The sequence below is a fragment of the Pipistrellus kuhlii genome, unplaced genomic scaffold (genome assembly GCF_014108245.1).
Source record: "Pipistrellus kuhlii isolate mPipKuh1 unplaced genomic scaffold, mPipKuh1.p scaffold_m20_p_3, whole genome shotgun sequence".
Taxonomy (NCBI): domain Eukaryota; kingdom Metazoa; phylum Chordata; class Mammalia; order Chiroptera; family Vespertilionidae; genus Pipistrellus; species Pipistrellus kuhlii.
Window position 1 is genome coordinate 45,568,660 of NW_023425529.1, and position 70,304 is coordinate 45,638,963.

Consider the following 70,304-nt stretch of genomic DNA (forward strand, 5'->3'; position numbering starts at 1 on the left):
TGACAATAATAATATTTCCCTCATAGGATTATTGTAAGGATTAAATAAGCTAATATGTGAAGAGCACCTGGTATTTAATAACCACCACTCATTCACATTGTTTTCTTTCCACTCACTACCATACTTCCTTCACAGTAACCACGGAAGCTGGAGGGAAAAAAAATAAAGTCTTTTTCAGGTAAGGCTGTCTGGGAGGAGCGTGTCTAGGAAAAAGAAGTTTATAAGGGAGACAGTAATAATCATAGCTCTGGCTGGGACCATGTGGGAAGAGTAAGTTATCTTGGATGCAGATAAATGAGAAATAATAATGGCATAATTGATTTTACAATCTGTTTGTTTTGCTGACAGCAGCAGCTGGTTACTGTTTTTGTTCTTAGTTTTCAGATAGGGGAAAGTCTGAATAATCTAAAATAATATAAAATACAAACATCTTTTCTTGATGACCAGCAACATGGTCAGAGAAACATATGGTTGCAAACATGGATTCTGTTGTTCTTTTCTTTTTAAAAAATAAGTTTTTATTGATTTTAGAGAAAGAGGAAGGGAAAGGGATAGAGAGACAGAAAGGTTGAGAGAGAAACATGAATTGGCTGCCTCCTGCATGCCCCCTCCCTGGGGAAAAATGGAACCCAGACCTGGGAATCGAACTGCAAACTGGTGAGCTCTTGGTTCATGGGTCAATGCTCAACCATTGAGCAACACCGGCAGGCAGCATTTTCCTGAGACTGTTTTAAACACAGAGACAGCGTGTATGGATTCTTATCAAGTGCTGTCACTCTCACTACTCCTGCAGCTGGAATACTCTCTTCCTCCTTTTCTCCCATTCCAAACTCTACTCTTTATTTCAGGTCCACTCCTTTCATGTTAAGCATCCCTGTCCACCACCATCCCCCACTTCCCTTGAGCTCTTCCTAGTTTTTATCACCTAGAACTTATTCATGGTCTCAATATGATTGCCATCTTGTATTGTTCTCTAACTCTTTCATGTGTGCAAGTCTTTTCTCCCCAAATAGGGTTTAAGCTTATTAAGGGAGACCTATGTTTTTATTTAGCTTCTCTTTCTTATGGGGTCTATTTATTCGGTGTACATTTATTGAGTTCCCGTTTGCCTTAACTGTGTTTGGGATTCAAAGATGCATATATATATATATATATATATATATATATATATATATGTGTGTGTGTGTGTGTGTGTGTGTGTGTGTATGTGTGTGTGTGTGTGTATATATATATATATATATATATATATATATATATATGTATATATATATATATATATATATATATATATATATATACTTTTTTTTTTTTACTTGAGAAGCTAATAATGTTATGGACTCATGGTTTGATAACTGCCTATAAAAGTGTTGCACACATAATGGGCCCTCAATATATGTTTGATGGATTGATGAACCATGCTGCTTTTCAATGAGGTATTCAATGAATGAATGAAATGGCTAAACAAGGAGCCCCTGGTACAACTGTTCCAGGTGTACCCCTCCTATATGAGCCTAATTCTAATTGTCGTAAGACTGGTTTGAGAGCAGAAGTGGTCTTTACAGGCATCAAAAGAGAGAGCCTACTGTCTTTTCAAGGCAATTTCAAAGCAGTGTTCACTCCTTCCCTAAGGCCTAGTGATTAAATTACAAAGCATTTTACAGGCATTGGCCAATTTGTGTCATTCAGGTTGGTGAGTTATATTATGTTCATCACCATAATAAAAACAGCTATTATTGAATACTTATTATGTGCTAGATGTTGTGCTGATTTCTTTACATAAGTTATCTAAGTCCTAACAACAAATCTATGAAGTAGGTATAATTATTATCCCCATTTTACAGAGAGGAAACAGCTAATAAGAAAAACAAGGCTTGAATCCAGAAAGTCTGATTCCACTCTACTGCCTCCACAATTAATTGGTAGAGTGGAGAACTGAGTTCTTGACTTGGCCCTGCCTTTGGTATACCTGTGTATATGTGTGACCTGCAGAAGTCATTTCGCTTCTCTGGTCTTTAGTCCCTTCTGATCACATAATTTAAGGGTGACAGTACCAGTATTAAAGCCTTTTTTTTTTTTAAATCCTCACTGGAAGTCATGTTTTACATTTATTTTTAGAGAGAGAGGAAGGGAGAGAAGAAAGAGAAGGAGAGGAGAAGGAGAAGAAGGAGAAGGAGGAGGAGGAGGAGGAGAACAACAACAACATTGATATGAAAGAGAAGCATAGATTGGTTGCCTCCTGTGCAGGCCTCAACCGGGAATCAAACCTTCAACCTTTTGGTGCCTGGAATGATGCTCCAAACAACTGAGCCATCCAGCCAGGGCTTAAACCCTATTCTTTTGAATTTAAGTCCTGTGTCTTTCCACCACTTTCAACTGCCTAAAGCTGATGGTGATCCCCTAAATCTCATCTTTTATCTTCTTGTGGCATCTGCAGGAGTCTGTGGTATAGTCATTCATAAAAAGAGTGTGTGGTTTTTCTTTTTTTCTTTTCTTTTTTGAGAGCTTATATATGAAGACCTTGATGGCTTTGTGAAAGGCTTGGCTGATGAGGAATATAGAGAGAATTGCAGAAGACCCCTCAACCCGATTTCTTCCTGTGATTCCCATCCTTTAATTTCTAGGTTAAAATTATCCCCCTCCTCTCCCCCCCAGTATACAGGATGTTTATTACCAAGGGGCCATTCAGAAAGCACAAACCAGGCTGTGACCAAAAGGCAGGTGGTAGGTCCAATGCATTTCTGAGAGTGCAGCTTGCTCAACATGGATTGAGACCAGGTAACATGAAAGAACAGGCAAGTCTCTACTCTGAGGAGCCTCCACTCTGAAATGGAAGCTGTCAAAATCCTCCATTTTGTCCCTTCATAGATGGGATTTTGCTTCCACCTTTATGTATACAAACAAAGGATGATGATTATTTGAACAAGTGTGCATGGTTGGCTGGCCTCAGTATTTTAAATTGATATGCACAAATACAAAGTGGTTTGCTGTACCCCTCATGTTGTTATTTGGCTCAGCTCTCCTCAGTCTGTAGCTGTGTGTTCTGTCAGTAGCAGCTGTGTGTTCCGTTCTCACCAGGGTAGCCTCTGGCTGGGGTGACTGCTAGTGTCCTTTCCTAGAGCATCTTTAATACTAGGCAACCTGAGGTTAAAGATCAAGCAGGATGGCTTTTATGTCCCATCCTCGTCACCTTCTTGGGCCTCCAATTTAAGCTAATTTTCCAGAATAATTTGCATTGTTTTCCTGTATACCTTTTTTTTTCCAGCCTTCTTCTCCATCCCTGCATAAAATTCTAGAGATGGAGTGGAGGAATGGTGCCCCTCTGCAGAGGAATCTCTCTCATGCGCAGAGCACACACACACACACACACACACACACACACAGTGGCCGAAAACTTCATCTCTCCTCTGATTTATACCATGTTCCCAAATATCAAATCAAGATCACTCTCAAAGGGAAAAAAAAAAAAAAAAAAAAAAAGGGAAACCTTAAAAAAAGTACTCCCCTTCTAGAAAATGAGCTCATCCCTTGGGGAGGGATCCACCTGTGCTTTGCTAAAGAGCTGCATTCTGAAGCATCTACTTGTATGTCAGGCTGCAGCTGAGGCCTGGGGATCTGAGGTTTTGGGTCAGTCTCTATGTGGATATCACCTATATGTAAAGGTATTTTCCTTAAGCAGAAGGTAGCTTTGCTCGTAGGTTAGAATTCTAAATGTGTGTGTGGGAGAGGAAGTGGGGATGGTGCTGAGGATCACTGAGGGTAGGAATTCAAAAAGCAGTCTAAGTCCTGCCGTTCTGTGGGTGTAGGGAACTCTGCGTTAGATGGGGTAAACCAGAGGAGGGAACCAGGGAACAGTTCAACTTTGTTTACAAATCAATATGCAAGCACTTGCAAATGAATTCAGACTGGGACAACCATCAGCTTCAAATGGAGAACACTACCGGGAAAGGCGGCTGCCGCAGAAGGGTAGATTTTAGAGAAAAATTTGGAAACCTTCTGGAGGGAGCCGTTGGTGGAGAGGGAGGCTGGGAGCCGAAGCCGAGAGTAAGCCCAGCCCAGCCGCCTTCCCGGCTCTCCGCCTCGCCCGCCGCCAGCCGCGGCCGCCGGCCCCGGGTCCCTCTCCATCCTCAGGCCGCTCCCTCCCCTCGCGCTCCTCCCGGCTCCCCCTCTATAATCTCCTGACATCTTTTCAAATCCAATTATCGAATTAATTGACGTGCTAACCGAGAGGCAAACAGAAAGGGGCGGCAAACACCGGGCGGCTCAGATTTATCCTCCGGCCTTCCCCGGCCCCTGCCGGGCGAGATTTACTGGGCCTCGAGCACGGCGACAGTTCAAACCTTTGATTAATCATGTTTTTCTCCCAACCCCATAATTTAGTTGGTCTTTTTCCCTCCCTGCTTTTTTATTTTTTTATTTTTTATTTTTATCAGTGGAAACAGAGACGGAGTCCTCATCAGCTTCAATTACAAATATTAAGCCCCCGGACAGCATTTTGACGGAGAGGCGGCCGGCCCCCTCCGTCCCGCCCCTTTAAATCATCGCCGAATTAACATCACAATCGGCGGCCGGCGTGCGCGCAGATTTAAATGGTGGCATATTGTTCGCCGACCGTCCAGCGGGGAACGGCGGGCTCCGGGCTGCGGGCGGCCCCCGCCTCTCCCCGCTCCGCCCGCCCCGGCCTGCGGGGAGCGGGGACACCGGCGCCGCGGGGGGATCCGGGCCCCCGTCTCCAGCGGCGGGGACGCGGGCGGGGGTGCGCCGGGCGGGGGCGGCGGGCTGGTGGGAGAGGGAGGGGGTGGAGGGAGAACTGGGGGTGCCGGGCCCAGGATGGGCAGAGGGGGTGAGTTTGGCTTGGGGGGTGGAGAGTGAATAGGGTTTATGCAAATGATATGCAGATGAATGCCCCCCACCCCGATTGCCCTTTGCGGGGAGATTACGGCCTCCTCGGCCCCCGCAGGGTCGGCGCGGCGCCCCCGGGCCGTGAGGAGAAGCCAGGAGGCAGGGACATCTCTTGCTCTTGGAGTTTGGCAAGATTTCTCCATTTCTTGAGCGAATCAGAACCTAAACCACAGCCCGCAGGCTTGGAGACAGGCCTCAGAGAGGACTTCCTTAGTGGGAAGATGGAGCGTGAGGTAAAAACCCCCTTTTGCCCCCCAGGGAGTTTTCGGTTTAGAAGACCCTCGAAGTAGCCAGATTTCTCAGGTGTTTGGCGGGGGGAAACGTAACTATTTGGCTCTGTCCCACTCAAGTGGAGGAGAAATGGGAGAGTCTTTCGCTGACTCCATTAATCCTTTAAGAATGAAGGAGCTCGGGAAGGAAAATGTCAACCCAGGAGCCTAGGCTTCCAGGTATTTTCATATCCACCTGTCTCTGCAATCTTGGCTGCCTTAGTCTCCAGGCCCCCACTTCTGCCTAGCAACATCACAACCAATCAAGTTGCAATTAGACCAGGCTGCTGGGCTCATCCTTAACTGGGATTGGCTGCTCGCGGTACGTGCATCGCAAGTGTTCATTGGCTGGCGGCCACCTGTATGGAAATGAGAATTACACGAGACTCGGCGGGCTCTCCGCCCCGCGGACCTGTGGCTCAGTGTGCGGAGACCTGCGAGCTCAGAGCAGGGATTCTGGGGCTGGTGTCTTGTTCTTTCTGCCTCTTTTCCCCTGAAGAGATCTCTCGAGCTTTTCTCTTCTTTATGGCGTCCCTGCCTGAGGCCTACTGTCAAAGAAACGCGACCAAATAACGCAGAAATAATGCAGATTTGTGTGCTTTTTGCATTCTCTCGGCTCAGTGTCAAGGTTTTGCCCCTTCGGTTCGTTGCCGCCCCGGTTCCTATCCGTCCTCTGGTCCACATCCATCCCAGGGGCCTGCAGAGTCCCTCGGTCTCTGCGCCTTGTTGCCACAAACCCTGCCTTTGGGCTCACCTTCTCTCCGATTCTCGTTGCCCCTCTCCTCCCGCTCAGGAGGCAGGCGTCTCGCACAACAATCTGAAGCCCGATTTAGGAGGGAGTCAGAGGGGGAGAAGACCCCTCCCCCCCAACACCCCCCATTCTCGTTCCCCATCCATTTTCTCCGAGGGAGCCGAGTTTGACAGCGAATTCATTCCGAGCGGGGAGGGTGATTTATTCTTCAAATATACCGACAAGTGCGGGCATGATGGAGCCCATTAAAATGTTGGGAGATTGTTTTTATGATTGAAGTCTGTATTACTCCAACCATAAAGAAAGAGAGCAAGGAGTCATTAGCATTTTCATGATGGTGTATTTCTGCTTGTCTCCACGCCATCACTCATCTTTACTGCCCGTCCCTTTGCTCTCCCTCTGCTACAACGAAGAGAGACTGCAGCCTGAGTTGGGTTGGGGGCGGGGGGAGGCGGCGGCCAGAGATCCCCCAGTCGGTCTGCCCTTCACGCCAAATCCTCACCCTCCCTGGGACGCAGATCAGGGGGTGAGATATCGGACACAGACGTGCTTCAGCTTTCTTCCTGCCAGCCCCTCCTGCCCCTAAATGGTGGGAGCCCCCCCTTACCCCCCCCCCCACCCCCGCACAAACGGAACCGGGAGACCTGGAAAGCCTGGCGTTAGGGAAGGGGGAATACCCCTTTCTTCCTGGCCTACGCTCCACTTAGGGTTATCCACAAAGGGTAAAGGCAGGAATTCCTGGCTGAGTGCCCTGGGCTGCAGACACCAGAGTAGGAGAGGATAAGGAGGAGACTCCTGTTCCCTTGGTTTGGAAGCTGTGTTGGTAGGAAGTTGGGAACCTGGACTTTTGGCTTCTGTCTCTGCTATTCCCTAAAGGGCCCTAACCTTGGGCTGGGCTGGCTTTAAGTCTTCCGTCTCCACTGCAGCTCCTCAACTCCTGCTCCTTCCTGACATCCTAAGTCCTTGATTCTTTCTACCCAATCATATACAACAAGACTCTTCAGTACCAAAAGGAGCACATTTATGAAAATAAGAGATCAAAATAGTAACTGCCAAGGAAGATTCTTGGAGAAAATTTGCTGTGGGCAAAAACAGTTTCTTTGGTTGTCCAAGGATTGTTGGAATCACCTGTCCTCACCTCTGGCTTCTGATGAGACTCTTCTCCGCCACAAAATATTTTTATTGATTTTTAGAGAGAGAGGAAGGGGGAGGGACACACAGAAACATCGATGTGAAAGCCCAACACAGGCTGCCTCCTGTACGCCCCCTTCTGGGAATCGGGGCATGTGCCCTGACTGGAATGGAACCCATAACCTTTTGGTCCACGGGCCCACACCCAACCAACTGAGACGCACCAGCCAGGGCCTGATGAGATTCTTAACATAAATAAACATTCATTTTAGGTTGGGCATAACTTGCCTGCATAGCCTATTGCCACAAATTGTCTGGTGGCATTTGAATGGGATTTGATTGGGATAAAGGGGTAATGGGGAAATGGAAGTGTCACTAGCAAGACATGAATAGTGCTAATAACGATTAGTGGACCACTTTCCTCTTGGCCCAGTGCTTCCTCATTGATGTCTCACAACCTGAAAACTAGGCTTCATGACCACCATTTTACAGATGAGGAAACCAAGGATCAGGTGGGGATGTGTGGTGTGCCCAGCGTCATTTAGCTAGTACACAGAAGAACGAGGATCTGAACTCTGGGCTGTCTTCATTATCAGTGCTGCCTGCGAAGGAGTTCAGGGTCTCTAAAGTGGAAGTCAGAATGACTGATTGCCTTGCATACTTCATCTGGATTTGTGAGAAAGTGGAGACTATCTGGTAAGTGCTTACTAGGAATATCCATCCCTTGGCCACTGGTCTGGGAGCTGGGTAGTAGTTAGCATTGCTGGGATTAACTGCTCTAATCATTCAGAGAACATTTATTGAGCACCTATTACGTGTCATCTTTTGTTTGACCGTACCCTCCCTTTTCCCAGGCTCCCCCCTTATTAAGATGGCTACCTAATAGGGCTCTGCAGTTGGGCAGAAATGGAGCAAAGGGGGGTGTGGACATGAGAGGGCCCCCCCCCCCCACTTTAGCCTGCACATGCCCAGAGGCTGCTGTAGCAGCAGCCCCAGATTTACAGCTGCCCTGGCGCTGATGCCATAAAAGCAAACGATCCTTCTCTGTACTAATTTCTGTGTAATTAGATCTCTCCTGGCATGGAAAGTGGGGAGTGGGGGTGGTTAGGAGGGGAGGGTGCCAAGGACTCTTTACAGAGTGGGGGAGGGGCTGTGGGACACACATAGTTTCATGTGGGGCAGGTTGGGCACAGGGACCTACATGCCCTCTGACAGATGGGAAATATAGTGGTGCACACCTGGAAGGCAGATGTGACAGCACCCTTTGTACCTAGGATGGGGACAGATTAACCTGGGGTCCTGAAGCTAGAAGAATAACTCCTGGCTAAGCTATGTACACAGGGAAGGCACTGAAATCCTCCGAGGGGCTGCACACAGATTTCCCTCACAGGCAAAATCTCTCAGAGGGGACTGAACAGCAGAGCATTCCTGCAGACCCATTACATTTACATCACATTTACCAAACAATATATACATGCTCATTTACCTGCAGGAAAGCAGATACACATTTCTCTTAATCAAATGCAGAAATCACAACATCTGCGCTAAATATAACCTCCGCCAACACTTGTTCCCTCCTCCGCCCCCTCCCAGCGCCAGCCTGCCTCTGAGAGGCAGGGAACTAAAGGATGAAAAAAGCCCTTTCTCTAAGGTTTTCTTTAAGTTACTCAGAGATGAATCCCATTATACCGAGAAAGGGGGGATTGAAAAAAAAGAAAAAAGAAAAGGGGGGATTGGGGAGAAAGCATTGCAGAAGAAATCAGGAGGAATGCGAGGATGATTAGAGAGGGAAAGATTCTGGAGCTCTGTCTTTTTTTTTTTTTTTAAAGGGAAGAACAGTTTTAGGGAGGTAAAAATACAGTTGTTATTATTCGCCCTCTCCCCACCTCACGGTGACAAACAATGACTGTAGGCAGTAATGCCATTGGAACAACACTTCTACAAGCTAAGTATTCATTATGCACTGGAGTGTATCTGTGGAGGGACCTCAGAGGGCCTCTTCTCCGATCTCCCTCTGCAGCCCGAATTTCTTTCACAGTAAGCCTGCCAGGGAGTCAGCCAGATTCTGCTTGAATGCTTCTGTTGAGATGAGCTCTTTACTTCATAAACTGTTTGCCCCTGTCACTGGCAGGTATAGAGGTTAGAATATTCTTTGGTTAGATTCAAATCTGTCTACTTTGAAATTTCAGAATATACCATTTCTAACAACTATCGTATCTCCTTGACGTATCTCCTAAAACATATTCTAATGTTTTAAGACCAGCTCAATCAAAGCATTAATCGTCCCCCACAACAGCAATAACAATTAGATACTCATTGGAAAATCAGGAGATTCTGATCTTCACAGATAATTGTCATGTACTTATCTTAAGCCCTTGTTCTAATGGCTAATTCCTGATTAACCCGAGTAATGAAAATGTATCACAATAAAGGAAGATTTGTCATGCCTTGTTATCACTTCATTGGGCCATCCTTCTAGATACCTGCCATAACACCAGGGTATTTCTATTCCAATAAAACATGATCATGATGTGCTTGGCTAGTAAAAAGGAAAAAAGCTGTGTATTAAGGATATGTTTAAAATGATTTGCATGAGTGATGTAAATATAAACTACCACCATCATCATTGTCAACATCATCCTCCGTTGTTTATTTGCCTTTTGAAATCCCTGCTCAACTTTGGGGGCGGGCATAAATAAAGGAAGAGGGAGACAGAAAATTAACATCTATTAAATGCTTAGTATCTTCAGGCACTGTGCTAAACACTCACCCTGTGAAATATATATTATTATGCTTTTACAGATGAGGAGATTGGGCTCAGAGAAGTAACTTGCCTGAGGTCATACAGCTAGTGACCAGGCGATCAGAATTTTAATCCAGGGAAGGCTAATTCCAAAGTCTCTACTCTCCCACCTAAACCTGAACTAGTTAGTTTTACTCTGATGCCATCAGGGCCTCACCAAGTGGATCTATACTACTGACGAGGCACTGGTGAGGAGATAACGCTGGGCTCAAAGACCTCACCCTTCCCAGATACCCCCGCTCCCCACATAGGAACCAGGAGTTCAGGGCCTGAACTCTGTGGCTTTGTGCTCCTTACTGCCCTCATCTAGGGTTGCCCACACATAATCGCAGGCCCATTGTCACATATTTACACACTGTCACATTCACACAGTCACATACCATACTGTCACCTTCAACACACACAGAACTCACAGAGGCTGGCTGTACTCTTCGCCCAGGCAGTGGTGTGCATAGCCAGCAGGGGTCGCCGGCACACCAGGAATTACCACTTGCTGGGTCTGTCTCCTGCCCAGCTGGATGAAATGTCCTTCTCTTCTAAAACCTCTCTCTAAAATGCCTTCCCTTTCCTGCTCTTCCTTCTAGCCCCCACCCTAGCGCCCAGACCCTGTATGTTTGTGACCATGCGCTGGGTAGTTGCCCATCATGCAGCACACACTCTACATTTTGAAAAATCCAACCTGGATTCTATTGTAGATGTCAATCTTGTTTTAGGAATGAACAGCCAAGGAGCTAGTCAGAAGCCTGGAGTGCCCAAACTTCTGGTTCACTCTTGGCCAATCAGGACTCTCCCTCCTCTCAGTGCCTCTCCAACACGTTACTTCTCAGCATCCTTCACTTCCCCGTCCTGACCATCATTTTAGTGTTCAAGCCAGCGCTTGTCCCAGACATTATCAGACCCCTAGCATCCTTTACCTCCCTCATCTCGGGAGGCCTGAAAATGGAGGCGGCAGCAAATCTCTTACAGATCTGTGGCCAGAGGTTTTAAAAAAGCAGTCATAGTTTGGGGCATATATGGAGGGACCCAGACACCCCGCCTCACTGCAGAAAGAGGCCAGGTGTCACTCCCTGCTGGGATGGGGTCCAGACACGGGCTGTGGAGGCAGCTGTGGCTGCCTTCTGGGAGTGGCATCTCTCTGCTCTTTTCTGCCTCTCCCCTCCCCTTTTGTAGCAACAGCTCTCTAGCATTTCCACTTCCCATCTCTCCCTCCTCCCCTTTCCTCCCCTCATCTTCTGGAGCCCAGTGATTGGCGGCTGCCTGCTGCATGGCGGCTGGGTTTATGGCTTTGCGGCAGCTGGGGAGAAAGCTAGGCCAGAGACAGAAAAATGGAAACTGACCAAGAAACAGAGGACGATGGAAGAGCAAAAGAAAGACAAAGAGGCAGAAAGACCTCAAGAATAACAGATAAAAATCTAAATGAGAGGGACAGGCTGAAGTGGAGATGAACACAAAGAAAATTACAGAGATTCTGATAAAAGATTAAGAAAACGTGACAGGGATGGGGAGAAAAGAGAGAAAAGCATAGACAGGAAACATTTGATTACCTCTTGCGAGTAGGGATGTGCAGGACCTTCCAGGGGGCAGGAATGGCTGGTAGTACCTAGAGGTAGAGGTTGGGTGGACATCTAGTGACCCCAGGAAATTCTATAATACAGAAGAGGCTAGAGGATCTTGCAGCTAACCCAATTTCCCCCACATTTGTGCTTCTATTCTATACTATCCATTCTAGTATTTTCCATGTTCACATCCTCCTGGAATTTTAAGGTTATTACAGAAATGTCCTCTGAAGGATGAGCCAATGACCTAGTGTGGATCTTGTTCCATTTTCTATGAAATGAATGGGAAAAGCAAGGTGTGAGGTTTGGGAGGGATTTTTATATTAGAACAAGCCTTTGTTGAAATAGGTTAACTTGTAAGGCTGTTGGCTGGCTGTCACGGCACCTCAGTTGTCACATACCATGCTTACCTTACAGTTATTTTTCTATGTATTCTTTATGCTAATATATCAGCTCTTTAACAGCAAGATCTGTGTCTGCCCTTCTTTGTGGTTCCCACAGTGCCTTGTTCTTGTTTATTGATTGAACCAACGATTGGCCCCTTGAGATGTTTAAGCAGATGTTGGATGACTACCAATAAGGGATGTAGTCCAGGGAACTTCTGTTGAATGAGAAGCTGGAAATATATCTCTAAACACCCTTTTGGTTTGGAGGTTCTGTAAGTCCATATACATAAACTTGTGTTTGCTCTGTTTCTTCCCCTGGTTTTCCAAATATGTAAAGGGGGGATCCACCAATTACAAAGTACCTACTGTGTGCTAAGTTTTGTACAAGGCATTTTTTACATCTGAACTCATATAATTATCACAATAACTTTTCCAGGTAGGAGTTATCCACATTTCTTCAGATGAGGGCTTAGAGATATGAGGTGTTTTGCTCCAGGTCCCATGGTTAGGAAGTATGACAAATTAAGTCTTAGAGACTAAAGCCTGTGCTATTGCCACAACACCGTGTTTATATCAATTTGGGAGATTTCCACAGTTTGAGGAACACAAAGGAGTTGAGGAATGGGGAAAACAGGGAGAACACATGGCTTCTAAATTTAGGGTTGGGAGATTCTGGACTCTACACAGGAGAACAAAATCCACTTTTGTGATAGAACAGGACATTTCTGCTCTCACCTAATTACCAATAGACCCAGAGAAAGAAAGAAAGAAAGAAAGAAAGAAAGAAAGAAAGAAAGAAAGAAAGAAAGAAAGAAAGAAAGAAAGAAATCTATGAAGGATCAGGACAGGGGGAAGTGGGGATGGGTATTAAGCACGGGAATTTCTTGTCATTGTTATGGCACTGGGAGCATGGGGCATAGGGGTGCGTCTAGAACGCAACAGTGGACATTCCAGGTATTTGTCTTCCTGCTAGAAGGGATGTTGGGAGTCTAGTGAGTCCAGGGATGGTCCAAGTGGTGGGGATTATAATCAGTGACAAGGCTTAGACTAGTGTTGTGTAGTAGAGATTTAACACAGGCCACGTATATCATTCAAAAATTTCTGCCCTTGCCAGTTTGGCTTAGTGGAGCATTGGTCCATGGACTGAAGAGTCCCAGGTTTGATTCCAGTCAAGGGCACATACCTCAGTTGTGAGCTCAGTCCCTGGCCCTGGTCAGGATGCATGCTGGAGGCAACCAATTGATGTGTCTCTCTCACATCGATGTTTTTCTCTCTCTCTGTCTCTCCCCTTCCCTTCCACTCTCTCTAAAAAAATCAATTGAAGAATGTCTTCACGTGAGGATTAACCACAACCACCATAAATTTTTTTTTTCTAGTATCCACTTAAAAAACAGTAAAAAGAACCAGGTGAAACTAACTTAAATAACATATTTTATATAACCTAATATATCCAAAATATTAGTTTCAACATAAAATTATATTTCAATATAAAATTATTTAAGAAATTTTTTTGCACAAAGTCTTTGAAATCTAATATGTAGTTTGTACTTACATCTCAGTTTATTCTACATTTCAAGTGTTTGATAGTCACATGTAGCTGGTGGCTACTACAGTGGGCAGTGCAGGCATAGAGTGTGCTTCACACCTGACTAGTCAGAGACAACAGGATGTTGAGCCCTGACATATTGGCTCACTTCCTAGATTTTTCTTATACCTTAAATTAGAAGTCATTGTTTCTACACCAGTTTCTACACCTCACAGGTCACAAGAACTGCATTTCTATTGCAGGGTCTGTGAAGTCCAGCTGCCCAGTAACTTCCACCTGCAACACTCTCCTTTAAGGTCCTTGTTGAGTCACCAGGTACCCTCAGCTGCTAATCCAGTGATTTTCAGGAGTCATCACCCTGGCCTCTCTGCCATACCCACCACTGCTAACCTCTCTCCTTGACTCCTCTTTCCTGAATTGCTTACTACCTCTCTGGTTGATTTGCCTGTCTTCTCTGTGACTCCCCATTCCTCATACTTCCTTCCACATTGTCAGTCTCCTGGGTGCTGCCTGTTGCCCTCTTACCCTCTTGCTCTACATGGGGGAGACCTAGGTAATCTTTCTCCACTCTCATCAATTTTACTTTCAAGGATCTTGTTTATTTCTCCAGTTCTACACTCTCTTGAACTCTGCACTTAAAATATCTATCCTTCTGCCTACTGGAAATCTCTCTCCATCAAAGACCCCAAAGACATTGAGAATTCAAAAGACAAAATTATACCAATCATCTTTTCCCTCAATGTTATTTCTCCATTTGTATTATTTAGTATTTATTTTAAAAAATAGATTTTTATTGATTTTTTACAGAGGAAGGGAGAGGGGTAAAGAGTAATAAACATCAATGAGAGAGAAACATCAATCAGCTGCCTCCTGCACACCTCCCACTGGGGATTCGCCTGCAATCAAGGCACATGCCCTTGACCGGATTTGAATCTGGGACCTTTCAATCTGCAGGCCGATGCTCTATCCTGAGCCAAATTGTCAGGGCCATTTGTATTATTTATTTGGTGACTGGCATCACTGGTTATCTGGACATTGAAATCAGAAACCTGGGATCAACTTGACTCCTTTTGTTCATGGAGGAGTGAGCTATTATTACTGAGTCCCATTAATTCCGTATTCTAAAGAATTCTGCCTCTTTACCTCTTGACACAGCTTAAGTTTGGTGCTCACCATTTTTGCCTGGGGCTATTACAGTGGTTCCCAACTGGTTTCTCTGGACTTTCATGATCTGCCAGTAGAGTGTAAGCTCCATGAGGGCAGGCATTCCTGCTTCCCAGTCCTAGAAAGATACCTGGCACATAGAGAGCACTCAGTATTTGTTGAGTGACTATATGAATAAATGTCTGTTAGTCCATCCTTCCAGTCTCACTTTCCACACCGTGTATGATCCTCACTCTATAGTCCTGCTTGAGTGTTTAGACTTCTGAGCGAGTTATGTCTTTGCACATTTTTCTCCTTCTGCCTGAACATGCTTGGCTCACAATTACTCATTTTTATTTTTTTTAATTTATTGATTTTTTACAGAGAGGAAGAGAGAGGGATAGAGAATTAGAAACATCAATGAGCAAGAATCATCAATCAGCTGCCTCCTGCACACCCCTCACTGGGGATGTGCCCGCAACCAAGGTACATGCCCCTGACTGGAATTGAACCCAGGACCTTTTAGTCTGCAGGCTGACGCTCTATCCACTGAGCCAAACTGGTTTCGGCCAATTACTGATTCTTTAAGACTCAGCCCCCATATTGTCACCCATGGAAAACTTTGTAACTTGTAAACATGATATAGTTTTTACAAAGTGCCCTATGTGGTCTCTTAAAAATAACTGAAGGAATTAAGTAGGAGGAGGTGTCCTTTGATTGGAAAGGAAAGTATGTGTTCTGGGGCTTCCAAAGGAGTGCCTATTTGGAGTGGTTCTGTAAAACTGGAGCCAGGGTGCCTTAGGACAGAAAAGGGGAAGTGGGACCAGACAGTGCAGACCCTGGCTGGCGCCCTCAGCAATCTGCTCTTCACATTCCCATGGTTACCAGGCAGCCACAGAGTTCCTGTGTGGGGGAGTGATGTTTGCATTCATTCATCTCCTACCAAACACTGATACCCTAGTTCCTATTTGCTGCTTCCTGGACTGACTTTTCTTCTCACACCAGGCTCTCAAGCCCATTCCGTTTGGATGCTGTATGGATGCTGGGAAGGAGGGAAAAATGAGCTGATCCAAGGGAAACGAATAGAAGGGCTGAGCTGCCAAATACCACACAGTAATTAGGAAAAAGAACTCAAATTGCAAGTATCTTTCCTCTCTGCCCAGGCAATCATTTACTCTTCCCTGAGCTTCCTGTGTCAGAGGCCAGGTCCTGGGTCCTGGGGTGGGCAAGAGATATGGCTCTAAATGTCCAGCCTGAAGGTGCAGATTGCACATCAGAAGACATGCAAGGGCAGAGCAAAGAGCAGCTGCGGACTCTAAACAGGTGGAAGGGTCTGGGGGGCTTCAAGAAAGGGAGCATGGAGCAGGCTTAGGAAGATGAAGCAGAACTGGGCTGGGGAGAAAGTGAGATGAGAACGACCCATGTCGCTTTGGAGGTGGAAAGTGAAACCTACACTGCAGTTTTCCCAAGTGCTTTTAGTCTGGCAGCCTGTGTGTCAATGGCCTGTGCAGCTGCCCACGAGGCTCCTGTGGGGGAAGGAGGTGTGTGTGCGTGGCAGAGGCTGTGGGTGGGAGCAAGGGCCCTGGGTTCCTGTGTCTTTCTTCCTCCTGTTTTGTACTAGGGGCCACCTTTCTGGAAGCGAGGATGTCTGGGTTCCAGCTTCTTCGCTCTCTAATCTCCCCAGACATAAATCACAAGTGATTTCATTAAATGCACCTCCTGCTGGGGATGTTGGCTCATAATTCCTCTCTGATTAACCCCCACTACCCCGGCAAGTTTATAGGCCAAGCATAGGAAGGGGTACAGGGGAGGGGGGAAGGAGGGTATGAGGGGAATCCCAGGCCAGTGATGGATGTCTCTGTCAGCCCAGCTCATATTTATTAATAGTCTTAATACGGGAAGCAATAAAGGAAGAGAGGGATTCTATTAATTAAATCATTGTTATAATTAACTTTCATTAAAGGAGGATCAATAAAGAGGAGTTGAGATGGAGAGAGGAGAGATCCATTATCTCTAATTTTCTTGGAAGGGATTCAGGGAATGAAATGGGGTTGCTAGGAGACAGCGATGTGAGGGAAGAAGGAAGGATGTAAGATGTCATTCAGGGGGGTGGATAGGAGGGTTTCAGGTGGATAGAAGAAACGGGGAGTGACAGTGGCCCACCCAGGGGCCCTAAAGGGAATGAAGGGTGGATAAAGGAGCTACTGGGATAGTGAACAACGGGGCTACAGGCATGGCTTGTACTGGTCATTCCTGAGGCCTTGATTAGCTTGCAGGTCCTTAATAAATGCTTTATGATGCTGTCTCTGGCCTGTGAAGCTGGTTAGAGTGGATGAATGTGTTTTCGTGACTGTGGAGTCAGAGTGCGCACACGTGTGTGTGAGGAAGAGAGGGAGGTAGAGATGGGAAGATTATCAAATAGTCTTTAGGGGTATAGGGTTTATTTTTTATAAAGTGGATACTCGAAGGTTTCCCCCTTGACAAAAGTAATGCCTGTCCTTTGGCCCAAGGTACAGTGATGGCTGCTATGGAGGTGAAGGTCTGAGTGGTGGAAACCACCCTTGCCTTCTAAGGCATGCACTTTGGCCCTATACCTGAGTCCCACTCTGGGACTAAACCCTGAGCAAGCCAATACCAACCCCCGGTTTGTTCCTCTTGCACTGCAGTATTCTCCAAGCCAGACCTCCACCTGGGACAAAAGGTTCCTCCCTCCTCCTCTTCCCACTGGTGGCCAGCACAGCACACATAATGGGATAATGCCGCCTGAAGTCCCCTCCCTCCCTGACCCCTCCACTGAGGCCAAAGAGCCAGGTGTCTGGTCCTTCTATGCTCTAGTCACACCTTATAATAAGAACACATTTTATTAGAAGAGTTATACATACCATATAAATATATTTGTCCAAACTACAGGTAGGGGGAGGGACACTGGGGAGAAAGCTCTACTGCTATGGGGAACCTGGAGAGGGAGGAAGGGCTGGGAAGTGGGAGAACCTGGGAGTCTTTGTTCCCCCATCCCTCACAGAAGGCACAATGCATTATTTCTTTCCATGTGAGGACTCTGGGGTGAGGGGGTTGGCATGGAGGGACAGAAGATAAGAGTACAGAAAAACCTCAAAAATACAAAAAGAAACCTCCAAACTTAACATCTAATGGTATGGAAAAGGCTGGGGTGGAGTGTGGAAGGCAATGGGGCGAGGGAGGGGGGCAGGAAGAGGAACCAATGAAGTTCAGAACTGAGAAACCTGAGGAGGTCATGATGTCCATGCTCTGCATCAATGCAGGCCCCAGAGGAGACTCAGGGGAACAAACACAGACCCCAAAGAAGAGAGGGTAGGGTACCCCAGGGATTGGCTTTGGGGCATCAGAGACTGTGAGAGTGTGTGTGCGCGCGCGTGCGCGCGCACACGCGCGCACTGGTGGTGGTGCTTGCAGTAGCTGGTGAGTGACAGAAGCAACCAGGGCTAGGAGGGGCAGGTTCTCCTCCCCCTGGGGAGGCCTCCTCCATTCTGGTTTCTTCCAAACCGCTTTCAGGGGATAAATTCAGCCATTCTTCCATGAAGGACCCCTCCCTGGACAAAAGGGCTGGTATGAGAGGTGAGGTTGGAGAGCTTGGAATAAAAACGGCACACGGGAGTGTTTCTTAGGGAACAGAATATCATGGAGCCCATTGTGTTGGAAAAGAGGCATGAGACCTATATGTGTGTCTGTGAGTGTGTGTATGTGTGTTTGTGCTTGTACTAGGGGGAGGAGAGATCACTCGAAGGTGAAGGGGTCCTGGGTGCTGAAGAAGAAGTGTCCATCCATGTGGTCCTCCAGGGCGTCCTTATCACTGTCAGCGGGGAAGCGCTCCCTACAAATAGGGCACTCCTTCCATGGGGGGGTGGCGGGGCCCCCAGTGCTGGCCTCTGACAAGGGACCCACTGCAAAGCCACTGAAGAGAGACAGAGGGGAAAGGAGAGGGTCAGTGTGCTCTGTTGCCTTACTGACTTGCAGACCTCAGGGAGAGGGACTCATGCACCTGGGTTCCCAGATTCTCCTGTTGCTAATACAGCAACCCGGTAGTTCTCTCTCTCTGAGCCTCTCCCATAGCATCTTTCTCCCCACGATGCTAGGGAGTTTCCCGGATCCCTGTGCCCTCCTTCTTGAGTCCTTGCTGGTCCCCATAGTGCAGTGCCCATCCCCCAACCTCTTGCTCTCCTCCCTCCATCTCTATCTGCTGCCTAATGGAGCTGAAAATGAGTCTGACACCGTCCTTCATCTTCCTGCTCCAGCTAAGGATGACAGCAGAACCCCACCCCACCCTGAGCCCATCTCATATCCGGGCAAAGCTGGGGACTAAGTGATAAAAGCTCTCTTCCCTCTGCCTTCCCCTCTTGACCTGCAGAAGGAAAGGAAGGCAGAGGGGGCAATCTAATACCTAAATCCCCCACCCCTGGGGCTTCACCACTCAAAGGGTCCCCCAGGGAAGTCAGGAAAGACACAGCATCTCAGGGGTGGTCAGATGGATGCTGGATCCCAGTCTCCTCTGTTCTTGCCCTGTGGGCTTTGTCTCCTACTTCCCTTCCTCCCCAGATGGAGCCTAGGAACCTACCTGGTGGCTGGGGAAGGGGTAGGGGGATGTAGGACAATTTGGGGTCCATGAATGATGGTGCTAGAAAACAGAAGTCAGTTAAAGGCAGGGCCTCTGAGTGCATGTGTGTTGATAAGCTGAGGGGAGGGATTACCCGAAGGCACCTGGGGTTTAGGAGAGTGGTGAATAATCTTCTGTGTTAACCACATCTATGCCTCCTTTACTTGGCTAGGGCCAAGAAGACAGAGGTTGGGGGAAGGGCAGGGACTGTTCACTTGGATATCCTTTCTGCTGGCATCCTCCTATCTCTCCTCTGGCCCCGTTTTTGCTCTCACCTGGCCATGTCATAGAAGGCACTGCCCAGCTCAGGAAGCAGCAGGTTGGCCTCTTCACCCCCATTCTGCACGGCTGCCATCAGGACGGACTTCTCATCCTCAGCCTCCTGGGCACCAAAGAGATAGGCTGTGTTCGGGGTGGTGTCCACGGTGGGGGAGTAGCAGGTTGGGCAGGTAAGGGGAGAACGGTCCGGGCCGTGACAGAGAACAGAGGGCTACAGGAAGAGCGGGGCAGGAAAGGTGTTTTGAAGGGAGCTGGTGGATAGAAGAAGATGAGTTGGGGAGTAGGGACTGGCAGTAGTAAGGCTATTGAGTGGGACTGGGTTGTGTGGTGGTGTCCATTGTTTGGCCTTGGAGAGAGGCTGGGCCTGCCTCCTCTCCCCCCCAAAAAATGAGAGCCTGAATGGCTGTCTTCCTGCTCTGGACGCTGGGCCACTTGAGCTTGGCCCTACCCCCTCCTCCCTGCCCCTGCTCACCGAGTCAGAGCTACTATCCTCAGCTGGCCCCGAGAGGTGGGGAGCGATGGGAGCTGGCTGGCTGATGACAACTAGGGGAGAAGCTTCTCGTGGCCCAGGAGGAGAGGAGCCTGGATTTCCATGTTCACACAGGCCATAAGGTGGGAGCCTCATGTCTTCTGGGGACTCATCCTCTGAGTCAGTCAGAGCTGCCGGGCAGCCTGTAGGTGAGGGAGTGGGAAGAGAAAGAAGGAAACGTTGTTAGAGGATGCATCAGCTCTGACTCCTTTGGATAACAGATATAGTTAAACTAGACAAGGGCCAGAGTCTGGGAAGAAAAAGGAAAAATACAGAGGGCAGAGGCAGCTCCCAGGGGTCACATGGAACTTTCCCCAACAGGGCAAGGTGGAGCGGGGAAGAAGTGTCACAAGATTGGGGGTGTCGTGTACTGACCCAGCCCTGCAACTGCCTCCTCATCCTCTGTAGCAGCATCCTCATTCCACTTCTCATCGGCCACCTTCTCAAGGCGGGCCTCCAGCTTTCTCATGTACTCCAGCAGTTCCTGGTGTTGGGGAGAAAAGAGGTGCAAGAGGATGGAAAGATGCCAACCTTGCTGACCTGAAGAAAGAACCTTCTGTGTTCAAGATTAACTCTGAGCTCTGAGGATTAGACACCTTCACTAAAGGTGGGGAAGCTTAAGATAGATCCTCACAGCCCCCAAGGGCCCTCCTTCACCCCCTACATCATCCTTTCCCCAGCACCCATCTCATCCTGCCAAATCAGCTGATAATGGTCCCGTTTTTAGCCTCAGGGTCCTCCTAGAGGTACCGGTTCCTAAGCCAAGAGAGTCAGTTTCTAGTCCTCAAGCCCTCAGTCTGGCCACCGGGGAGTTCTCACCTGCTTCTCCTCCTGCAACTGCTCCTTTTCCTTCTGGAGCACACGCAGGGCTGACCGCAGCTCTGTCAGCTCCCGCTTACTCTCTGACAACTGCACCTGAGGAAACGGCCAAATGGAATAGGAGCCTAAAATGTACCTCAAAGAACCTGGGTTCTGGGACTGGGACCCAACAGCCTAGAATCACGTCTCTGTGCCTTCGTTCCTCCCTTGCTCCAACACACACAGGGGAAGCCCCAACACTTTTTCCATGAGCCCCTTTCCTTGGCCACGGGAAGTTCAGACTCTGCTTCAGGAGTGTGGACCTGAAGGACTTGGGCCGGGTGCAGGGACATAGCAGGGGCATGGAAGGGGCAAGCCATAATTCTCCTAAGTCATCACTACTAGGCCCAAATGTGTGTCCTAAGAGCAGAAAGGGACACTGCATGTTTCAAACCAATGAAGGCTGGGAGATGTGCAAGTGCGATGTTGCCCAATGTATAACTGAGCCCCTTACACTTAAGAGGGGCACTGGCTCCAAGAGGCCATAGGACCAGGACTCGAGGGGGGGGAGGGGGAGTGGCTGGCGCCTCACCAGGCTAGCCTCCTTTTCGTGGGCCAGTTCAGTCTTGAGCACTTGATTCTGGGTCCTCTCCTCCTGAACTGCCTTCTCCAGCCGAAGTATCTCTGCACTCAGCTTCAGAATCTTGTCCTTCTCCGCCTAGGAAATGCCAGGAAGGAAATGGGAAGATGAAGGAAAAGGGACGCCACTGCCAATGGCACCATCCCCACGGTGACCTTCCTCTACCTTTGGGAGCGATTTCCCCTTCTTGCCTCCCCCACTCCCTCAAAACCGTGAATGAAGGAAGGAAGGGACCTGAAAGCAAGGGACCTTGCTGATCAGTAATGGGCATTAGGGCAAGGGTCTGGTGCCTAGAATGGTACCAAGGACAATGCTACAGAGATCAGGGTTGGGACACTCTGTTTAGGGATGAGTCACACCTGGACAGTGAAGTGTTCCTCCCTCACAGCCCCTCCCCACCTAAGTTTCTTGAGATCCCATTGCCCCTTTTCTGTCCTCCTAGGAGATCTGACACACACAGGAAGGGGTGATGGCTGTGAGCTTGCCAGGTCCCTCCATCCATCTACCTCCACACTCTGCAACATCCCTGCCCGCTCCTTGCTCCACTGGCTTTTTTCCTCCTTCAAATGCAGACTGAGCTCAGCCAGCCTGCCGTTGACTCCAGCCAGTTCCAGGCGGCTGCGGTGTAGGTCGGCTATGGTGCGGTCCCTGGCTCCCGCAGCGCTGGCCAGCTCCTCCCCAAGCAGGGTGGCTTTCTGCTGGCTTGAGGCTGCAAGCTCCTGGGCCCCTCGAAGCTGCTCCTTCAGGGGCTCCAGCTCAGCCTCAGAAGAAAGGAGAGAGGGAGATCAGGGCTCCCTTTGTGAACCAGGAAGATAATAACGAGGCTACCTCCTCCCCCACTGCATTAGGACTCAGGGTTGGGTTGTTTAGTTTTTAGTCATATCCTTCCCCAGACTCCGTAGTGAGTCCTTGCAGCTGTCTCTACTTCTTGGTGCCTGGCGGCTTCACTCACCACCCGCTGCTGGGCCTGGCTTAGGGTGTCCTTCATCTGAACCAACTTGTCTTTTAGTCGCTGGGTCTGCGCACCCTGCTCCTCCTGCCGGCCCTTGGCCTCCTGCAGCTCCGATTTCAAGCGACGATTCTCCTGTTGTGCCATTTGGAGCTCAGCCTGATGGAGGTGAACAGGTAAGGAAAGGGGTAGCCAGGAAGGTGAACCACTGTGATGAGAAGTCAAGGTTCCATTTCTCAGATTTAACACAAACTCAAGCATTCAGCTTTCACCACCCCTTCTTGGGTTCTCAGCTCAAAGTGGCTCAATCTTGAACATCCAGTCTCCAGCTCCCGAAGTGAGGATCCAGCGCTACAGCTTCGGGTCCTTCACAACTAGGTAGCCCGTGTCCCATCTCTGCTTCTCCACTTTTCCTTTTAAATAACTCAGTCTAGATGTCCTCCAGGTCCTGCAAACTCAGCATATTCTACCATAGGCCTTTCCTTTCTTATTTCTAATTCAAACTAATTCCCAAGTCACTTAAGCTGGACACCCTGGTGCTACGCTTGGTTCTGCTCTCCCCCTAGCAGCCCATAGAAAAGCCCAATGCCTCTCCATTCTCCATCTTGTTCACATCCATTTTCTCTTCTACTATCGCCACAACATGTTAGCTCAGGCTCTGGTCCTGTGTTGCTTGGAGTACTGAAAAACCTCACAACTAGCTCATTTTCCACAAGGCAATCTGATTAATCTTTGAGTACATGTCACCTACTTGAAAATCATCGATGCCTCTCACTGCTTACAGAAAAGATTAAACTCAAGATCGTCTACTATCTGACCAGGGCTTATCTCAAACTCTTCACCCACATATTCAACTGCCCTGAGTGTTCTGACTCTAAACCTTTACTCATGTTTTCCTCCGTTTCTAGAATGGCCTCCCTTCATCTCTGTCTACTCAAATTCTACCTTTTCATCACTGCCAAGCAAATGATTTTTAAACAACCTTCTACTGAAGCCTAGGATTCTGAGGAAGTCATTTAGAGGTTCTGAAAATATTTAATTTAAACTTCAAATATTTAAAAATATTAAAAATTATGTAAAAAATGCACACACAAGTTAACACAGTGGAGATCACCAATCCACTGTCATGTACTTCCAGGTTAATTCAATTCTTTTTTAAAATATATTTTTATTGACTTCAGAGAGTAAGGGAGAGGGAGAGAGAGAGAGATAGAAACATCAATGAGAGAGAATCACTGATCAGCTGCCTCCTGCATACCCCCTCCTATTGGGGATCAAGCCCACAACCTGGATGTGCCCTTAACCAGAATAGAACCTGGGACCCTTCAGTCTGCAGGCCGATGCTCTATCCACTAAGCCAAACAGGTTAGGGCCAGGTTAATTAATTTTTATGTAAATCTTAGAATAAAGTTTCTATTGAAGTGAAGAGCAAAATGAGATTGCAAGGTTGACAGTTTAAAAACTGTTATCAATTTGCACTTACTTGTGTGTGACTCAAGGTGTTCTCAATATTGTACAACTACTGTCTAACAAAATACTGTAACTAGCTATTGAGGCTGACAAAACAGTCATCCATAACCTCCAATTTCAAAGTTTGGTATCCATCAAAATTACCTAATTGCTTTTACTATCTTATACATTGAGTGGCCAGATTATTATAATCTCTGAACGCATAATAATCTGGCCACCCAGTGTGTGTGTGTACAGAGGCCTGGGCATGAATTCGTGCATGGGTGGGGTCTGGCCAGCCTGGCCAGGGGGAGAGAATATGGGCGGTTGGCTGGCCTGCCTGCTGGTTGCCTGGTTGAGGGGACAATTTACATATTAGCCTTTTATTATATAGGATATACACTGAGTGGCCAGATTATTATGCGTTCAGAAATCATAATAATCCAGCCATTCAGTGTATGTAAATGTTATACTTTTAAATTTATAAAAATAAACTTACAGTAATGAAATACTGCTGTTATTTATTGAGGTTCCACTTAAGATATAAAACTTCATTGATGCAGGAGAAAAGGTTCTGCTGCTAAAAAAGTTTAGAAATACTAAACTAGTTTATGTCCCCCTTTAAAAGTCCTTTCTAATGTCCCTAACAAAATGTGCTCCCATTCATCTCTGTGGAGCATCATCACACTTTATTACACTTCCCTGTTGATACTTCCTATATTCCCCTTTGACTGATCCTGACTTATGTGTATGACTTATGTTCCCCAGGAGAGTGTACACAATGTTTCTTTACATTTTTGTTGCCCTTCGTGCCCAGCACTCGAGAAAGAATTCAATAAACAGGGATGAACAATTGAGAAAACAAACCAACCCTGAGCCCTTACCTCGCTTTGCTCCTTGTCTGCTTGTACTTCCTTTAGTTGCCCAAGGAGCTTCTCTTGTTCCCGAGTCAGGGCCTTCACTGTGTCTCTAACCCTGTGAGTGGGGGACAGAATGCCAGATAAACAACTGATCACCAGAGAAGGAATGAAGGACTCCAGCTTCTGTCTGGAGCTCCTACTGCTGCTCCTCTGGGCCCAGACCCCTACTTCTCTCTGGGATCTCAAATTCCAAGCCCAAAGTACCCAAGACTCCTGATTCTAGAGCACAATCTAGAAATAAACAGTTTTTCTTTTCTCTTTATATATCAGTTTAAGAAATGTCCTGTCGATGGTTCCCTCATTGTTTTCACTCATTTAAGAGATCAGGATCCAGTCTTTTCTAGACAAGTGACAGTCACTGTTGATTGTAAACTTTTGGTCTAGGTGAGAAGTTGGCAGACTTTTTCTGTAAAAGGCCCAACAGTAAGTATTTTTGACTTTGTAGGCCATGGGGTTTCCATGGCAACCATTCAAATCTCACTGTAGTGAGGAATAAACCATAGATAATAAGTAAATAAGTGAGCATGGCTGTTCCAATAAAATTATATAGGCACTGAGAGTTTAAAATTTTTCAATTTATTGATTTGAGAGAGAGAGAGAGAGAGAGAGAGGGAGGGAGGGAGGGAAGGAGAGGCAGAAAGGGTGGAAGGGAGGAGAGACAGAAAAGGGAGGGAGGGAGGAGAGACAGAAAGCGAGGGAAGAAAAAGAGAGAGACAGAGAGAGAGAGAAGAGAGAGAGACTTTTTGTTGTTCTACTTATCCAAGTATCCCAATTATTGATTTTTGGATATGCCCTGATAGGGGATCAAACCTGCAACCTTGGCACATGGGGATGACGCTCTCAGCTACCCAGCCAGAGCATGAACCCTGAAATTTTAATTTCCCTTATTTTTCACATGTCAAAGATATTTCAACCATTAAAAACTCAAAATCATCTTTACCTTGTGGGTTGTACAAAAACAGGTGGCGTGTGAGATCTGGCACATGGGCCACTGTTTGCTGACCCTGGTCTAGACAGTCCCTAATCTTTTCCAGATGCTCAGTCTGATCCCTGCTGTTCTATTCCATGATTTAGAACCTAGACATTTAGTATCTCCCTAGGGCAAGACTAACATCCTGAACTGAAGAAGCCTCAGGGGTCAACTCACTTTTTACTCTGGGCCTTGGACAAAATGCCTCTTTCCTTTAAGAGTTCGAAAAAATAACAAATCTACCAGTACTGAATGAAAGAAACCTACGCTATTCAGTGGAAAAAAGAATTAGAATATTTCTCTTGAAGAACAGGCAAGGTCAGTATTTGTGTTACTTGGTAGAGATAATAGCTGTCTGCCAGAAGAAAGAAATTTATTCTGTGTGGCTTCAAAAGTCTAAGGCAGGACCACAGTATGAAAGTTACAGAATGGGAGAGCTGAATCAACACAAGAGGTACAAAAAGGACAGCTGTCCAGTAGTAAAGAGGCTGCCTCCAGAGGTAGTGATCTTCTCTTACATATCGTCTTGAATACCTTACATTACTCCCAATGCTAAAAATCTATAATTTATTCCATTTTTCAGGGCAGAGATTCCATAACAGTCATGGATCACCAGTTCTATCATTTCCTAATAGTGAGATCAAAGTCTAAGCTTATTCTTTGCTGTGGTATGATCCTAAATCCATCCTCTCTTGTGTTAACTGTTCTATCCATTTCACTTTTTTCAAATCCTCTACTCCTAGCTCCTGCTTAGTTTTTGCTACACAATAAATGGTAACTACAATTAATTCTGAAGGTGAGGAATACAGAGTAAGTTAGGAAAGATGGAAGAGAGCGAGGCAGAATAAAATATCCTCAGTCAATGAAATACCCTAAGAGAAGTTGAGAAAAGACAGAGAAACCACCTAAGAAAGAGCAGTTTGTGTGCCTGTAACAGGAAGCTGGAGTTCCGGGGTCACAGGAAATGCAATGGGGTACAGGAGGGCCCCTCACCTGTCCAGCTCCACCTCCTTTGTCAGCACTTTCTCACTGATGGTCTGGATGTCATCTTCCAGTTCCAGGATGTGTGCCACGTGATCTCCTTGTTGCCGGCTCAAGATGTCCCTCTCTTCTGTTAATTCCCCATGGGACCGGGAAAGCCCCTGGAATTAAGGTTCCCCCAGAATAGAAAAGTTGAGACTCGTTTAAAAGAGTAGAGCAAAGGCTTACAAGGAGCATACCAGAGTTTGTTCCAACCCTCTCATCCAATAACCTTTTTTGAAAAAGACACTTAAGGAAAAATTCCCTTACCAGCGGACACACCTACCCCAACCCTACCTCAGCATTCCTGTGTTCAGAGAACTGAGTCTTTTACAAATCTGGGACACGTCTCCTGTCATATCAAATTTAATCCTACTTGTTACACCTTAAGCCTATTTCTTGGATGTCAGAACCATCGTAAAAGCCCACTAAAATCTCCCTTTACCCTCTTCACTGGGTTAATATTTTGATCTCGGGTGAGCAGCCAGCCCTGTCCCACCCTGATCCTTGGGCAAATCCCACCTTGTACTGCTCTTTCAGTTCCGCGTGCTCCTGCCTGGCAGTCGCCAGAGCCGTCTCCAGCTCCTGAACTCGGCTCCTCAGCTCCGTGACCTGCCCCTCCAGCTGCAGCTTCAGCTGCATCAGGTCATTCCTCTCTTGCTGGCTCTCATCCAGCTGGTTCTACAGGGGCAGGAGGAGAAGAAGGTGGGCTTGTGCAGCACCATCCCATCACTCTGCAGATTCATTTCAGGATTGGGAAGATACATCAGCATAGGATACAAAGAGGCGAGTTGTGTGCTACTGGAGTCTGCCCACCACCCACCACCATTCCTCTTAAAAAAAATGTTTTTATTGATTTTAGAGAGGGAGAGAGGAAGGAAAGGAGAGGGAGAGAAAAAGAAAAACATCGATGTGAGAGAGAAACATCAATCGGTTGCCTCCCATTCGTGCACCACCCAGATTGAACCCCCAACCTAAGTATATGCCTTGACTGGGAAAAGAACTGGCAACCTTTTGGTGCACAGGATAACACTTGGCCAACCGAGCTACACCAACTAGGACCCCACTCCTCTTTTACTTCTTTTTTTTTTTGTTTGTGTGTGTTTTTTTTTCTCTTTTACTTCTTCCCACTCAAGGGCTGGCCCCTCCTTGGCTCAGCAATTGCAGAAATCTGGTAGAAATCTTTCTCAATTCACACAGACAAGACAGATGGCTCCCCTAATTTTAACCTATTGGTTCTGGAGTCAGACACTACATTTAAATCTCCAACACAATTTTTATGAGCTATGTGAATCTGAACAAGTGACTTAACTTCTCTTAATCTCTGTGTCATCTGTAAAGTGATCCCTTAGCCTAGGTCTGTGGTCAGCAAACTCATTAGTCAACAGAGCCAAATATCAACAGTAGAACGATTGAAATTTCTTTTGAGAGCCAAAATTTTTAAACTTAAACTTCTTCTAATGCCACTTCTTCAAAATAGACTCGCCCAGGATGTGGTATTTTTTGGAAGAGCCACACTCAAGGGGCCAAAGAGCTGAGTGTGGCTCGTGAGCCGCAGTTTGCCGACCAAGGCCTAGGTTGTTGCAAGATAATTGTAATGAGAATGATGAATATAAAAACAGAATACAGTGTAGAAGCTTACGTATCTCTGACTAATGTAAGATATAAACATCTTCCTTTTCTTGTGTTGATTACACGGTTAGAAGGTTCTAGAGGGCTGGAGTTTATCTAAACCAAAGACAAGCTACTCATTCTCTTCTTCTGACCTTCCTCAGCCGTCCTCTTGCCTGGGGAGTGTACTCCCTCCCCACCTAGCACTGGTCCACACCTTTCCTCAGGAAGTCTTCCTTGCTAACATCTGTCTCTACCCCCTAATTCTTCTCTATTTGGTTCAATCGAAAAATAATACAAAAAATATAAAATTTAAAATTTTATAGGAGACACTTAAAAATAAAGTACCGTATTTTTCAGACCATAAGACGCACTTTTTTCCCCCCAGAAGTGGGGGGAAAAAGTCCCTGTGTCTTATGGTCCAAATATAGCCTACACATATACTTTAAAAAAAAAGTTTTTTTACTTGCCCGGCTCTGTGTGGTCTCTGTGTGCTTGCCCAGCTCTAAAATGGTTCTAAATGCTGCTGTTTACTTTACAGGGTTGATTACATGTGTTTATGACTGTGATGTTGGGTTTTAATGCACATAAAATATTTTAGGACACTATTTGTTTCAGAATCTTTTTTCTTCATTTCCCTTCTCTAAAAACTAGTGCGTCTTATGGTCCGGTGCGTCTTATGGTCCGAAAAATACGGTACTAATAAGAAACAGATTATATTAATTTTAATAATATTTTATCTAACTCACTATCAAAACTATTATTTAAACATATAATAAATATAAAAATTATGGAGATCTTTATACTTTTTTTTTTTTTTTAAATACTAGGTCTTCCCAAAATCTAGTAAGTATTTTACCCACATAGTACATCTCGATTTGGACCAGTTACATTCCAAGCGTCAAGAGCCACATGAGGGTAGCACCTCCAGTCTAGGACAGCGCAGGCTGGGGCCCTATCTGCTTTCTCTCCTCACCTGTCCTGGAAGTGGGTTTCATCCTCCCCTTTCTATGGTCCTTCCTTCACTGGAGCGGCCTCCCTCTACCCTTTGTATCTCTAGGGCCTAGGGCAGGATGTAGCACTTGAAGAAGAAATGCTCAAAAAGCTGTTATGGAACCTTGAGTAACATCGGTTTGTGGGTGGCTTGCTTCCCTGCCCTACGTGTTCATGTCTATGTTAGATTGAGACTTTCTTGAAGGTAAGATTTAGTATAACTCCCAGTGAGGTCTCCAGTTGAAGCTACAGCCACGGGGAGGGTCCAGTGGGAAGGGCCCCCTTGCAATGCTGTCCTCCCACTCCCCTGCTGTTGCTCTATTCTCACCTGCAGCACAGTTGCCTTGGGGACAACCAGCAGGATGTCAGAGCCGCCATCAGTCTCCTCAAGAGTCACCAGTTCATCCATGGGCCTTGGCTCTCGAAACTGAAAAGGGGGGCTCTGTCCACACACCCGGCCCTGGCGATTCACATATCGAAACTGGTAAAGCTGGGCTCCTGGTTTGGGCAGGTAGCTGGCTGTGGGAAAAGAATGGACCCAGGACCACAGTATGAGCCCAGGCCCTCCAGTGCTCAGCGGGTCCCCTTGGTGTATTTTATTAGCGACTCTTTGGCTCTGCTCCCTTGCTTCCTGTTCCATATTCTGTTTTCTCTCCTCTCCACCTCCCATAGACTATTGCTGTTCCCTGGGATATTCTTCTGCCTAGTCCTCTCTTTCTCTCCCAAATCTTTCTTCCTCAATAACAGTAATAATAATAATAATAATGATAATAATAATAATAATATTTATTGAGTGCCCACCATGTACCAGAAACAGTGTTAACAGTTTTCCCTATGTCATTTAAAATCCTTTTATTAGCCCTATAAACCAGGCATCTCATTTTAATGTTAAGCTAATAGAAACATAGAGATTAAGTAATTTGCCCATTGTCAAACAGCTTATAAATATTAGAGCTAAGATTTGAACCCAGGTCTTTTAGAATCTAATGACCACCTTCTTCTCAATATATGGCACCACTTTTCCCTCTTCCCTACCCACCAGTTCCCCCTTCTTTCGGTAGGAGGTGGAATTAGTTGCACTGCACAGATCCTGCCATCTCTAAGTCCTTGATTCTATAACAACCCCATGTCTGCTGAGCCTGTCAGATATTTTTTTTGAGCTTATTTTTCCTTGTTCTCTGTGCCTAGTTTTGTGTTTCTGAGCCCACTTCCTTTTTCCAAACCTCTATCCTCCTTGACTCCTCCCTCCCGGTTCTCTATCTCCCCTTGTACCTTGGAACTGGACGCTGGCATGGACGGGGGAACCATCAGTTGCACTTTCAGGCACTGAAGACCACACAAACGTGTGGTAATCTCGCACACAGGCAGCCTCCACCTGTGAAAGTGCAAGGTGAGAGAGCGCTATGGTGATGGGACTACCAGCTATAGATGGCAGAAAGGGCCGAGGGACTGAATGGGAGAACAGGATTGTGTTACAGTGGCAAGGATGATGAAAGCCAGGGAAAGTGGGGGGACAATAATGTGTAAAAGAGAGCAAAGCTAAGATGGGGAGCTGAGCTTTGCTTATATATTGTAGATAACTCTCTGCCATCTGTGCCATCTTTTCCCTTCTTCTCTATCAACATGAGCTTGAGAATACAAGAGCCTAGTCATTCTTTCTATTCCAACCAACCCATGGCCCATAAACTTGAGCAGAAAGGGGTTCCAGATATACCTTAAAGATGCCAATCCAGTCACTGGCACTTGGCACGGTGCCTGGGGGAAGGGTGTAGTGACATTCCACCTTCGTATTGGGGATGTAGGTTCGGGCCACATTCAGAAAGCTGACTCCTCCCCGAGATGGTACCCGGCTTATTGATGATTCTTCCATCCTTCCCTTGAGATATGTGCCCTTCTAGAAAACAAAGAGTTAATATCCTAAAGTATCTCAAAGTTATTTTCCCCCCTTCACCTCCATCCACCCCTACACACAGCCCTTGCCATTATACCTGGAGGTGAAGTCATATTTAGTATCCAGTCCCTGAGGGTTATAGGTCCCTTTTAGAGATGTCACTCTTAGTCTGAAGGACCTAAGGCTGGCCTTCCATGTCAACCCTGGCCCTGTCTCATACTACTCCCATTCTAAGTCATAAACTCTTCCTACAGTTAATTTTGCTTGTTTTTCACTGCCCCATTGATCAAGTCTCAGTATCCTAGGCTCCTCAGTCCCTCTTTTCCCATCTTTTAACATCTTTGAGGATTCCAAGTTCTTCAGGCTCCATGTCCGCATTCCATCCCCCACATCTCTGGTTCCTGAGTTAAAAATCCATCTGAGGTGTGGAGCCCCCTCATTCTGAGGTCTCCCTGTGCCTGAGCTTGTTGACCCAACTGCGCAGGAATGATTACGACACCTGGAAATAGCAACAAATCTCTGAAAGTAATGACTGCACCTCCAGAGCTAAAACATGGCTGAGGGTGGAGAGACAACCCAATCCTCAGGGCCATGAGCTCTCATTCTCTTCCCGTCTCTGAGCTGGCTAATCCCATGAGTTAAAAAAAAAAAAAAAAATCAAACAAAACAGCTTCCACTCTCATCTAAGAGACAAAGAGAAAGGGAGGATATAAGGAAAGACAGGTTCTGTCCTCAAGTTCATTAGTTCAGGAAGTCAAGAATTCTGGAGGCGGCTGCTATAAGGGTGGAGTGAAGCACTGAGCAGGAACGTGGTGTGGGGAGATGGAATGTGGGGGCCTAGAGCCAGGAAAGCCCCACCCCTGGGCAGGGGACAGGCTGGAAGGTGGGAAGTAAGGAGCCCTGAGAAGGGAAAATTTACATATAATGTTGAGAGAGGGAAGAGATAGTTCAAAAAGAACTTAAACATTCTTCTTTTCAGGCAAACTGGTTTGACTCTATGTAACCCAGTTCTGGTATATCCCTCCCTATTTTCTCTCTGCTCCCCTCATCTCAATTCTAAGTGTTGAATTCCTCCATTCCTCCACCTGCTTGGATTGACAGTTGGAAGCACACTATAGGATGAAAGTGAGAGGAAGAGGTGTTCCAAGTTAGGTGGGGAGAAGAACAATAACAATCAACAGAGCTCTTCAGCCTAGGGCTGTGAGATGGCCCTCCTCATCCACTCTTTAGCCCACTGATCTACATCCTGTGTCAGCCACAGCCGCCTGCCTCCAATCAGCCAGGCCACTCGTCATGTGCACACCCCCAAACATCACAACCCTACACCAGGTTGAAGTAAGGGGGATAGGAACTTTAAAAAAAGAAAGTCACTCATCAGAGAAGGAAAGGTGGGCCAGCAGTACAAAAAAGAACTTTTTAACTGAATTGAGGAAAATAGGTTTCTTTAGATTTTTCATCTCTCTTAAACATCCCTAGTTGGATTACTGCTGATCCCCAGTAAGGGCTGTGCAGGAGGCAGCCAATCAATTATTCTCTCTCCTTATTGATGTTTCTCTTTCTCTTCATCTCCTTTTCTCTCTGAAATCAATAAAAATATAACAAAAAAACTAGTTCATATTTTCTTCAAATACAATTCTCTGGATCCCTAAGGGGGCATATATTATCCCAAAGATCTAAGCCTGGGGAATCCCAAATACTTGCCACAAATAAAATTCTTAAGAGTTGGAAACATTTCCCAGGCCTAAAAGAGAGCTCTGTACGTGTGCAATCAAACTGATGTGTTCGCATGGTGGGATACCACCATCCCACTCTGTAAGGCTCTGGAGTTCCTTGACGTTCTACACCTTGGAAGGTTTTCCCCGAGCCCCGCAGCGAGTCAAGCGTAGCAAAGGCCTTTGGATTGGCGAGGGGTGTGGGGGCGGTAAGGGGAAAGCGAAGGTTGTGAGGGCCAAGTCTTGCATGGGGAAGAATGAGTAAATAGTTCAGTCTCTCCCCAACTCCCTTAAGCGTATCAAGCTTTTTCTGAGAAGGACAGAGAGGAAGGTGAGAACAGTGAGGGGCGGCATCCCTTTGATTAGGGCCCCCCTTCGAGACCAAGAACTCCCACGACAGTGGGGCTGGCTTCTCCCGTACGGAAAGTATTAAAACCCAAACGTTTCTGCAACCCCTTCCTACAGTCCCCTTAGTTTATCCTTTCATGGACTGAAAGTGGGGTGACTCCCCATAAGATCCCCCCAAATTAGGCCAAGTTTCTTACCCCACAGACGGATCAGCTGTTTCCTTACCTTTCACCAACAACAAAAACAGCACTCAGACTCCGAGAGGGGAGGGAGAAGAATGAGCGCGAGGACTTCTGGGATTTGTGGTTCCTCCACGGTCTTTTACTGGGGAGCTGACTTGGATCTGGGACTACATATCCCAGGAGGCTGTTGGGCAAGGAGGGCGGAGAGGAGGGCGGTCGTGGCGGCGGCCTCACCAGTGCATTCTGGGAGACGTAGTTCTCACTTCCATGACAGCAAACGAGGGTGTGGCCATCAAAGGACTTCACGGCCCATGATTCTTTAGGAGGGGGCAGGCTGTATTAGTGGTGACTGAGGGTTTGTAACGTGCGTAGTTGGGGGGTGGGGAGGAGTTAGGGCTTTAACGCCCGCGGTGTAATACTTTACAGTGCGACGAGCGACTTCAGATGCACTTTTTCGTTTACTTTTAACAAGTTTTGAGATAAATAGTATTGTTTTACACACTTTATTGAGGGGTAAACTAAAGTGGGAAAGGTTAAGGAACCGGTTTAAAATATCAAAGTTATGAGATGGTAGAACACCAGGCTTGCATGTCTGTCTGTAAACGCCGCGCTTGCCACGACTTCACAGCCACCTGCCATTTAAGGGATGGGAAGCTAATGGCTGTGCTAGCAGTTTCTTCTCTGTTTCAACCTCAGGGACAGCCTTGTAAAAACTACGTGTTGTGCACCTCTATTTACTACTTGAGGGTGTCAGTGCTGGGCCTGGCAATAAACCCCTCGACTGGGTCCCCCGAGAGTGACCTAGGAAGAGGGTCTATTGCCGGAGGGGGCGGTGGGGGCGGGGTGGGAGGGAGGAGGTGAAGTAGAAGAATGAAATTGGAAAGGGAGCCTGGCGTAATTCAGGACCGATCACAACTCACAAACAAGCCACTTACTGGGGCCAGTTTGCCCAAGCCTTTAAATTAATTAGGATAACAATACAAGTTGTTGCTCCTGTTTTTGTTTAGGAGAGTTGAAAGAGTCACACTCCTCCCACACCCCAAGTTAGGTAAAAAACTTGGGCATCATGTCCTCTCTGGGCCCTCCAAGTAGTCAGGCATTCTATGATCTCTTTCCCAGTCTTTGTGTTGGGGGATTGATTTGCTCTTTCTGGGTCCCTGCTTATTCCAAGTTTTTTTTTGTGGGGTGTATTTTTTGTTGTTATGACTGAATAGGGTGTCTGGTGCCTGTCCTGTGTGCCTTTCATCTGAAGATCTCCAAGCACTTAACTATAAGTTACTGGGCTTCACAAACACTGAGACACATCCGTATAATTAGTCAGGATTTATGAGTTACAAGCCACTGGATGAGCTCAAGGTCCTAGGGTAAGTTAAGAGTGAGGTCCTCTTACAAAACAAAATAAAAGACTTGAAAAAGAAGAAGAAGAAGAAGAAGAAGAAGAAGAAGAAGAAGGAGGAGGAGGAGGAGGAGGAGGAGGAGGAGGAGGAGGAGGAGGAGGAGGAGGAGGAGGAGGGGAAAGGAGGAGGAGGAGGAGGAAGAGTGAGGCCTGTTCAGAAATCCAAGTCCCAAGTGTTCTTGGTTTGGTTTATCTTACACCCAGAGTAAATGCAAGGGAGAAAACTCAGTCTCAGTCTCAGTCTCAGTTTCAGCTAGGACTGAAAATAATAACTTCCATGGGTTATTATTGGGTCCTACAATTATGTGTTTAAACTATGCTGAGGTTTTCTGTTTAATACAATAATAGCCTTATATAATAACCCTTCCCTCATTTTACATATGATGAAGATGAGGCACAGAATATTAAGTGAATTAACTGATTTGCCTAGGGTCATCCTACTAGTAAATGGTAGAATCAGGATTCAAGCATAAGTTGCCAGTACACCACAGTAGTAGTAGTAGATACACCATACTCCCACCCCAGGAACTCCTGGTATGTGATACTAAATTCCATTGTTCACTGTTAGGGGCAGACATATCAATAGAATAGTGTGGACTAACTATAATTATAAGAAATATTAATCATGTTCTGTTAACCGTGATTGTTCTATCCTGATTAGAGAAAGCACATTCTAACCTGGCTGAAAGTTTACATGGTAGTTTACATCAGAATGCAGTCCAGCCTTTTCTGAGAACTACCTATACAATCTGGTCCTGGAGGTACCTGCCATTTGCGACCACCAGCCCACACTGCCTGGCTCAAGCAGTGACAGGCATCCCAGAGCCATTGGTTGTCCAGTTTCAGAACTGAACTGTGTTGTTATTCAGGGAACAAATGTTCACTGAATATTTATGTGCAAGGCATGAGGTTGGAACAGATTCATTTGACAAATACGTGTCAGGTACTATGGTAGGTATTCATTACATTTTGTTGAAAGGATGAAAGTATAGATAGTTGAAGGATGGATTGGATTTGGATAGTTTGGCAGGACAAGGACTATGAAGGATGAAGCAGGTTGAAGCAGATTCAGATGTGGGAATGTGTAATGTTTACTAGAGTCTAAGAGGTCACTTGAGAACAGCACATCAATTTTAACTTTTTTCCTCCTAAATTCAGATTATTGGTAATTGCTGCCTGAAATATTATGTTGAAAAGGTTCACTTAACCAAATAACTCAAAGTCTATTGAATTCTGGAATTAATTAGTAATGTCTGTCACGTAATTCAGATAGAAGATGGCAGTCGTAATAGGTTGACTTATTGTTTGAAATAATTTCCTTCCTTGCCCATTGCTATGTAACTTGCAGTATCTCATTTCACTGACTTTGGACTTGATTGTGTTTCATACCTTGGCCAATGGGATGTGAATAAATGGGACTCATGCCATGTTTGAGCATGTGAGTTTCTATTTTTCTTGTTCTTGTTTGCCACCAGAATGGGTGTGTTCCACAGGAGACTGGTTCCCTCTACCTGTGTCCTGAAATCAGAAAACCCACAGGACAGAGCGGGAGCCTGCTCACAACATACATAATAAGTCATAAGTAAATCTTTGCTGCTATAAGCCACTGAGATTTTTGGGATTGGTTGTTACTACAGCAAAGCTGACTAATAATCATACCTGGAAAATGGTATCAAGTTTGAAAGGTAAATGGTATCAACTTTGAAAGATCAAGTTTGAAAGATAAATATAAGACAGAGTGCAGAGCATCTTGAATGCCAGAGCCTGGCTATGTATTCATCAAATTTCTTTACTTCTTTTTCTTAGACACATACCTGGCCCACATTTTCGGTTTCTCTTTAAGTAATTTGTTTCACTTCCAGGCTTGGCCCATGAAAACCTCTCAAGAGAGATCCTTCATGTTCTTTCCTTTCTGGCTTGATGCCTATGACCTTAAGTACAGTGACCTTATGTTAAAGATGATGGGGCCACAGGTTGGAAGGAATCTGGCTCCCTTAATCACCACTGGCCAGAGAACTATCTGCTAATCATCAACATGCGTTTGGGACTTCACCTAACCAATAATTATTTCTACTTGCTACACCACTAGAATTTTGGTCTTTATGTTTTATAGTAAATAGTGTTTTATCTTTAAAAGAATTTATTTTTGTTTATTGATTTGAGAAAGAGAGGGAGGGGGAGAGAGAGAGAGAGAGAGAGAGAGAGAGAGAGAGAGAGAGAAAGAGAGAGAGAGAGAGAGAGAGAGAGAGAGGAGAGAGAAATATTGACTTTGCTGTTCCACCTATTTATGCAGCCATTGGTTAACCCTTGTATGTGCCTTGACTGGGGATTGAATCTGCAGCCTTGGTGTAGTGGGATGATGCTTTAACAACTGAGCTTACTGGCCAGGGCATTAGTGTTCATTAACCAATACATCATGTTAAAGGGTTTGGACTTGATTTCCATCAGGAATAGTAAGTTAGTCACTGACGATTTTTTTTTTTTAAACACAGGGAATCATACTGTGAAGACTGTTGGGAGTGACAGTTATAGGGATAAAAAAAAAAAAAAAATACTCCTGAGTGAGGCTGTGAGATCTTGAACTGTGGAGTTTTCAGAAGACAGGCTAACCCCCTGACCGTGGCTGGGAGAAGATTGATAAGGCTGTTAAGAGTTTGTGGAAGGAGCTGCTGCAAAATGAATCCTATTTCCTGAAGTTTAAAGTCTTTTCTCTTTTGTAAAATTCTTAACTCCGGTATTTCTTCATCTAGCCCTGTGCCTGATGCATAATAAACTTTGAATGGAAGCTGGTCCTGGACTCTTGGAAAGCTTTGAGGAGCTACCACTGTGAGATGGCTCTTTCACCTACCGCATCATCACAATCACTATGCTATTAGGTTTTACAGATGAAGAAACTGAAACTCTAAGACTAACTCACCCAAGGTCTCTCAGAACAATCTCCTTGTACAACCCATATCTCTTCCAATATAACAAGATGCTTCTCAAAAAATCATAATGGCTGGTATTACGGAGTGGCTGTCATGTACCAGGCTCAGTTGGGTGCTGTACAAACATAACAGAAGCAGCTGGCGTATCAGTTATTGTAGGCTGTTACTTAGTGTTTCCAAACTCTGAACTCGGTGGGAAGTAGGTGTTGGAGTCTGCTGAGGCTGCCATAACAAAACACCATGGGCTAGGTGACACAAAACAACAGGAATTTATTTCTCACATTTCTGGAGGCTTGGAAATTCAAAATCAAGATGCTGGCTGATCTGGTTTCTTCCTGAGGACCTGCTTCCTCACATGGAGGAGAGTGAGGAAAAGCAACATCTCTGGTCTCTCTCTTTTCTTTTTCTTTGAATGTTTACTCAGCAGTCAGACATACTCCATGCCCCAGGCTCGCCTCCGCTGAGCATGGGAGGCTGGGGTTGAGAGGATGCCTACAAACCCAACAAAGAGTAGAGTGAAGGGCTTGGCAAGGTGCCCATTCCTCTCCTTGGCCTGGCTGCCTCAGAACTCAGGGAGGCCCAGAACCAAGCACTCCCTTCCAGATTAGATGAGGCCAGCTGGTCTTTGGATATCCCAGGAAGAGGTGGCGGCGGCAGCGGCATGAGGGATTCCTCTAACTCCACACACAGGTCATCTGCACTGGATTAGATGTCCATTTCAAATTGTGTGCCAGCGAGTATCTCTTACACTGTCTCCTTGTGTTCCTTCAGCTCCTCCAGCTGGGAGGGTGGGGCTGTTGAGGAGTTGTGACCCCAGGGAGGCAGCAGTGGGGTGTCCAGGCAGTGGGTGAGTTCTTGTACTCCAGCAGGAACTTTCTGTCGTAAATGATCCTGGTTCCTCCAGGGTAGTGGCATATAGCATGTGTCCCCCCTTCCGTCCTCCCGCCCCGCCCCCTGCCCCGCATGGAGTGCAGCAGTGTCTGAGGCGGACTCCATCAACTACATGTGGTCGCAGCCACAACACCAAGTGGATGTCCTGGTCTCTTCCTATAAGGGCACCTATTCTATCATGACGGTCCCATCCTTACGATCTCATTTAACCCTCATTACCTTCCAAAGGCATTATCTCCAAATATCATCACATTGCAGTTTAGGGCTTCAACACACAGATTTTGGGTGGACACACACTTTCAGTCAATAGCAATAGGAAAAATATTAACACAATTTTAGGGCAAATTCTGATTTTTTTTTGGACTTTTCTTTAGGGCCTTGTCCCATTTTTTTTTTTTTTTTTTTCCCCTCTTAGTTCTTTGGCTCCGTGAGCTGGGTGGAAGTGTGGTTTATGGTTCTCCATGGTATTCAGGTCCTGTAGCTCCTGCTTCACTCCATAGACCCACAATCCCACTCTAATCTCAAAGTGTTCAGTTTGCTTTAGTATCCATTTATTCGTATTCATTCATTCATATTATTTACTAAACATTTTCTAAAATTACATTTATTGGGGTAACACTGGTTAATAAAATTATATAAATTTCTAGCATACAATTCTATAATTATCATCTGTATATATCATTGTGTGCTCCCCACCCAAAGTCAAGTCTCCTTCTGTCATCATACATTTGACCCCCTTTACCTTCTTCAACCTACCTCCAGGCCCCTCAAAAGATTTTTAATAAGCATTTTGTGTCAATTGCTGAAATAATAGCCAATGACATTTGTAGCTTTCTGTTTTAAAAGGCCTTTGACATATTTTTGTTGTTAATCTTCACCCAAGGATATCTTTTCCACTGATTTTTAGAGAGACTGGAAGGGAGGGAGGAAGGGGAGAAAAAGAGAAACATTGATGTGGGAAAGACACATTGATTGGGACATGTCTGGACTGGACCTGTCTGTACTGGGCCTGGAGATTGAACCTGTAACCCAGGAGTTGTGCCTGTGACCGGGAATTGAACTTGTGACCCTTTGGGGCATGGGCCAATGCTTTAACCACTGAGTAACTGGCCAGGGCACCTTTTACATTTTTGCACTCACTTGATTCTCACAAGCAATACTATGAAGTGGATCATATTGGTGTTATATTTGGACCCTCAAGTAAAGGGTCCAAATGAAGAATTTCTTACTCCTGCCCAGCTGGCATGGCTCTGTGGTTGAGCATTAACCTATGAACCGAAAGGTCACGGTTGGATTTCTGGCAGGGCACATGCCAGGACTGCAGGCTTGATCCCCACCGTGGAGCATGCAGGAAGTAGCCAATCAATGATACTCTTTCATCATAGATGTTTCTATCTCTCCCTCTCCCTTCCTCTCTGAAATCAATGACAGTATATAAAAAGGGGGGGGGGGGGAAAGGAAGTTAAAAAAGAATATCTGGCTCCTAAGTGTTCCCCTCTGTCCTCTATATCCATCACAGTCCAAATTCTACAGTGCCTCAAGCCTGGTTTCTTGCCGTTTGAGTCTTAGTACTTTGATTTAGGCATTAGTTAGAGTAGATACAACAGCTGCAACAGACAACCCCCAGATCTCAGTGAAGTACCATGAAATATTTGTGTGTTATGTACAGAAGCTCAATGTGAACATTCGGGGTCAAGGAACCCAGATCTGTTCATGCTGTGGCTTCAGGTTGCTCGGGGGTCATCCTGCCAGGAGAAGGGAAGAGCAAAGGGGTGAAGGCACAACCATCCTTAATTTTCTCAGCTGGAAGTAACATACACTTCCGCTCACCTTCCATTGGCTATCACCCGTTACCTAAGACCTCACCCCGTTGCAAAGGGGCTGGAGATTGGGTTAGTCATGTGCCCATGCCACTTCCGATCAATACGGAGTTGAGTCAATATTATAGAGTTCATAGAGTTGTCCTGGGAGGAAAGATGCCTCTGGTGAGAACGATTCGGATCTGCCCCTGCGTCCATACCTCTACTTGCCTCTCATTCCTTCTATCAGGATTCATGAAGCACCAACGTTGTCACAGATCTCTTGGCTGAAGAACAGATTGGAGCTCAGACAGCTAAAATGTTGGTAAGGCACCAGGCCACAGGCTGATTGGTGATGGAAGTGGTCTTTTTCCCCTAGAGAAAGTGTATTCCAATAGTTTTTCTTTATTTTTATATTGTATCAAAAAGTTTGGAAATTTGTACACTGGGACAAAATACACAGAGCTATGGTGTAGTCATACTTTTAGTAGTTGATTTTGTGAACTTACAATTCACCTTTCAAAATACTTCACTCTGCTGAAACCGGTTTGGCTCAGTGGGTAGAGCGTCGGCCTGCAGATCGCAAGGTCCCAGGTTTCATTCCAGCCTAGGGCATGTGCATTGGTTGTGGACACATCCCCAGTAGGGAGTGTGCAGGAGGCCTCTGATCCATGTTTCTCTCTCATCGATGTTTCTAACTCTCTATCCCTCTTCCTCTCTGTAAAAAGTCAATAAAATATATTTAAAAAACAAAATACTGTACTCTGGGAAGCTGTGTGGGTGGGCATGTCTCCCAAGCTTCCAGGTCTCCCGGTGTCTTGGGCACGGAGAAGCAATAAGAGCACTGGAGCCTGGGAAAGCAGGAAGAGGACAGCTCAGTCATCTTGCTGAGAAATGACTTGCATCTGCAAGAGAGAAGGAAGTGATGTACCCTGGAGATATTTAGGAGGTAGCAGGGGCAGGGTAGGGAAGGATGAAGGAGAAGAAAGCAGGCCTTTTTTTTTTTTTTTTTTTTTTTTTTAAATAATTTTGATGCCTGTGAATGTGTGGCCCCAAAAAAGTAAAAATGTTTCACTTTTTTTTTTAAGTGACAACAAAGCCACCTAATGAGTGCAGCTGACTACCTTCTTCCAACCCCAACCCAGGGAGAAATAAAATTATGTCTGACCCCAGGTTCCTGCCTTGATGGATGGGGACCTTGGCAGAAGAAGCAGATTTGGGGGTGGGGCAAGTGGTTCTACTTTTGGACATAGACAGTTTGAAATACTTCTCAGTCTCCAGAAAGCCATTCCTTGCACTGTGGGACTCAGCTTTTCTAGTTATCTTTCTGCAGCTCTAAATCTTCTCTTAAAGGAGAAGATGGAAGGTAGTTCAGAAATTCAGGTGCTGGGAGAAACACAAGAGCCAGTCATAGATGCAGATAATTAGATGCGTGTGTGTGTGTGTGTGTGTGTGTGTGTGTGCACACGCATGCGCGCACGCACACAGACGGCAGGGTTGAGATTTCAAAGACAATGAACATTCATCTGCATTGGGCATAACACTTGCAAAGTAAACATAAAAATGCAAGGAGACACCCCAAGTCTCAGCCCCTGTCCTAAATGAGGAATCATCCTTCTCTTCTCTGGTTGCACCCAGAACCTTTAGCTTAATACTGTGTAAGGTTGGGGTGGTCCTACTTGAAAAGAAATAACAGGTTGGCCTCTCTGTGCCAGTTCGGGGTGACTTCTCCTTGTGCCTGGCTCAGAGTTGGGGGGAAGAGAGAGGCTGCAAAGAGGCCAGCCTGGGGGCAGAAATTGGCTTCATTTGGTCTCAGAGGATGTCGTGTGTATCTATTTGGGCCCCTCTTTCTATCTCTTTTCCCTCACAGATTGTGTGGCATTCTGGAGGGTGGAGTGCCTGGGCACCTCTCCCACTACTTCCCGCCCCAATCTGGCCCTGAGCACAAGCCACATGGTGCTGGCCGTCAGCCTGGCCTCTTGCCCATCCATTATAGCCTCAGCTGCCAGGCTGGCACAGGTATCAAAAGGAACTTCTGCGAGGCCCTGCCCTCCCCCAATTCTGTTCCTGGGCTGAAGCGATGGAGAATCAGATGGAGAGAGCACACTCTGGGTGGGGAACCAATGCTCACATACACCCCTTGGCGGTGGAAGGGGTGTCTGTGCCTCGGGGGGGGGGGGACTGCCAAGGAGCTGGGCTGCAGACCACGGAGGAGGGCACCTTAGCATGTGGGTGGGCTGGGGACGGTGCTGGGAGGAGACCACGGCGATCGCTATAGTGTCAAGGGGGACTCCCTGCTAGCTTCTCAATGCTTCCTCCTCTCCTTCCATGTTTGTGCAAAGCATGTAGACTTGTGCATGCTTCCTACTTGTGGGCATATCCCCAGGTGGGGGTGTGTGCAAGGCTCTGAGACTGTGTGTGTGTGTATGTGGGGGACTTTAGCTATGCCCAGGCAATGGCAAGGTAAACCTGGGGTGAATATTGCATGTCAGGGCATATGACTCTATCCTGCATGTGAATGACATCCATGAGCCTGCTGTAGGGGACAGGAGAAGTCCAGGCATGGCTGAGGCATGGGACCTTTCAGTCCCTTGGTATGGATTAACCACATTTGCTCTGTGGGGCATGTGAGTACCATATCAGTGGCCCCTCGCTGGGGAAGACATACGCCCGTATTCCTGAGAGCAGTGGCCCGGGCTGAGTGTAGGCTGCCTCTATGTCCGGGCAGTGAGGGGTGGTCTCGGTGAGTGGGGTGTCCGTGGGGAGTGCTGGTCATGTCTTGCCTTTACAGCCATGTGACTTGCATGTTCAAATATGTGACTCCCCTGGAGAGATGTGGGGTGATTAGGGGGTGGGAAGCCTGAAAAAGATGGAGAATTTATGAGCTGCTTTTGTCGGGAGACAGTCGTAATGAAGAAAATTCAATTTTCTGCAGCTCGGAGAGTCAATATGTTAAATCTCGGAGAAGCTGTGGATTGACAGCGGAATGGCAAAGTCAATGGGACGTGCGTGGCAGGGAAGGCGTCTGGCTGTGTCTGTAGTGAGGCTGCCTCCTCTCTGTACCCTTGAACTGCAGCTGGGGGACAGGATGGACAGACACCCGAGTTCCCAGAACTGCCCCTAGAGCAGCCTGTCTCTCTTCCAGCTTCTCCTCGGTGGCCATCTTCTCTTGCCTCCGGCTTATAGGGTGAAAGGGCCTCCTTAGGAAGTCCCGCTGTCTAACCAGCACTCCTCCTGCTGCAGTTACTGATGTCAGAGTGGCCATCTACAGCCCAAAGTGATTAGTAGGAAAACTTTCTTTTCTTTCTAAGTTATTTTTCCTTCTAACTCTTCCCTCAGCTGCTCCATGCTGGCCTTCTGTTTCCCAATCCCTCCCACCCCCCGCCCCCAACACACAGACACCAGTCTGTCCCCCTCCAGCCTGGGTTCTGTGAGGCAGGAGCACGGGTGTGGGGTGGATGTGGGGAGCGGAAGCTGGGGATTCCTCTGTGAGCCAGTGTCACCGGGAGCCGTGATTAACCGAGCTGCCGGCTGTGTAATTGGTGTGTGGCCCGTCCCAGGGGGTCTGGTGTGTTAACAGCGGGTCCCTGTGGTGAGGAACAAGCTCGTGCCCATGGCTGGTTGCACACGCTAATTAATTAGCGCTCCTCTGGTGCTAAGGAACGAGGAGGAAATGGGGTGGATGACGGTGGGGTGTCTCACAGCCCGAGAGCCCAGCTTTTCAGAGCCCAGAGGCCACCCCGTGTTCCGCCGGAATGGGGGCATCCAGGCTAGTGTGCAGGGTGAGGGGTCGGAGATCTGGGAGCCCGCTGAAGAGAGGGTGTGTGGGGGGCACAGTGGCTCGGGCTCTTGGTGGTAGGTGTGCTGGGGGCCGGGCCGGGCTGTGGGTGGAGGTGGGTGGAGGGGAGGAGTAGGGCCTGCCTGACAGGGGCCTCTTTCCAGGAGCCCAGAGGCAGAGAGGCTTGGGGAGAAGGCATTTCAGGTTCTTCCCGTCTCATTCCGGCCTCTTCAGCTCTCCCTCATGTCACAAAATCAGCTTTTCCATCAGCTATTTCACACTTATTACACACCCATTGTGTACACAGAGCTCCAGAGTGTGCTACAGCCACTGTCACTGTAATACTCACCGCCTGCCCTCACAGCCCTGCAGATACCCAGGCCCCTCAGCTCCTGGGTTGATTTCTTCTGAAGCCTGGGGATCTGGAGCCCAGGTATCCGGAAGAAATGCCTGGGAAATCTGAAGACGCTGGGGCGGGGGGCGGGGGGGGGGGGGAGGTTGGGACAGAGCCCCGCAATCTCCCAGGACAATGTGATCACCCATAGCAGCAAGAAAGATTAAGGTGAGAGGAGAAGAAGAACTTCCAGCGAGCAGACAGCTCTCCTTGTTTCCAGAAATCCTGCGCCGGAAACGGGAAGGGACGGGGAGGAAAAGGGACCTTAGGGAAGGCTCTCCCCGGTCGGTTGGGATTCAGCGAGGTGTGCCAGGGGGAGGGGAGATGAAATAGAGGAAATGAAAGAAGGTGAGGCTACAGCGGGAATGCGCGGCTTCCGTGTGGAGGCACGAGGCCCATTCCTGCATACGGTAATTGCTAAATTACCCGCCATCTGCTCGACTCGCGGACATAAATTATCTGCAGGAGAAAAGGCGCAGGGGCTGCGCCTGCCTCTCTCTCCCCCAAACCCGCGCTAGGAGCTGCGGGGGCGGCTTCTCTCCAGCTGGCGTGGGGGTGGGCGTGGGGGTGGAGGGACGACCTGATGGTCACCATGGGCCTCCGTCCTCTTTTAAAGAGGAGGGGCTTGGGGTGACCCAGACACTAGGCCCAGCGCTGCCAAAGGTCCCTCCGGGCCTGGGGGGCGGCGCTTCCCTAAGGTGTGAATGTATTCAGGTTCTCCCCTGATCACCCTCTTCCTCGCCCCTCCCTCCCGCCCGCCACTTTGCTTGTGGGGAGATGATCCGAGCTCTCCATAACACCCCCCTGGTCTGCCAGAGGAAGAGAGGGAGGTGGGCAGGCAGAGGGGAGAAGAGGGGCAAGCCTCCTCCTTTCGTTCTGCTCTGAGCCCTGCCACCCCCCATGCCCTGAGGGGGGGGGGGGGGAGAGCAGGTGCAGGAAGGATGACTTGAAATGGGGGAAATGCTAAGAGGCAGCAGGTTGAGAAGCCGGAGGTCATGGGACAGTGGAGGCCACTGGGAAGTGGTGGGCTTGGGGGAGGGGGGCGGTGGGCAAGAGAAAGAGGGGGCCAGGCTGCAGGGGGCACAGAGGGGAGGTGGCAGGGTGAGGTTCAGAGGGACGGGGTGGGCAGGCGGGGAGGCGGACGATCCAGGGGCAGCAGTGCTAGGTGGGGACTGGGAGGCGGTCAGCCGGCTCTGCAGGGGAAGGGTCCGAGTGGGGGAAGGGTGACAGGCTGCAGCTCCGGAGCCAGGCAGGCCCTGCGGGGAACGCAGGCAGCAGAGGCTGATGCAGGGAAAGCGGGGGTGATTGTGGGTCCTCGGAGGACCCAGGGGGTGAGGGGGAGACTCCCAGAGCCACCTTTCACTGAGGCCGCGGCCTGGCCGCGGGGCAGACCTGAGGGGTCGCCTGGGCCGCAGGGGCTGGAGGTGCGGCCCCGCTCGCCCCCTGCCCACCCCAGCGCCGGGCACCAGCAGGCGGGCCCGGCCCGGCCCGGGGTGGAGGGGGCGGCCGGCCGCTTCCCCGTCCTGAGCGCGGAGCCGGCGGTTCCTTCCGCGCTTGTTTAGTATTCATGGGGCGCCGCGATCTCTCCCACATCTGCTTAGCACAGCAAGTCCTGTCATATAACTGTCTCCCGCACTGTCTGTCCATAAAGAATGTCTCGGAATTGGTGTAATTCAGAGAAATTAATGACGACTTTCCGCGGGACGGCTCCCCGGGGGATGATTAACACTTCATCGTCCATCTGATGCGGGCCCGGCGCTCCGCCGCGCGCATTTGGGCCGCGGCCAGCGCATTAGAGGTTATTACGGAAAACGCGGCCTGCACACGGCGGCCGGCGAGGGGCATGCCGGACGGGGAGGGGGAGGTGGCGGGGTTGGGGGGTGGGATGGAGCCGGCCGAGCCGAGGATCAGGTTTCCCGGGGTGTGCTGCGCGCACCTGGGGGTCTGAGGCCCAGGGAGCCGGGTGTCTGCTTCAGCCACTCAAGGGCAGGGAGGGTGCTGCGGAGACGCTCAGCACAGAGGCTGGGAAGGGGAAAGGGGTCGCTTGCCACCAGCGGACACATTGCTGAGGGAGGCCTTCCCGGCCTATGAATCCTCACGGGATGATGGGGTGAATTTTATTGCCCACCTCCTTTACAGGCGGTGAAACCGAGGTTCAGAGAGGTTGTGTGAGGTGCCCAAGGTAACACAGCGTAAGAAGCAAAGGCTATGTGTTAATTTTTAAAAAGAAAAAGCAGCCGAAACTGGTTTAGCTCAGAGGATAGAGCGTTGTTCTGTGGACAGAAAGGTCCCAGGTCCGATTCTGGTCGAGGGCATGTTTATTGGTTGCCAGCACATCCCCAGTAGGGGGTGTGCAGGAGGCAGCTGGTCAGTGTTTTCTCTCATCATGGATGTTTCTAGCTCTCTATCCCTCTCCCTTCCTCTCTGTAAAAAAAAATCAATAAAATATATTTTAAAAAATAAAAAGCAAATTCAGGATTTTAACTCAGGTATTTGACTCCTGAACTGTTGCTCTTTCCACCACACCACTGGGCAAAGGTCTAATTCTTTTATGCATTTGCCTCAGCTTCCGGCACAAAGTTGGGTGTGTGCACTTGGGGGTGGGGGGTGGCAGGAGGTAGGTACTAAAAAATCTTTGTTGTATGAAATGTCTTTGCAGGTTCCACTCCATCGTGTGGGCCAGAATCCTAGAAAAAGGGAACAGAGCAGCAAAGGAGTTCCGATTTGGGCCAGGAGACTGGAGAGCGGTTTCTTGTGGGTTTCCATGTCTCCCTGGGCCTCTAGAATCAGGAGGACTGGGCTCCTGATCCTTTGTCAGAAGAAAGAAAGACATGAATGTGTGTGTGTGTACACAAGTGTGTCTGATGAGTGCGTAAGTTTGTGGGTATATGCCTGTCTGCAAATGTATGCATTTCTGAGTATGTGTCTTTGTGCTGCCTATGTGTGAGAATGTTTGTGATGTATCGGTGTGTGCATATGTGTGTACTTTGAGCAAATGTACCTGTGTGTATGAGTGTGTGCATCTGTGTGTCTATCTGCATGTGTACAGGTGAATGTGTGCATATGTGCATGTGTGTGCGGTGTCCCAGGGGAGCCTGAAGACCCATAGCTGAAGATACCTTTGACTTGACTTGTCCAAATCTCTAGCAGGCTCCAGGCTGTGGCGTGCAGTGGTGTGTATCTGCGTAGGGTGTGGGGTGAGGTAGCCTGAGCAGTGGGTGCCTCTGGCCTGCCAGGCACAGGGGGGTGGTGTCAACTTCCTGAGTCTGAGGCTAGGGGGAAACTGGGTCCTGAGACCTCCACTCAGGACTTCATGGGCCCTGCTCTGCTTGGAGAGGGCAGTGGGTGGGGAGTGGGCCGGGCTGAGAGGGTGTCACACAGAGGAGGGGCCGTGCCTGTTCTCCTCTCCCCTCCCCCACCCCCAGGGTTTTGGAACAATCTTCTAACCAGGCTGTGATTTCTTATTCTAGGCAAAACTGCTCTGCCCTAGGGTGGTAGAGTCCCCAGAAATTGTTGTGTGCAAACTTCTGACTCTGGGGGACCAAACCCAGAGTGAAAACGGCTCTCTTTATTTATTTATTTTTTTAAATACATTTTATTGACTTTTTTTTTTTTTTTTTTTTTTTTTTTTTTTTTTTTTTTTTTACAGAGAGGAAGGGAGAGGGATAGAAAGTCAGAAATATTGATGAGAGAGAAACATCAATCACATGCCTCCTGCATCATCCCCCCCCCCCCCCAGGGGATGTGCCCGAAACCAAGGTACATGCCCTTGACCGGAATTGAACCCTGGACCCTTCAGTCTGCAGGCAGATGCTCTATCCACTGAGCCAAACCGGTTCTGGTGAAAGCGTCTCTCTTTGGTCAGCGCTCCTAGGTAAGTCCAGGTATTCATTCTCACTGAACTTCACATGAGCCCAAGCTTTCAGACCCTTGTGCTGGGAAGTTCTTCCGGAGTCTCACCTTGAATCCTCTTGTACTTTGTGCTCATAACCCCACACTGAGTTTGTGAAATTGGAACCTCGCACCCTCCCCATGTGGAAATAGAGTCTTCTGGTTAGGGGCGTGGTCTGGAGGGCAGGGACACTGAGAAACTGTGGGGCTAAAGCCTGGTGGGTCCCAGAGGAGCTGGGCCATTTGGGGGAGGTGGCCATGATCCACAGGACAGTTTCAGAGACGGGAGTTCAGAGACACCCCCCTCCCCCCCGTTTTACTGAGGGGAGCCAGAGGCCTCAGAGGGAGAAGATTCCCTAAGTGTCCCCTGCTCTGAGGTGGTTGCCTCTGGAAATCCCAGGCCCCGAATCCTCATCTAGGAGCCCTTCCGTGGCCCCATTTGGAGGACCTTACACTGGGCTCCTATTCGCTGGGCTTTGTGGGGGCGGGGAGAGGGAGGGATACTGCAGCCAGACGGGGGCGCTGTCCCCTTCCTCTTGCCTAAGCCCATAGTGACTTTCAGCTGGCCCCCAAGGCCTCTCAACACCTGTTCCTGTAGCTTCCCCTTCTCCCTCCCCAGGACCCGGGTCTGTGAGATCCTTCTGGGCAGCTATTCAGTATTCGGTCCTCCCTCTCTCTCTCCTGGCCTCAGAGTCTGTCCACTGTCTGAACCTCTTCTCTTTTCCTCTCAGCCATTTCACCCCATACTCTCCTCCTCTGGAAAGTCTTCCTTGATTAATCCTGGCTCTAGATCCCAAGCTTCCTCTTTCTAAGCCGCAGTCCAGGTGTCTGCAGCTCTCTCCTTGCTCTCCTCTCTTCTGCTTCCTAGCTGTGTGTCTTGTCGTTCCTCCCTCTCCACTGTCCCACCCACATGACAAGCACCTCTGGGCAGGCCTGCATTTCCCCTTCCTCCCGGGAGCCCTCTCCTGTGCCAGGTAGGTCAGGACTGCGTTGGAGAACTGACCGAACCCGTCCCTGTGTTCTGTGTTCTGGGCACGGCAGAGATAATGGCATCCAAGTGGGTGTCGTCCTGAGGAGGGAGGTGGTGGTGCATGCATCCTGGTGTTTATTCTGGGTTAGACCGCACCTGCAGCTCCCGGTCCTTCTCCTCCTTGGTCGCCTCTGGCCCAGTTAACAGGCCCCTCTAGTCTACTGCTCTGGGGGCCCTGGGATGTTGGGCCTGGGGTGGGGAGTAGCAGGCAGCCCCACTCTGATTCCCCGCCTTGGCCTTTGCACTGCACTTGACCATTTGCTTCCCCATTGGGTCTGTTCAGACTTTTCTCTCAGGCTTCTCTCCCGCCCTCCCTTTCCCTCCCCCATCCCAATCCTCACTCAGCCCAGAATTACAGAGAATTCTTTCAGAAAGCTGTCTTTCCAGAGACCCTCAGGGCTGATTCCTGTCTGGGGAGGAGGAGCTGGGATGAGTGGAGATCTGGGTGGGGGACCAGGTCCTGGCTCTAACTCTGGATCAATCGATGCATTGGCCGCCACCTTGTGGCAGGTACTGAGAACTGCAGGGTTGGGGCTCCTGGAAAGGGAGAGGGGATGCCTGCAGAATTGGGCCTCAGAAGTCCTCATTGACATGGTAGGCTTCCCCAGGGAGCTTCAGGATGCCCGACTGACAGGGGAATAGAAACTTGGACGGGAAGTCAAGTAGCAAGGGCCCTTCTAGAGAAAAAGAGATAATTGAAGCTCTGTCCTAACGTCTCAAACCTACTACTCAGACTTCCTCCTGAGAGGGAAGCAGGCACCACCGAAGCAGGAGGAGCTGAGGTCTGATCTGACCTAGGTAAGAACTTCCCAATGAACCCCAAAGCGCCTTTGGACACACTGCCTCTGACAGGTGCACAGCTTTTCAAAAGCCCCCTCCCCCAACCCAGTGACTGGCTCCACCCTCAGGCCCCCTGACCTCATCGCGCTTGGCCCAGGTTCCCGGGCCTTTCCCGCCCCAGGCTGTGCTGTGCCTATGACCACGGTGCTAGTCTGGGAAGTCCCTTTCGTGGTCTAACTCCAGCCCTTCCTGCAGCGTGGACACGAGAGGCCACCGTGCAGCCAGCAGAGCCGCGGAAGGGAGGGAAGGTGGCAGAGCGGGCGCTGTGAGGAAGGTTCTGAGGGAGAGCAGTTCTGCCTCAGCATGTCCCCCCGCCCTCCTCTCCGCTGCCCCATTGCATCCTGGACAGAGTGTTCCACTTCACTGGCGAACCCTCTTGGCTTGGAATTCAGGATTCACGGGTATTGGGGGCGAGGTGAACCCCCGAGTTCTAATCATGGCCCTTGTTATTCTCTTCTGCGGAATGGGTCTATGGGAAGGGACCATAGTCCCCAACAGCCTGACTCCTTTGCGTCACACCTAGAGTCCCTCTGAAGCCTCTTGCTTTCTGCACACCCAAACCCCAGTTCCTAGGGAGCGGGAGCCCTCCCAATGACAGCTCCCTCTCTGCCTCCGGAGCCACTCCCTTCCTGGGGGGCTCGGAGCCCCCGCATCCTGCCTGCCACGTTCCCCCTGCTCCCCCTGGCACTGCCGGGAGGTCTTGGCCGGGAGCCCGGGCTCTGCAGGCTCAGGGTGAGGGCTGTGCCCCGCGCCCCCCTCGGAGGTGCCGTTCCTCCGCTGCCTCATTTGCCGCCGCTGACCTTACTGAGCTAAATTAAAGAGCAATGTTCTGTGTGCGGCTCCAGCCCCATGGAGCTTGACTCTGGGAAGACGGAGACAATTACCGGCCCCTCCGTCTCCCTCTCATCTGGCTGCCTTATAATTTTTCCCCCCGCTGCCTGGTATGCAACATTTATGTTTTTAATAACACCAGAATGGCTTTGACCTTGGGAATTCATAGCAGAATGGGCACCGCGAGAGGCCCCAACGTGATTGGCATTTGTCTCAGTCCTTTGCAGGGAGAAGCCTCTGTCTGGTGCCTACTTGATACCGGGAAGGTGTGGGGGGGGGGAAGGGGGGGGGCGCTGGCGGCACCCAGAAGGTCTAGATGGACATTTCAAAAGCCAGAGTGGACGAGGAGGCAGGTGAGGAGAGGGAAAGAAAGGAGGGTTTTGTCTTTGCGGGTTTCCCAGAGAGGATGAAAGTTGGGTAAAGGTGTTTGAGAGACTGAGATGTTTTTCTCCTCTTGTTTTGTAAGGAAGGCATCCTTGATGGGGAATGGCATGGAGTACATGCGTGTGAGCTATTTGGAAGGGGTGTGTGTGGCTCACATGTAGGTACATGCTCAGCCATGAGTCTATGAGTTTGACATGTGCCTCCCATTACTGGCTCCATCCCTCCACAGTCACCCTGACCTCCATCAGCTCCCTAGCTCCAAGGAGAGTGAAAGGAAGAAGGCTAGGCAGAGACTGGGATCAGACTCAAAGTAGAACTTCTCAGCTGAGGGTAAAGCAAACAGGACAGAGCCTTTTGGGGGCTGGCAGTTAGGTTTCTTCCCCCATCTTCCTGCCTCTCCTTCTCTTCTCTGTGCTTGCCTTCCTAGCTGACTCAGCATTTGAGGTTAAGGGAGGCCAGTGGTGGCCAGAAGGATGTGGAGGAAGGAGAGGCCGGCCAGCAGAGGGACAGGGAGAGGCGAAGCGCCGTGAAGAGCCTGGGAGAGAGGATCCTGGGAAGAGAGAGCTGGGGACCTGGGAGGCCTCTTCCCCGTCTGTACAGAATGTGGTAAGAGGAACCAAGGTTAGAACTGGGAACGTGCTTCTCTGTCTGCAGCTTTGAGGAGCTACTGGAAATCAGTGAAAAACACAAATTGTGAGTGAAGAAAAGTTCCGCCTGCAGTTCAGGAGGTAGGGAGAGGAAAGGGCTGTCCTCTGAGGGCAGAGGGGGGCGTGAGCCTAAGGAGGAGGGGTGGTGTCTGTCTCTGGTTAACCGTCCTCTATGCATCAGTTATTTATGTAAACACGGGGGAGGTTGTAGCTTTGATATTAATTCTTTTTTTAAACCAAGAGTTGTGAGCTGGCTTTCTACTGAGGCCTGAACAGTGTGCTTTTTTTTTCTTTTTTTTTTTTTCTGCAGCATCAACCAGCTCAATGGGAAGAACCCTGCATTGAGAACTGAGAAAACTTGGGTTCTAGTTCTGGCTCCAGTATTCATCTGGGATTCTATGAAACGTCATTTATTTTTTGAGCTTGGGTGTCATTACAACCGTGAAGGAAAAATCACAGGGTCCTACTGTGCCAACAGCCCCAGTGCTGAGAGACCAGGGAATGGAAAGGGGCTGGGATGGATGATTGCATTTCAGGGCCCTGAGAGCCCCAGGAAGAATGTCAGTGGAGAGGGTTGCCAGAGATTTCCTGAATTCGGAAATTCACGAGTTCTTGCTGAAGCAAAACTCCCTGAGCTTGGGCAGCACGGCCCCACCCGTCTCAGACCTCAGCCTGGGCGGGGGGGGGGGGGGGGGGGGGCTGGCTCAGCCGGGAGCTGTTCTCTGCTGCCCTCCTGTGGCCGCTGAGCCCTCCGCTCAAGTCCCTCGCCCCCTGGTGGACATTTCGTATATTACAAGAAGGGATCTTTGTACAACCGCATTTAAAAAAATATATTTTTATTGATTTCAGAGAGGACGAGAGAGACAGAAACAGCAATGATGAGAAAGAAACATTGATAGGCTGCCTCCTGCACACCTGTACTGCAACCAAGGCATGTGTCCTGCCAGGGAATCGAACCGTGATTTCCTGGTTCACAGGCCGACCTTCAACCACTGAGCCATACCAGCCCAGCAACCACATCCTTGCACCTCTCTCCCTCCTTTCCTGGTTTCTTGAGGCACTCACAGTAGTCTCTTTAATGCTGGGGAAATATTTCTGAGATTTAACTTTCTGCTATTGCCTGAAGTTTTAAATTCTACTTTTTGGGGATATGTGGAGACCAGGGCTGAAACCAAGATATTGAGTGGAGAGGACAATTTGTCTTCTTCCTCTTTGGATTCCTTCTACAACCCCAGACTCCTAGGGCCGCTGGGGGTTTTCAAAGAGAGACATCAGGGTCTAGTGAGGCTCCTGGAGAAAACAGGTTTGAAGCAGGCCAGGCATCACCCGTCTCCCACAGATCCGCACCTGAGCTCAGTCCGTCAGTGTCAGCAGGGAGACTGATTGGCAGGAGCCAGGAGGCAGGAGACAGGGATGATGGAGGGAGATGGCAGCTATGACAGATGCTGACAGGGCTTTTTATTTGCTGGCTCTGGAATCCCCTCCCACCCACTAGGCTGCCCTTGGCCCTCCCCTTCTAGTGACTGTCTCTAGGGAGAAACCCCGTGGCCTAAGCTGCATTTGGGTGGGTGAGGGAGGGAGGGAGGATGGGTGAGGGAGGAGTGGCGGGAAGGTCTGGGATGTTGAGCTGAGGCCTGATGGGCAAGGGTAAGCTTGGAAGGCTTGGCAGGGGGAATTGTCCTGGGGGTAGACACCACATGGTGGGGGGTGGATGAGTGGGAGGAATATTTAAAGGGATTGAGTTCCACTGATTTAGGCACTAATTATTGGAGAACTGGTGAAATACGAGCCAGTAATTCATTGGGGCTTCCTCTATACAAAGGACGATGGGTGCTCTGAGGGGACAAAAGAGGGGCCGACATATCTCCTGCTCTCCTTCCTGTCCCATTTTCTCTCTGGACTTGTTGCTCCGCGGCTCCCTGTCTGAGGGGTGTAAGGAGCGGCGTGGCAGGCAGTTAGTTCTCCATCCGATGCTGAGCAGAGCTCCAGGCGTATTTCTGTCCTTCGCATGCCTGTCCCCCTCCAGCAAAGCACCCCCCATCGGCCTCCCACATTCCTTTTTTCTTAGAATGCACTACCCATGTGGATACCTGGGTGTGGGAGGGGGTCCTTGCGTGCCCTCCCAGAATGTCCAGTGGCTCCCAATGGAGGGACTGGGGCCGGGGGAGGGGGGAGGCCCAGAGCCCCGGACTGGGAGAGGCAGGGAGGGGCCGGCTCTGAGTGGGAGAAGCTCAGCCAGGAGGAGAATGCTGCAGTCGCAGCCCGCGCTGCATCCTAATCAGCGCCGCGGCGGCTGCGCCACGCAGCCAGCCGTCAATCTTCCACACAAAGGGTCGCCCTACGCATCGCCCACCCCCCGTAACGGCGGGGCAGTGCACGGAGGCAGGGAAGCGGGGGAGACAGACACACAGGCAGGGACCCAAAGACCCAGAAATTCAAGCCGAGACCCACAGAGTGGGAGCAGAAGGCAGAGTCAGGCACAGCGCCCTGGAGATGAAAGAGACCGGGACGCAAGTGAGCAGAGACACCCGGAGTGGGAACGGAGACAAAGAGGCAGAGCCCGAAGCAGGAGAGAGGGGAGACAAAGAGCAAAAAGCTGGAGACAGGCACAAAGGCAGACACCCAGAGGCCAGGAAAGCAGGGCGGGATGGACTCAGAGAGGAGCTGAATCAGGCTGAGGGGAAATGGAAGGCACCATGAGTCCAGAGCCAAAGGCAGAGCAACCTGGGGCCCGGCTGGGAAGATACCTAGAGGAGTGTGCCCAGAGACAGAGGGGGAGGGGGAGAGGCGGCAGGGGAGGGGGAGGCAGCGAGAAGGTGGGTAGAGGGCCAGGAAGAGGTGGCAGAGGGTGGGGTGGAGGCTCTGGGGCAAGGGCCCTGCAGCCTCTCAGGACCTGGGGCTCAGGTGGGAGGACAGGCTGTGTGTGTGTGTGTGTGTGTGTGTGTGTGTGCAATTCCAAGCCCTATCAGAATGCCAGTCATCTGGTGAGCTACACCTCCACACACCCTCCCTCTGCTGTGCCTGCTCCGAGCAATGCAGCGTGTGTGTGTGTGTGTGTGTGTGTGTGTGTGTGTGTGGCGGGGAGGGGGGCGGGGGTGGGTGGGTGGGGGGAGGAAGAACAGAAAAGGGTGGAAGTGAAAGAAAGACTGACATAGGTAAAGAAATGGCCGAGCCCGAACAGAAATCAGAGGGAAAGAAATTGATATTGAAAAAGGGAGGAGAGAAATCAACAGAAGACAGAGAAATACAGAGGTGGAGAAAGAAATATGATGGATGAGTCTGTGGATGTGAAGGCAGGGGGAGGGAGGGACCCTCCATCTGCAGGAGGGAGAGGGGCAGGGAGGGATGTCTGCTGGTGAGACGAAGGGGATCTGGGTGGGGAAGCAGGCAGGCACCCATCTCCCCCCAAGAGGATGGGCTGGGGTAAAACACCCCCGTGGTGACTGGGGAGGTGTCAGTGAGGGGATTTTTAGGGCGATCTTGCCTTTCTTTTAAAATACAAAAACAAAGACACTAGCCCTCAGCATGGCATCTTCCTCACAGCAGAGCTGCTGCCTTTGCCTGACAAGGTCATTCCGGACAGTTCTCTTTGGGGATCACCCATGGGGCCTGCAGTGCGCATCCTCCCCACAGGCCAATTTTTATCCTTTAGGGTGGAGCTAATCCTTGAAAACAGCCAAGTTTTCTCCGGGGAGTGAGGTGAGAACGCAGTCCGTAAGCAGCGTCTCCAGTTAAGAGCAAGGTGAGCACGGTGGAGGGCGTGCCCTCCCCACAAGTGGCTCTGGAAGGTCGTTCCGAAGGAGATACTTGCAGGATGTGACAGAAGGAGACTTTCCTAGCGGCTGCTTGAGGCCCAGTTTCATCTTCCCATCTGTTTGTGAAAACCAGGTAGTAGTAGCTGCCCTCGCTGGTTTGGCTCAGTGGATAGAGCACTGGCCTGCGGACTGAAGGGCCCCAGGTTCGATTCCAGTCCAGGGCGCATGCCCAGGTGGCGGGCTTGATCTCTGGCCCAGATCCCTGGACCTGGTCAGGGCGTGTGCAGGAGGCAACCATTTGGTGTGTCTCTCACATGGATGCTTCTCTTTGTCTCTTCTCTCTAAAAATCAATGGAAAAATATCCCAGGTTAAGGATCGAAAACAAAGCAAAACAAAACTAGGTCGTAGTGCTCCCAGGAGCTCCACAGCCTGGAATTTGACAGAAATACTCTGTCAAGTGGTCCTGCCCTGGGGGAGTTTAGAGCCCTCCTCTCTGCCAGCTTCATATGCAAAGTAACCTGCTGGCTCCACAGCACAGACCAACAAGTGCAAGTGACTAGGGCAAATGCAGGATCAGAGCCAGCTGGTTATCTGGGAAGGCTGCCTGGAGGAGGGGAGTTATGAGTGGGGTGTGGAAGGAGAAAGCCAACAGGACATGGAAGGGAATAGGAGAAGAGGGGTACTCCCCCTGATGGTCTGAGGCAGGACTAGTAAGCTATAACGGAGGCAGAGGCCAGCATTGCTGGATTGGAATAAAGAATTGGACTGGGCCTAGCCAGCTTGGCTCAGTGGATAGAGCATAGGCCTGCGGACTGAAGGGTCTCTGGTTTTATTCTGGTCAAGGGCATATGCCTGGGTTGCTGCTTGAACCCTGGTAGGGGGCATGCAGGAGGCAGCCAATCAATGATTCTCTCCCATCATTGATGTTTCTATCTCTCTCTCCCTCTCCCTTCTCTCTGGAAAAAGAAAAAAAAGAAAAAAAAAGAAGAAGAATTGGATTGGAGAGGGGCAAATTTTGAAGGCCAGCCTGGGGGATCTGAATTTGCTCCCAGAGAATTGGGGCCTACTGGAGGGTACACTGACATGTGCCAGGCAGTGATGTGTGTGCACATTTGTCTGGAAAAGCGTGTACCCAAGTTTGCACCTCTCTCTCTCTCTCTCCCTCTCTCTCTCCATTCAGGTGGCTTTATGCCCCAGGCCCTTGTCTTTTTATCTCTGTGTGTGATTGGCATATCCGTATGAGAGCATTTTTTTCATTTGTGTGTTTCTGTGGTCATGTCTTAATATTATCTCGATCGCTTTTTGTCTATTTTATTAGCCTGCATGCGGAGGCGGGCAGCGTGTGTGTGCTCGCCCGCGTCTGCAGGAGGAGCGGGCCGGCAGGGAGCCCGGGCTGCCCAAGCGTCACCGTCTGTCTCTCTCCCTCCACTGGCTCCGTCTGCCCTGCCCGCACCGAGGTCGTGACAAGGAGGAGGCACACAGCAAAACAGCCAACTGTGGAACCCAGAGAGACCAGGCATTGTGAGCCCCGCTCAGACCCCCGCTGCGGGGAGGAACCTGCGTGCCAGCCAGAGCGACCCTCCACCGGACAGACAGACACAGGCCGCCCCGGGGCGCGCTCTGGGGCAGGTGCACTCAGTGCACACACAGGCTCCGCACACACAGGCCCCCACGGACTGACACACGCCTCGCGCATGACCCCCCTCTCCCCCCCAGCCCTGGGCCGGCACTCCATCACCTCCAAACGCCTGCCAGAGCGTGGGACTCGGGGGATGGGGGCGCTCGCTCTGACCTCCTTGGTGTGTGGTGTGTGTGAGTGAATGTGGTGTGTGTCCCCTCTTTCCCTCCCTCCCTCCGCAGCCCCGCCGCCTCCCGCCTCCCGCCTTCCGCTGGCGCTCGGAGAGAATTCATTAGCGGGGGCGGATGCGCGGCGCGGAACGTTTTAATTAGGCCTGAACAATAAACAAGCTAAACGAGCGGCGCACGGCTCCCCGGCGGCGCAGCCTCCTCCGCGCGCGGGCTCGTTACGGCCGCGGCCAATTCCACGCCCGCGCGGCGTGTGTGTGCGTGTGTGTGTGCGTGTGTGTGTGCCCGGCGCGGGTGTGTGAGTGTGTGTGTGTGTGTGTGTGTGTGTGTGCGTGTGTGTGTGCCCGGCGCGGGGAGGGGGGGGGCGGCGCGATCCGGGCCGCGGGGCGCCGGGCGGGGGTGGCTGGGCCGGTGCCCGCCCCGCCGGCCTCGCTGCGCCCCGGTTCCCACTCTCCATCTGCCTTTCTCCGTGTCCTTGAGATGAAGGTCCCTGCCCGCACACCAGACGACCGGTGGTGCGAGCGTCTGGCTTCCGTTTTCGGGCCGCCGCTCCCCGCTCCCCTCCCCTCCCCGCTCCGCGCGGCGGGTGCCGGCTCCCTCTCCGCGCTCCCCGCGCCCCCTCCGCCGCAGTGCCCGGTCTCCCCGCAGGCTCTGCTCCCGCTGTCACTCCTTCCCTGGACCTTAGCTTTCCTCCTGCCCGCCCGGCCATCGGGGGCGACTCCGCGGGGTTGTCCTTCAGCTCCGTTTATCCCCCCCCCCCGCCCCCTCTCTCCATCTCCGTTGTCCCGTCGGGGTCTTCCTCTGACCGGCCTCTACTCCCAGGTTTCAGGTGCGGTCGCGGGGCTCTGCCCCGGCCTCCAACCACACGGGCGCTTCTGGCCGGAGCCAGAGCTGAGTTTGCCTCCTTTTGTGAAGCCGCGGCCTCGCTCGTTCCTCCCCGCCTCTGCCAGGCCGCCCTGGCTGCGGGTGATGGTCAGCGGAGGGTCCTGGGCTGAGCTTGAATCCCAGCCCGGTCCTCACTCACCACGTAACCTCTGAACCTGGGCTTCCTCGCCCGTAACACGTGGCAAATAATTCCAGGGGCTGCAGCGGGCTTGTGGGGATTAGCGATGTGATTACCACTGTGACATGCTTGGCACATGGTATGTACTCTGTATATTAGCTCATGTTGTCATCCGCCCTTCCTCGGTCTGCCCCCCCAACGCCTTAGCCTGAAATTAAAAAAAAAAAATGTTTCGAGGAGAGAAGAACCAACGGAAGAGCAGGAATTTCATGCATTAAGCTCTGAGCTCAGGAGTTGCCTGAGTGTGGACGAGAAGGGAGGATAGAATCGGACTGATCTACAGAACAGAGCTGTGGGCTAGCGCACTGCTCTGGGCAAACCCAACCCAGCGAGAATGGAGGCGGCCGCGGTGGTCCTGCCGCAGCAGCAGCAGCAGCCCGCGCAGATGGTGTCTGCTGCAAGGCTGCAGGGAGCCTGCGAGTCTGGCTCCCCCATAATCCCTCCCCAGATAGGAACTGGACCCCTAGAGCCTCAGACTGGGCTCCCCCCACGCCCAGGCAGCTCTCCTCCCCCAAAGGGCCCTGGATTCCTAAAGGAATCAATTCCCTCCAGCTGCCTGTCTTCTTGACCCTAAACCTTACAGAGCTGAGTGCAGGATTTTATCCCTCCTTGGGGATTTTTATCTCTCTTAGAGCAGGATGAGTGAGTCCTCTATCCCAGGAGAGCGAGGGAGACCCACGGGAGGGCACAGGCCCCACCGCCCTAGGCGGATGGAAATGAGGGGGAAATGAGGCGGCTAGCCCACAGGTGCATGCTGGGCAGCCCTCAGCAAGTGCTTGTGAGCTGAGTTGGTCAAGAGCAACTGACCAAGCCCCATGGCTCTGATGATGGGAGAGTAGAAAGGACCAAAGGAGGGGAGATGGAGGGAGACATAGAGGAAGTCCAGAAGGCTTCCTAAAGGTAAGGAGGAGTAAAAGTGAGAATGCATTGCCTTGGGGCAGGGAATGACCTTGGAGGTAGGTGAGGAGAAACGTGCAGGTGTGCATGTGTGCGTGCGTGCATTGGGGAGGCAGAGCGATGGAGGAGGCAAGGTTGGGGAGGGCAGTTTGCTGGAGGAGTGGCAGAAAGCTTGGGCTGAGGTAGCCTGGAGGGCCATCCCTCCGGGGGTTGGGGCCTGTGACAGGGAGCAGTGGTGGTGGGGACATGTGCGGGCAGCAATGTGGAATGGTTCATGCTGTAGCTCCAGGACTGGGCTGGGCGGGCACGGTGCTGGGAAGCCAGGCTGATTTCCCTGGCCTTGAGGTGTCCTCACGTGGTATGAAGACGAATGAGCCAGGCTTTCATGGGCAAGTGAGCCATGGCTGGGTGGAGACAGCTGCTCAGGCTGTGAAACGCGGGGAAGAGGCCTCTGGGGGTCAGTAGACAGAGAGAGGGAGGAGCAGGGATGGGGACAAGGAGGGGTGGCGGGGAGACTGAAGGCTTTGAGGCCTTTACCCTGGCTGTCCCCTTTACTCATCCTTTTCATGGATTGAGTTATGCATTTTAAAGCTAATATATATATATATATATATATATATATCTCCAAATAGATGGGTTTAGCCTTCCATTTTCAGAAGCTAAGGTATTAGACAAGGTAAGGAATGAGGCTTAGACAAGTAGACTGATTTGCTAGAGGCCTCCTGTGCTGAAGATGCCGAAAAGGGTACAAGAGTCAGGTCTTTCGCCCTTTGGGGCATAATCTCTCCTAATTAGGCCCCAAGCCTGCATGACTCCCAGCGTAGAACCTGCAGGAGATGGCACCAGAACATAACAATTTGATGATTCCTTGCTCTACCACTTATCAGCTCTGTGACCTAAGGCAAGTTACTTAACCTCTCTGTGCCTTAGTTTCAATATCTATAAAATGACAATATCAATACCTGCTTCTGTGGCTTGTTATTCAGGACAAAATAAGATTTATGTAGAATCTTTACTGCGTACAGAGTAAAGATTTATAAATTTAAATGTATTAGCATATTAAATCACCCTCATCCTTATCTTTGATATTTTCCCAGCTTATTCTCTCCACCTCCCAAGCCCTTTGTTCCCTCTGGCCTCTAGCCCTGGCATTTACCTCCCTCTGATCTTGTTTTATTCTCTCAATCTCTGTTCCTTCTCTCCTCCCCATAGGCCCTCAGCCCGTGCAGGATTGGGCACTATTAACTTAATACACTTTTTTTCTTCTTCTCAGACTGAGTTTCTTGTCTGGTGTATCTCTCTTCTCACATCAGAGAGCAGGCCCCGTCTTCTCCTCTCTTGGGGCCCCTCCCTCCCCCAGGATTGGGTTCACAGGGTGAGTCCAAGGACTGGACACGGACAGGCGCAGAGAGGTGGAGATAAAACAGGAGAGGGAGGTCTCCATATGGGGCTCCACCGACAGGCTGTGTGATCCTGCCCTGAAGCATGTTCGCCATGACCTGGGGAGGGAAACAGACGTCTCGCCTGGATCTGAGGGTTAGAGGGGGATTATTTTCCTCATGTTTAGCGAGGCTGTGTTTTGCCCCGTGATGTGGGAGGCATCGTCTGGAGGTCAATCCCACATGAAAAGAAATAGCAGTCAGGAGAGGGCTTTCCTGTTCCTGTGTGTGCGTGCTTCTGACTGAGGAAATCCTTCCCAAAGTACCGTATTTTTCGGACCATAAGACGCACCGGACCATAAGATGCACCAGTTTTTAGAGAAGGGAAATGAAGAAAAAAAGATTCTGAAACAAATAGTGTCCTAAAATATTTTATGTGCATTAAAACCCAACATCACAGTCATAAACACATGTAATCAACCCTGTAAAGTAAACAGCAGCATTTAGAACCATTTTAGAGCTGGGCAAGCACACAGACCACACAGAGCCGGGCAAGTAAAAAAACTTTTTTTTTAAAGTATATGTGTAGGCTATATTTGGACCATAAGACGCAGGGACTTTCCCCCCCCACTTCTGGGGGGGAAAAAAGTGCGTCTTATGGTCCGAAAAATACGGTATATTCCAAATTCCTTTTGCTGAAATTAAGCCCATCTCTTCAGTGGAGGTATTTTCTAAAGTCCAGAATCTGGAGCTCGTTTTGGCAGCACATATGCTAAAGTCCAGGATCTGCTTCAGTGTCTTTCATAAAAGGTGTGTGTGTGTGTGTGTGTGTGTGTGTGTGTGTGTGTATGTGACAGAGAGAGAGAGAGAGAGAGAGAGAGAGAGGGAGGGAGGGAGGGAGGAATGTAAAGGGTAGCACATGGAGAAGAAATGTAATTACTCAGCTCCTGGCTTTAATTACACATAAGCCCTGTGCATTCTGAATGTTATTAAGCTTCTAAGTGTCCATGGGGGTGGGATGGACCAGGTGGGTTTTCCTCCCGGATCTTCTCCGCAGGGCTTCTCTGGAAGGTTCCCTCAGCACCCTCCCTCCACATCCCGGCCTCCGGCTATATACCATTCCTCAGTGCTACAGGTGGCGCTATAAATCAGCGCTCCCAGAGAGGAGCGATCAATGTCCAGTCCAGGTGTCCACTGGCCCTTTATTCTTTCCGAGGAGCCTCCGGCTCCTTCTCTCCAAACCCAAATGCTCTCCCTGAACATCACTTTTTTCTTTTTTTTTTGGATAACCTATTTGGATGTTTTGGAGGGTGGGGCTCTGCACGGAGCCCCCTCTCCTCCTAAGGGGCTGACTAATTACAAACAGAGAAAGCCTGTCTGTGAAGTTAGCCTGCCTCAGCTCCCTGGCTTGGTGGAGGGAGCCGGGAGCTGGGGGATTTAAAGTGCAATTTCCTGTACCTTTTTCATTTCCTGCTGGGAGTTGTGCAGAGCAATAAGCAAGGTGGGTGGCAAGGGCCCGCAGACGGGGCAGGTGGGGGATGGGCTGGGGAAGCATCTCCATACCCTGTTCTGCCATCTCCCCCCTTTTCAGGTTTCAAGGTGAGTTCCTTGGGGCTGGGGCACTTGATAAGTCTGTTCCTGGCACTCCTTCCGATCCTGCTCTCACCTTCTTGAGGTAAAGAAACCGAGTAGAGAGGGGTTGGGAGAAGATCCAGCTCCAATTAGTAGAATAAGAGATGAAGGGACAGGAAGGAATCTTAGAAATCCCTCGGGTCCCCTCAGGTTACACATAGGGAAGCACACGGAGGCCTTGGAGGGGGCATAACCCGCCCAAGGTCAACAGCTAGTGGTGGGCTGTGGAGCTGTGGTGTCTCTGCCCGTGTGTGCCTGGGTGGGGGTGGCGGGAGGAGATGGGAGGAAGTGGGATAAGGTGTAGGGGCACTTGGGGAAGTATCTGGACAGCTAGGGCTCCAGGTCCTGAAATAGTCACTCTTTGGTGGGGCTTGAAGAAGAGCACAGGGAAGTTCAACCTTGGGAAAGTCTTTGTGAGTTGGTCCAGGAAACAGACATGTAGATAAGAAGGAGGAGAGAGGGAGGCATCGTGGTGGCTCTTGGGAACTATTAGCCCCGCTTCTCTTCTTCCCCTCTCCACAGTCAGAGGTGGGGGGCGAGGTGGGGGAGGGGGCACGGTAGAGGACAAAGGAGCCAATTATTGAGTGAGTGGATTAATTGATTAATTGTCCAGAAGCTTCAAAGCTCCCCCAACAATGGCATCCCCTCCTCCCCCAACCCCAGTCAGGCATGGCCTCGGTTGGCCCGGATTATTAATTAGGGCTTGAAGTCATTTAACGATGATTTCATTATCGACGTGCTGTCTGTCTTGGGCTCTGCCTGGTTGCCAAGGAGATTCTGATCGATTGCCTTCCGGCCTCCTCGGAGTCTGCGGGCTCCTGCCTCTCGGCGAGCACTCCCTAGCGGCCGCCTCTGGTACTGCAGACTTTCCCACTTCTCAGCAGTGCATGGCCCAGCCAAACAATTAGAGCCGCCTGGGAGTTTGGGCTGCCCAGCCTTGCTCCCGGTTCCAGATGTACTGATTTACTTTGCCGTTGCGAGGGCCCTAGGGGATTGGCTCCTCCTTTTCCCTGATTTATGAAGTCCCTCTGATTCTGTCCCTGGTGACCACCAACCCAGACCCCTTTGAGATGGGTATAAGAAGAGGTAAATGGCCTCAGTGGTTGCCAGGCGCCTCCCTCTGAATTTAGCTCTGGGAGGCCCAGATCAGCTGTGATAGGTTCTTCTGGCTTCTAAAGAGATACCTTGAGCTCTAGCGATTACACCTGATCTCTGGGGCCTTCAATGTGGCTGGCAGGGAAGTGGGTGGGGGAACAATTGCCCTTTAGACTATCAATACTTCAGTTAATGTTCTGAGGGTCTTCCCTGGCCCTCAGAGCTGCAGAGGGAGCCAGTCTTGGCAGAGCTCAGCTACTCCTTCAGCCTCGAGAGCCTGCGGCAAAAGGTAGGGTCCAGCTCGCCATGCCATCTTACATCTTCAGAAAGTGGTTACTCCCTTCCCGGTCCCGTAAAACCTAGGTTCACACATGCACACTGGCCTCAGGATCCCTTTATATGCCTGAGTTTCTCTTTTTGTGGATTCCATGCAGTAGAGGCTGGAATCCTCTTTTTGTATGTTTGTGGGGGCCTGTTAGCAGAGAGTTGCTTGAAGCCCATCCCTTTTTTTGTATGTTTGTGGGGGCCTGTTAGCAGAGAGTTGCTTGAACAGTTGGAGCCCATCCAGGTGATTTCACAGGAGGCTGAATCCTCTTTTTGTATGTTTGTGGGGGCCTGTTAGCAGAGAGTTGCTTGAAGGCATTGGTGATGACTTCTCAGAAGGTGCCCAAATGGTTGACCCCGCAGTGATAGATAGACACTAGTATCTGATTTTTGGTATAGTCTGCATGCTGCTTATGTAGCTCTCAAACACAGACATCTTCCCAGTGCTTCTCTCTCCTCACTCTTCTCCACGTGGTCCTAACCAAAGTCCGTCCCCAGCACTTCTCTGGAGCTTGCTTCCCTTGCCTGCCTTCCTCTAACCCTCTTTCTCCTCCTCTCCTCAGCTCCTCCCGCACTGGCTGCGCCAGGCTGCATCAGCTCAGAAACATTTAGGGCTGAGCTTCAGGCCTCTTTTGATTGAAGCATTTTGGGGGACCGAGAAGGGGGTGCAGGCTGGGTTTTTATGTCCGTGTAGGGGGTCTCAGATCCCCCAGGTTGGCAGTGGGAGAGAGCCTGGGGGCAGCTATGGCAGCAGCTTCACCCTATCAGCTTTCTGGGCACATCCACCAGCGAGCAGCACCTGAGAGGGGAACGGGCTCCGCAGCGAGCCGAGTGAGATTGAAGAGGATCATAAAGAAAATATATATCCCCTTCCCCGGCCTCGCTCCCTCCTCCTGCTCCACACTTGCCTCCTTCTCTCTCTTTGTCTTGCTCCCTCCCCCCTCCTCACAGCATCCCTGTTTTCTTTGTTCCTTCTTTGACTCCTTTACCTTCATCTCTGTCTGGCAGACAGGTCTGTCTGTCAGCCTGTCTGTCTGTCTCTCTGACTCCAGATATTTTTTTGGTCTGAGTTTCTCTAGAACGATACCAGCCATCAGTTACTCTCTCTCCCTCCTTCCTTCCCTGCCCCCGTCTCTGAGGGTCTCAGACCATCACGTCTTTATGGATTTCATCAGGTGTGCCTTTTCGTCTCCTCATCCCCGTCTCCTCCCATCTGTCTCCTCTTGCTGCCTTCCCTGTCACTGTCCCCATCGCTCGCTTTCTCTTTCACCTCTCTTCTCTGCCCCTCTTGTCTCTGTCTCTTCCAGCTCTTCCTCTGAGTCCGGCTCTCACTCCTGCCAGTCTCTCCCCATCCCCCCTCCCACCCCTCAAGGTTCAGATGCCTCCTGTGAAATCACCTGGATGGGCTCCAACTGTCAGGTCCCCCCATTCTGCACCGACTCCTCCAAGAGAGATTTATGGCCCCAACCCTGCATCCTCTGCATTCCCCCCAGCCCTGGACCAGCTCTTTTCATTACCTGGTGATTATCTGGGGGCCCTGGCATGTCCCCCAGCCTCCCACCCCCCACACGGCAGGCAGGAGTAGCATAGGCAGAAAGGGGAAGGCATTGCTCTTGGGACCCGGTGCAAGGACACGGAGACCCTCCCCCTACACCTGCCCTTCTTTGCCTCCAGCAGATGCACATCTGGGAAAACCCCAGCTTGAGGCAGGGGAAGACAGCCCAGCACTGCTGGAACAGACATAAATCAAACACCCAGATGCCCCTCCCCTTCTGCCCTGTCATTACAGCCATTGTTCCAATTCCTGCCTGTTTGCTTTGCCTCTAGGAATTTTGGCTCCGTGGTCTTGGCTGGGGCCACTCATCTCCTACCCAGCAAAGTACCTGGGACAAAGGAGGCGCTCCATGAATGCCCCACGCCTCATGGGGATGCACGAGGGCAGGGTCAATGTGATGTTTAGGTTTTCCTTATCGGAGGTTCTTTCTGAGAGCTGGAGCAATGCTTCCGGCTCCAGTTTCAATGTCTTAGTAGAGTTGGTATAGAATCTACCTCTTCCGGGTCCCGCCTCCCCCCCCCCCCCTTTCTCCCTCCCTCCCACCTCCACTCCAGTCGTGTCCACATCTAATGTAGGGTTTAGAGGAATAGGGGCACTGTCACATAAAGGCAGTGATGTCCTTTCCTCCAGACCACTGGCTTCTTGGGCTGATGACTTTCCCATTCAGCCTCCCTCTCTAAGCAGGCGCCACCTTCTCCATCCCGGGCAGCTCACAGCCTGGCCTCCGTCTGGTGGTGAACATTCTGGGATGGAGGAGGCACCTTCCTTTGGTCGCTGTTTCAGGGCCCTGGAAGCTCTGTTTTTTGAACGCCGAGAGCAGGAAGCTCCCTGGGCAGGGACTGTATCTTTTTCATATTTATCTCCTCCAGCACAATGCATATTCAGTTAGAATATGTGATGAACGCGGCGGAAGAACTGCTTCAGGAAACCCCTGGTGGTGAAACTTAAACTGGTTCCCCTTTAGTTTGTATCTCTGGAGTGATGGGAGACGTGGGTGAGGGGGCAGGATGGGTGGTGGCAGAGGAACCTAGCAGGAGTGTTCTGGGCGAGACTAGGAGGCACTTCTATCTTCGTTTCAAGGACTCCAGAGTGGAGATTCTTTAGTTGGATCTGGGACTGACTCCAGGCAGGGCTCCACCCCCTCCCCAGACTCTCCTCCAGCCAGCTGAGAGTCTGGAAAGCGGGTTTACCACCAAATCGATATCCTGCTGCAGGTCTCCAATCCTGCTGCTTTCCAGGCCCTCCTCACCCAGACTGGCTTCCCACTCGGCTTCCAGTGCCCACCTCCAGCTGTCTGTCCTGGGTCTCGCTCACACTTCCCTTCCCATAGCCCCGCCTCCCTGGGGCCCCGCCTCCCCGGGTTCCACCTCCTCAAAGGGGCCCTTCCCGAATCCTGGCGATGCTCAGCCAAGCCCCTTATCTGTCTCTGGGTTTGGCTCTCATTTTTCTTCTTAGGCCTTTCTCCTTTGAGTAGAAAAGACCATGGGTAAGTTATAGACTTGGTAAGAAACAGACCAGAAAGGAAGGCTGGGCCCGCAGTGCTGCTGGCGCTGGAAGCCTGTGGGGTGTGAGCAGAGTATCCCGTGGCGCCAGGGCAAGACTTCAGATGGAAGGGTGCAGGCCTGAGGCAGGATTTGGGATTGAAGGGTGCCGGCCGAAGCTTTGTGAGCTTGGGGGAGGGTGGGTAGGCTTGCTGAGACCAGAGTGTTTGGGAATCCTACATACCATTCTCCTCCAAACCAGGAAATCCTCAGCAGAGCTGGTCCTAGGAAATAAGAGTTAGGGGAGGTTATTCCTGGACCCCTCTCCTCCAGCCCCTTCCATCCTCTCTGCCTGCCCTCCTTCCTGGCCGGTATTTTCTGGCCTCCTGCGGCGCTTGCTTTGTTCCTCTTTGTCTTTGCCACAGGGCCTCGCACAGAGTGTGCTGAGGCCTGTTCTTTGCATGAATGAAGATTCTTCCGCCTGGGTCTGCTGCCTCCTACACGCTTGCCTCCCTTTCTTATGATTCTGAAACTGTCCGTATCTTACCTTCATAGGGAGGGGTTGTTGAGAACTTGGCAGAATATCAGCCTCCGTTTTACAAGGAGGGCCGCAGTAATGAGGGAGGACTTTGAGGGCCTTCTTCCTAGACACGCAGGGAACTCGATTTGCATTTTTACAGCTGCTGGAGGTAGTCTCCCAGCCGTTCTTATCTAATGTAAGAAAGCTGCGGTGGAGATTATGCCCCGGCCAGGCTATAGGAGGAAAGATTATAAGTTCCACTGGGAGTGTGGTCTTTAAAACACTGTATGGAGGCTTGTCTGAGGGCCCACGTATATTGTTAATGAGCCAGTGCTAAATAAACCCTGAAAGTTGGTGGTTCTGTTCTCTCTTGGAATCTATCAATTTTATGAACATGATAGACATATTTATTGATTGATAAAGGCTTGGCTTCCTGGGTCTCTAGGAGGCAATTTGTTTGCAACAAAACATGTTTGCAACTCTTTAATTTCTAAAGCCTGAGGAGTCTTAAATTGTCTCTCCCCACTGCCCCCTCCTCATGCACACACACACACACACACACACACACACTCGGGCAATTACACCCCCATCCCCCAAAACTCAGATGACAGTTATCCCTCCATGAATGCATGACACCTGTTTTGTTGATTATATGTGACAAAGGTCTGGTTTTAGGTTGTCTTTCTCTTGCTGTCCAGCAGCCCTTGGGCAACTATCTTCTCTGTAATCAATTAACATGTGATGTGTGTCTCCATTCATTTTAACCTTAGTTTAGGCAAAAATACTTTCCTTTAAAAAGTATATTTCAAATTAATAAAACAATTTTTGGATTGTATTATTTTGGTTTACCTCTGTTCCTTTTTATCTTTTACTATTGAAGGAATCACAAGGCAGATTGGGGATTAGAAAGAACCAGGGGACAATAAGGAAGAGTGTCTCTTAAAAGTCCTGGTGCCAGAGGCTCTGCGTTGTAGATTATGATGTATGGGCTCAGGGTGAGACAGGTGGGTCTTGGTGAAGTCATATCGATCTATTTTTGGATAAGAACTCAGGACATTGAGATCATATGATGCTGATGATCTGGTGTCATTGTTAAAACAAAGCAAAGCAAAAAATTGCCGAAACCAGTTTGGCTCAGTGGATAGAGCGTTGGTCTACGGACTGAAAGGTCCCAGGTTTGATTCTAGTCAAGGGCATGCACATTGGTTGTGGGCACATCCCCAGCAGGAGATGTACAGGAGGCAGCTGGTCGATGTTTCTCTCTCATCGACGTTTCTAGCTCTCTATCCCTCTTCCTTCCTCTCTGTGGAAAATCAATAAAATATATTAAAACAAAACAAAACAAAAAACAAAATAAAAAATTAATTTTCCAAGGGAGATGGTGGAACAGCTACCTAGGGCTATGTAAGGAACCAAGCAAAGTCTGGTGAGTGAGGAGAGAGCGAGAGTGAGAGCGAGAGCGAGAGCGAGAGCGAGAGGGAGAGAGAGAGAGAGAGAGAGAGAGAGTGCGAGAGCGCGCACGCAAGAGAGAGAGAGAGAGAGAGAGAGAGAGAGAGAGAGAGAGAGCCAACTATCACATGGGGGGACAGAAGGACACATTTAGACACAAAGGGAGTTGTCCAGAGAGGAAGCTGCCATTTCCTAAGCCACCTGAGTGCAGGGCCTTGTCCTGGGTGTTGGGAGGAGGTACATGGAAGAAGGGGCCACGAGGCTCTGACCGCTCACAGCTGCTAGTCTAAAAGGAGAGGCAAGATAGAGTGGTAGAAAGGACCGCTAACTGGATTTCTAGATTCTGTGTTTACCAGGAAAGAAAGGATTTTGGAGTAAAAACCAAACAAATTAGAACCAAAGTGGTTTAGCAAGGCTTTTTGAAAAAAAGAAAAAGAGAAAAAAGAAGTGCTGGTTGCCAGAAGCTATCCTATGCTATAATTGTGGATTGGAAAATAAAGTGGACTTTGGTTAGTTCTGGGGTGAGAGGATGCAGGGTTGAGAAAAGGAATGGACATCACAGGGTCGGGCAGAGGGCGGCTGGGGGAGGGGGAGGGAGGAATTGGCTTTCACTGTTGACATCAGTGTATTACAACACTTTCTAATCCCTTAATTCGATACCTTTCCTGGCTTTCCCCAGCTCTCTTTCTAATTCCTGTTTAGAAAATCTATTTTTGATTCTTCCTGGTGGCCCATCTAGTTTCTAAAGAGCTCTGGAAGCAGAAGCTTCTGCTTTCTGATTTGTCAAGTTAATCATCTTATTTTGGTGTGAGGGAAATGTTAATAATTTCAAAACTGAATTCCGACTGAAATTAACCGTGAATGTGTCAAATGAGGAATGTTGGATTGAGCAGCTACTTGTTTTATAAAAAGTTATCCCAGAGGGACTAAGAAAAGTTGCCTTGTTCACAACTATCCCAGAATGATACTGGATGATACAGAGTATATGTTGCTTTAGAGATGTTTTGGATATCCAATTGTCTACCCAAATCATGGTGTAATGACTCTAGTATACTATTTGCCTGTAACATAGCATAGATTCCATAAATACAGAGGGAGGGAAGCAAAAATGTTTTGGTTCACATCTATATGGAT

At 49.6% G+C, this 70,304-nt stretch overlaps 1 protein-coding gene across 10 annotated transcripts; it reads right to left on the reverse strand.

The window, feature by feature from the left end:
- Positions 1-1,169: 1,169 nt before the first annotated feature.
- Positions 1,170-33,554, reverse strand: CALCOCO1 (calcium binding and coiled-coil domain 1). Of its 10 annotated transcripts, none has more exons than XM_045588037.1 (16): positions 33,421-33,513; positions 30,987-31,166; positions 30,545-30,647; positions 29,601-29,791; positions 27,191-27,349; positions 26,642-26,790; positions 24,643-24,733; positions 22,313-22,468; positions 21,867-22,121; positions 21,313-21,438; positions 20,742-20,837; positions 20,298-20,406; positions 19,866-20,065; positions 19,390-19,604; positions 18,205-18,415; positions 1,170-1,217 (listed from the first exon to the last, which is right to left on the reverse strand). In XM_045588037.1, the coding sequence occupies exons 2-15, from the start codon at positions 31,140-31,142 to the stop codon at positions 18,238-18,240; spliced, it is 2,184 nt and encodes a 727-aa protein (XP_045443993.1). In that variant the 5' UTR covers positions 31,143-31,166; positions 33,421-33,513; the 3' UTR covers positions 1,170-1,217; positions 18,205-18,237. The 10 variants fall into 10 exon arrangements, with proteins under 10 accessions (XP_045443993.1, XP_045443994.1, XP_045443991.1 ...); XM_045588038.1 differs by having other exon boundaries at positions 1,189-1,209; XM_045588035.1 differs by lacking the exon at positions 1,170-1,217 and having other exon boundaries at positions 17,330-18,415; positions 33,449-33,554.
- Positions 33,555-70,304: the final 36,750 nt, after the last annotated feature.

Excerpts from the sequence above, each read along its gene's own strand:
- CALCOCO1 (XM_045588037.1), bottom strand. The coding sequence starts at position 31,142 with ATGGAAGAATCATCAATAAGCCGGGTACCATCTCGGGGAGGAGTCAGC. Across the intron at positions 27,350-29,600 it reads CCAAGGCAACTGTGCTGCAG|AACCAGCTGGATGAGAGCCA; the intron begins GTGAGAATAGAG and ends CTGCCCCTGTAG. Across the intron at positions 18,416-19,389 it reads GCCTTCTATGACATGGCCAG|TGGCTTTGCAGTGGGTCCCT; the intron begins GTGAGAGCAAAA and ends GTCTCTCTTCAG.